Source organism: Lolium perenne, chromosome 6, assembly GCF_019359855.2.
Source record: "Lolium perenne isolate Kyuss_39 chromosome 6, Kyuss_2.0, whole genome shotgun sequence".
Lineage (NCBI taxonomy): Eukaryota > Viridiplantae > Streptophyta > Magnoliopsida > Poales > Poaceae > Lolium > Lolium perenne.
In genome coordinates, this window is record NC_067249.2 from 220712813 (window position 1) to 220784901 (window position 72089).

The 72089-nt window shown below is 43.8% G+C and overlaps 2 protein-coding genes and 2 long non-coding RNA genes across 5 annotated transcripts; 2 read left to right on the forward strand and 2 right to left on the reverse strand.

Annotated features, from left to right (window-relative positions):
- Positions 1-12264: 12264 nt before the first annotated feature.
- Positions 12265-14460, reverse strand: LOC127306155 (uncharacterized). The gene is made up of 6 exons (XM_051336770.2): positions 14002-14460; positions 13688-13906; positions 13489-13556; positions 13148-13384; positions 12900-13032; positions 12265-12770 (listed from the first exon to the last, which is right to left on the reverse strand). The coding sequence occupies exons 1-6, from the start codon at positions 14140-14142 to the stop codon at positions 12462-12464; spliced, it is 1107 nt and encodes a 368-aa protein (XP_051192730.1). The 5' UTR covers positions 14143-14460; the 3' UTR covers positions 12265-12461.
- Positions 14461-16237: 1777 nt separating this feature from the next.
- On the reverse strand, positions 16238-18234 carry LOC127306154 (uncharacterized). The gene is made up of 6 exons (XM_051336769.2): positions 18058-18234; positions 17744-17962; positions 17545-17612; positions 17204-17440; positions 16956-17088; positions 16238-16826 (listed from the first exon to the last, which is right to left on the reverse strand). The coding sequence occupies exons 1-6, from the start codon at positions 18196-18198 to the stop codon at positions 16308-16310; spliced, it is 1317 nt and encodes a 438-aa protein (XP_051192729.1). The 5' UTR covers positions 18199-18234; the 3' UTR covers positions 16238-16307.
- Positions 18235-39839: 21605 nt separating this feature from the next.
- LOC139832143 (uncharacterized) lies at positions 39840-42099 on the forward strand. The gene is made up of 4 exons (XR_011746795.1): positions 39840-39978; positions 40192-40258; positions 40717-40970; positions 41985-42099. It is a non-coding gene; the product is annotated as an uncharacterized lncRNA (long non-coding RNA).
- Positions 42100-42114: 15 nt separating this feature from the next.
- Positions 42115-43214, forward strand: LOC127309326 (uncharacterized). Of its 2 annotated transcripts, XR_007857108.2 has the most exons (4): positions 42115-42143; positions 42236-42481; positions 42641-42833; positions 42915-43214. It is a non-coding gene; the product is annotated as an uncharacterized lncRNA (long non-coding RNA). The 2 variants fall into 2 exon arrangements; XR_011746796.1 differs by lacking the exon at positions 42115-42143 and having other exon boundaries at positions 42153-42481.
- Positions 43215-72089: the final 28875 nt, after the last annotated feature.

Genomic DNA, 72089 nt, shown 5'->3' on the forward strand with positions numbered 1-72089 from the left:
TCGCCGCCGCCGGGTCGGGGACCGCCCGTCGGGCCGCCTCACGCGCGGGGAAGAGAAGATCCGCCGCCGCCGGCACCGCAGGCTTTGCCTGGCGGCTCTCGCCGGCGGCGGCGGCGGCGGGGGAGGGGGAGGGGAGTGGGCGCGGGCTGGTGGAGGGTGGGGCGCCCCGGTTGCCTGGGGGGGCGACGGGAGCGAGAGTCCTCTCGTGTGGTGGACCCGTCAAGCTTGTTTTTTCGCACAGAATGGTATTCAAGGAGACCGAATGTTCCATGGCTTTTCCAGGTGGAAATGCGGCAAATACCACCGATGTGTCGCGTAGCGGAGCTCCAGATTCCGTGCTACAGCTGCTTTCGCCTGTTGAAGCAATCATCCAGGGAAGCAGTACAAGCAAAGTTTGGAGAATCTTTCAGGCAAAAAATTACTAGTGCTGAAGTACGTACATGGAGGTGACTATTTCCAAGCCATCCAATTTGAATCTCGTTGCTGAAAATATACATACATTAAGGAATCTTATATCCTTATTGCTGGATGTGACAGGATAAAAACTGGTGTTGCATTCGCCTTAAACGGTTGAAATAGAAAGGAGAAGGTTGCCAGAAGCAATGGATAAACTATAATAGGCTGCAATTGTTCACTGGTGATGACTAATTAACAGGTAAGAACACTGCTGATTGGTGGGACTAATCACCGTTGGCGTTTGCAACACGACACCCAACTTGTCGTTATCTACCCCCATCCATCCAGTTGCTGCTAATTTATCTCGCGACTTTGAATCTGATCCGTCAGAAAAGACTAAAGAGAGTCGATAACACACATACTTATTAAAACCGAACTCTGTTCCTCGTGAACTGATGATTGGATTGGACGTGGATCACATGCTACTCCACTATACTCTGTTCCTTTCTCGATTCCCAAATGATTTGCCCTGAATACCAGTGCTGCCGCATGATGCGTTCTGTTGCCTATCTCCCAAAATCTGCAGGTCCCGAGTTCGTTGCTTGGTGGCAAACATGATATGCCATTAGCTTGTTTTTCTGATATTGTCTAATACAAGCAGGACTGCAGCCATTGGACCTACTGGCACCTGAAAGATCCTCTACTGCTGTGAGCCTGTAAGTGTGAGCAGATCTAGAGTGGCAGACGCACTTAGCAATAGTTGCTCGGAACTCTTCTGCCAAGTTGGGAATTTTCAAATTTGTCCCCACATAAAAGAGAGAAAATGGAATAAAATACAAGAGTAGAGCGCATTGCCTAGCCTAGATGATGGTTTGGAAACCATTGCCTGTAAACTTGGCTTCTCCTATGATACAGACGGCCGGGGCCGATCGAGCGATGGATGGATGGGTGGACAGACGGCGACAGGTTTGGTGATCCACCGCCGCGTCAGATGTGTTGTGCGTTGCGTTGCGGCAAGCATGTTTCGTGGTGGATGGAGAAGGCAGAAAAGGGACGTTAATGGAGTGCCGCTTTAGGTTACTCGTGGCTTGGCTAGATTCGACGGTCCCTCGGACGAACTTTGGGGCGTCTGGTTTTCGAGGCTTCAGAGTTCAGATAAGTGTCGAGATGCGACAGAGAGGAACACTGAACTTTATCGCTGTCAGGTCAGGTGTCAGCACGGGAGCAAAGTGGAACATCTTGCACGGAAAGAGTTGAAGATGACACCACAACGTGAGGATGGGTGGTTATAAAGGTGATTGTATCCCCAGCCCATCAGAGTTTAAACCCCAGATTTGATATCTGTGTGTCCCATAAAACCGGAATATTCATTCAGCGGGAGACAGCATCCTCGTCGATAGCGAGACGTCTGTGGTGACTTCGTCAATTTTAAGATCTAATCCGCCGGCTCAGTCTTCCGGAGGTGCTCGTATGGGTAGGGTGTTTGTATGCGCGTGTATGTGAGCGCCTACGCTCGTTCTGTGTTTCTAAAAAAAAAGATGACACGATGTACTACCAGTATATGAAATGCACATGCTGGCAACAAAAGCCTCATTTCAGGAGAAAAAGGAAAGAAAGAATGTGCTCTTCAGCAGAGCGAAAAGAGAAGCGAATAAGGAAGGAACAGAGAGGAATGGAGGAGCGGGCCGTGCTGAGGTTTGGATGGATGGGCCGAAAGGGTGTGGCGGTGTGGCGAGAATGGTCTACAAGTGCAACAGCCATTTTAGCCTGCTATTTTAAACTGTGACCGAATGTTTCTGCTTGACTGTAGCGTCTGAGCCCATACACCCCTCAAAAAGACTGAGCCCATACACACTGATTAAACATGCCTTTTTTGAGGGTAATCAAGGCGAATGAGGATCTCCGCTTAAGAAAATATAATTAAGGACATCTCCAACGAAGACCCGCATACGGACATATGTGAGAAGATGCTTCCTATATGAACACAAAATGATATAAATGTTTAACTCCTCAAGTTGTAATTGGAAGAAGACGTTTTCCATGACATTGGTCCCATCATTCCTCAAAAGTCAGAAAAGGTGAGTGGAGAAAAAATAGCATCCAAGGATATATGTGCAGGACGTAGAGTTTTCATGATGAAAGATGAACAAGATTGTTTATTCAACTAAAGCCCACCTATATTTGTCATGATCATGCTAGCCATACAACACTTAAGAGCAGAAGAAATACTGGAGAAGCATCTGAAGATGTAAAGGCTCACGCAAGATTTGGCACGATAGCAGTTTAGTAGTGTACTATTTGACACATCATATGCCCGAACCTATCCAAATTGAGATGTCGGATTCCTCACCACCGATGAAGTATGCTGAGCAGGGGTATTTACGGGCAGGGCAGTGCGCAATTGCCGGAGTGCGGGTAGACGCAACGACGCTCCTTGTTTCCGAAGATCCCGTGGGGCGGCAACACCCCAATCCCTCCGCATGGAGCTCGAGAAGGCCCAGGGCGGCGCCGGCGTGCTGGGGCTGCGCGAAGTAGGAGGTTCCAGACCAGAACGGCTCTACTCGTGCTCGGGCATTCGGGCCATGGTACCATGTCACCGTCGATTGGGCTCCTCCAGCCGCAGGCGAGGTGGGGAAGGGAGAGGGGCATCACAATGACCATCCACTACAGGAGTAACAACAAAACACTCCACAGTGCACGAGGTGGCCACTGCCGAGGGTCCGGTTGAGACAAGTTCCGACCCACCAACTCCGTCGGCGTGGAGGCGAAATGGGTGGTTGTCGTTGCAGGAGTGATGGCTCCCAAGTGCAGGAGATCAATTGTAGTGTTTTTACAATAAGAAAGTTCGTCGAACACACGAGGAGCTGAAGGTATTGGTTAGTAAGTTTGATAAGTAAAACAGTAAAAGGGTGCAATAGTTTTTGTGTTTTGAGTTCGTAGTTTGCAATAAAATAAAGTTCTGAAAGTAATTGGCAACAAGTAAATGCTCTCAATGAGACAAAGCCCAATCCTCTGTGCAGCAAGAGGAAAAGCTCAAGTGTGTGTGTGAACTTATATGTGACAAGCGTTTCCGAGGGCAACATGGATTTACTTAGTACACAACATGGTAAATATCTTGTCAAGTTTCATTCCTTTAGGGCGGAGCCTAGATTAGGTGTAGCCATAGATATGAGCAAATTCACCCCTTATGATGGGTCCTAGAGCCATTTTTGTGAGCAAGTATATCAATCATTAAGACATAAATGTCCTACCATAGCAGTTAGTTCATTGGTCCCCGACATAAATCCCTCTAATGCAGCTCAAAGTAACGGAAAACACTTTGTGTCATTCTGTTCCTTTCCAACCCTCATCATTACATCAAAGTGTGGCCCTATGAGCTCATATAGGTGAAGTAATATGCAGTCGATGTACACATAAAACCATCATAAAACCACATAAAAGATAAAAACTTGACTAAATGCTCATTGCATATTGTATGGAAACCATAGGCAATTCATCCTATGCCCTCGGGAACATGGGGATCTACGCACAAGTGGAAAACATGATATGGATCAGTGGCATATGGATTACAACAAAATATTAAAATATAATATCTCTGCCAAATAAAGACAAGTTGCCAATCGCAAACATGCAAATATCACTTAAACAATATCCGGGGTTCAACCAATCACAAACTATGAGGGGAACGAGGTGGATATTGGAGATGGAGATGGTTATGATGATGGTTTTGATGGAAATGTTGATGGAGAGGCTTCCCCTACGCCAAGGAGGAGTGGTGATGATAATGGTGTCAATTTCCCTCTTACCGGAGGCTCCGGCACTGCAGGATCTGCCCTCTCCCGGAGTAGGAGAGGACTTTCGCCTCCGCCGCTGCCTCAGTAAATCTCGGGAAAAATATAGCTTAGGTTTTCTGGAGAGATGGTGGCATCTGTAAGGAGGACCGAGACAAAGCTCGAGGCCAAAACGGGCCTACGTGACGCGCCCACTTGAGGGGGGTGCGCCACCTGACCTCTTTCAGGCCTCGTGGCTCCCCTCCCGTGCTCCTTTGGCCCACGGTCCTTCTCTTTATGAAAAACTGATCATGTATTTTTTTCCTTTGATTTTAGAAGTCTAGAAGGTCCCCTAAACAACAACATACGAAAAATGAGATTTTCTGCCTGCCACAAATTAAATACCAATCAAAGGGACTTTGTAGGAAAGTCTCATAAATAACCTAAAAAGGCATAAATAACGATAGATCGTGGCAAATATTATTCAAAACAAATCACATAAGTCACTATATTGATGATGTAAAATGCACATATCAACTCCCCCAAACTTAAACCTTTGCTCGTCCTCGAGCAAATAAGCGAATATATCATATCATGTAGCAATGAGCTTATGGTTGATAATAAAATACGAGAATGGCATCATCAAATTATGCATATTCACTTGTCTTAAAATATCTATGAACTAACAACCATAAAAAATTGGGCTACATAAATAGGAGTTCTAGCAAATACCCCTTGCTTTTGAACAAAACTAACCATTGCATATTGGACAATTGAACAAGTCTCAAATTTCTCCTTTTCTCTTTGCTACTGCTATGCATGGATTTTTACCTTGCTATCTTCGATCCTAATATTGCCTTTGCAATCAAGATAAACTCTCATAGAACAACTAGTTAAAAGTAGAGAGTTATTAAACAACAAGATATTCATGAAGTTCGACTTTGTCAAAAACTTTCACCACTTTTTAAATGGCCTCGGTTAACGGTCTTGCCTCTTAGTAACCAGTATAAACCTTATTCATGGATATTTAAATAATGTCATATGCTATACTCAACCTTTGCATTTCAATTTCCATGGCTAACCGAATCCTCAGGGTGCCTGCCTTTCATACACTTCTCTGTAGAGCATATGTATTGAAATATCCATGACCCTCATTTTAATCGTTGATTACTAAATATAACAAGAGTATCTCATGTCCCATTGTCATCATCTCTTCCTAACTGTTTGTTCTACAAAACCATGTATCTACTCCAAATTCAAGGTATTCTTTTTTTTTCTTCTTTATTTGTAAACATCCCTTGCATGGATCTTTCCTTTGTTGTAAGATTTTGTTTGTTTGAGAAGTTCTATACTTGTCCAACACACTAAAGTTAATCTTATTTAAGACAAGATGTAACTGAAACTTCTAGATATGAGGCTCACATCTGCATGCGTGTTACCCATAAATATCCAAACAAGAGAATCATGGGTGACTGATACGTCTCAAACGTATCTATAATTTTTGATGATCCATGCTTGTTTTACATCAATTCATATATGCTTCGTTGCACTTTTATACATTTTCCGGCACTAACCTATTAACAAGATGCCACAGTGCCAGTTCAATGTTTTCTGCTGTTTTGTATTTCAGAAAAGTTGTATAGAAAATATTCTCGAAATTGGATGAAACAAAAGATGAAGTCAATATTTTTCCGTAACGAAGACAGAGTCCAGAGGGGAGTCAAAGAGGGGCCACAGGGGGCCAAGCCACCCCTTGGCACGACCAAGCCTAGGCCCGTGCCAAGGCATGGCGTGGCCCACCCAGGTGGCTGATGTCTACGCACGCTTCTATTCCTGTAGACAGTGTTGGGCCTCCAAGAGCAGAGGTTTGTAGAATAGCAACAAGTTTCCCTTAAGTGAATCACCCAAGGTTTATCGAACTCAGGGAGGTAGAGGTCAGAGATATCCCTCTCAAGCAACCCTGCAATTAAGATACAAGAAGTCTCTTGTGTCCCCAACACACCTAATACACTTGTCAGATGTATAGGTGCACTAGTTCGGCGAAGAGATAGTGAAATACAAGTAATATGGATGATTATAAGTAGCAATTGCAATCTGAAATAAAAATGGCAGCAAGCGAACATGTAGCAGAACTTGTTGGAAATGGTGTTTCAATGCTTAGAAACAAGGCCTAGGGATCATACTTTCACAAGTGGACATTCTCAATAATGACCACATAATTGAATAAATAAATGCTACTCTCAAACACTCTCTTGTTGAATGACAAACACCATTCATTGTGTAGGGCTATAAAAGCACACCTCAAACCAGAGTAAACAAGCTCCACAACGTCATAAAGGAATCACACACGATGCGCACACTGTCACCATCACACCGTGGAGAGTGACTCCGGAGTTCATATTAAAGTAACCTCTAGAGTGCATAATAGACAAGAGTAACATCTACATATTCAACTAGATCACAAAGCTCATGATCATATAAAGATCACACCATGGGAGAGAGAGATGACCACATAGCTACCGGTAGAGCCCTCAGCCTCGGGGGAGAACTACTCCCTCCTCATCATGGGAGACAGCAACGGCGATGAAGATGGCGGTGGAGTCGATGGAGATGACTCCGGGGGCAATTCCCCGTCCCGGCGGCGTGCCGGAACAGAGACTTCTGTCCCCCGAACTTGGCTTCGCGATGGCGGCGGCTACGTAACTTTTCATGGAGGAAGACCGATGCTTTTAGGGTTTTCGCATCTGGGAGAATATATAGGCGGAAGGGCGGCCTCGGTGGAGTCCCGAGGGGACCACCCCATATGGCGGCGCGGCCAGAGGTGGGGCCACGCCCCCCTATGGTGTGGCCGCCTCGTGGATCCTCTTCGTCTCTCCTTCGGATTTCTGGAACACTCCGTGGAAAATAGGGCCGTGGGCTTTTGTTTCGTCCAATTCCGAGAATATTTCCTGTGTAGAATTTCTGAAACCAAAAACAGCAGAAAAACAGGAACTGGCGCTTCGGCATCTTGTTAATAGGTTAGTCCCGAAAAATGCATAAAAATGATATAAAGTGTGAGTAAAACATGTAGGTATTATCATAAAACTAGCATGGAACATAAGAAATTATAGATACGTTGGAGACGTATCAGTGGCCACCGATATCACCCCTCCGCCTATTTATTCACGATATCAGGAAAAACCTGAATACGCAAGCCTCCATCCACGAAAAGTTCCGTCGCCGCCATCGCAGACCCTAGCTCGGGAGGATTCTGAAGCTCTTCCCAGCACCCTGCTGGAGGGGGAAATCATCGCTGGAGGCATCTACATCGCCATGCCCGCCTCCGAAGTGATGCGTGAGTAGTTCATCCCTGGACTATGGATCCATAGCAGTAGATAGATGGTTGTCTTCTCCAATTTGTGCCTCATTTTTAGATCATGTGAGCTTCCCTACATGATCAAGATCATCTTTATGTAATGCTACATGTTGTGTTTGCTGGGATCCGATGAATATTGTATACTATGTTGAGGTCGATTATATATTCATGTCATTTGTTATTTGTGATCTTGCATGCTCTCCGTTGCTAGTAGATACTCTGCCCAAGTAGATACTTGTGACTCCAAGAGGGGGCATTTATGCTCGATAGTAGGTTCATGCCTCTAGTTTCCTGGAAGAGTGACAATAACTTCTAAGATTGTAGATGTGTTGTTACTACTAGGGAGAAAACAACAATGTTTTATCCAAGGGTAATTCTATTGTTTACTTTACACACATTGCTTAATGCGATAATCTGTTGCTTGCAACTTAATACTGCAGGGGTTCGTACGATAACCGGAAGGTGGATTATTAGTCATATACGCAGTTGGATTACGGTCTATGTATTATGTTGCAATGCCCAAACGAATCTCATAGTAATCATCTTGTCATGTATGGTCGGTATTCTGCCAATTGCCCAGCTGTAATTTGTTCACCCAGCATGTTATTTATCTTTATGGAGAGACACCTCTAGTGAACTGTGGACCCCGGTCCTTTCCTTTACACTGATAAATTCAACCACTGCAATCCTGCTCTATTTACTTACTGCAAAGCTCTATTCTCTTTAATTATTGTAAACATCTCTTTTCACTCGATACGTCTAATCCTTTGTGTTCAACAAACCGGTGAGATTGACAACCTCACTGTAAGTTGGGGCAAAGTACTTTGGTTGTGTTGTGTGCAGGTTCCACGTTGTTGCTGACGCCGGTAGTGCGCCCTGCCACTAGTCAGCTAGCAACACCTTCAGAAGTCACGCATTTCTCCTACTGATCGATTAAATCTTGGTTTATTACAGAGGGAAAACTTACTGCTGTGCTCATCACACCTTCCCCTTGGGGTTTTCCAACCGCTTCCACAACAACCGCCACCAAGATTGTCTGGCGCCGTCCCCGGAGCACTATTCGTGACACCATACTTTATGCTTTATTAAAAAACCACTCGACCAAGGATAAATGATAATGCTCCAAGACCTTTTCAAGCCATGATAAAATTGATACCTACTAGATAAAAGCAAAACTAACCTAAAGATCACGATTAAAAGCAATATGATGAAATAAAAAGCATAAAAGACTGGATAAAACTACCCAAGCTTAGAGTGTTGTCCCTGGGTCTTCTTTCTTGGCATCGTTCTCCTCATAATAGGTGTCCCACTCCTTGAGCTTCCAAGGATAGGGCTCCCATTGTAGAAGAATATTGGTGGATCGTTGAACTTGGTGGAAGCAGCTTCGGCGATCTTCTTGAAGAGCTCTTCATACTCACAGTTCTGGTTTCTACATCCCACATGAGGGCTTGGAACCTGTCCAGCTGTGTGATGGTGTGCACATAATTCTCCTCCATATCCTCGATCCTTGACTCATAGGCTTAAACCTTCTTCTCCATCTCAAGATTCATAAAGTGATGAGCATCAAGGCTGCGTTCAATCACAGTGCCATACCTGAAGATGGTGTCCTCCAGAACTTGCAGCTTTTCCTCCATGGCGCCCTCGGTTTTGGGAGTGTTCACCTCCTCCATGAGCAACACTCCCTCCTAGAAGGTTAAGGTCTTCATAGGAGCCACCACATAGTTGAGATAGCAGTTCACCACACCCCTCTTCTCAGAGTCTTCTCCTCCTAGATCAGATCGGGAACTTACATGGCTAAAAAGCTGAAAGGATAGGGCAGGGAAACGAGGTTCGCTCAAAAATACTCGATGCGGGATTAGGTTGTCATAGAGGGGTATATATATTGACCGTTTTTAGGGCAAGACGAAGCGTTGGAGTCAAAATGGAGGCGAAACAGACTTCAGAGGGGCAAAAGAGCTAGGGGGCCACCCTGTTGAGGGGGGCGCGCCACCTGGGCTCTTTCCCCCTTCGTGACTCTGTTTCATCCAAATCTTTCGCTAACACTTTTATTTTCGAAAAATATTGCCTTCCCTAAAAGATGAAGATATTTCGAGATTGTTACGCACCTGAAACTTAGCTTTTATTGATTTCTGATATCTGGCAGGGGACATTTCTTTGTGATTATGGCCTCGGTGCTTTGGAGATTTAAGTCTTCCACCTTTCCAACGAATTTTTGGCCCGTAATATAATGTTTAAGACGTTGTCCATTAACAACATGAGATTTACTTTTGTAGTCTACATGAATACGGATGGCTCCAGAGCTATACACCTCCTAACACAACTAATGGACATTGCCACTTTTATGCTAACTTTCCTACAGAGAACTTGAAACGAGAGTTGAACAATAATACTTGATCTCCTACTTTCAAATCATTTCTCCTTATTTTTCTATCATGCCAAATCTTCACGTTTTGTTCTAATAACCTAGCAGTTTCATAAGCTTCGTTCCTCCATTCATCTAACAAGTTTAGGTCTCTCTCTAGCAGTTTTAAAATAAAAGTTGAGTTGTTTAACAACCCATCTAGCTTTATGTTCTATTCTACAGGAAGGTGACATGCTTTACCATAAACCATTTTATAAGGAGACATAACCATAGGATTTTTAAAAGCAATTCTATAAGCCCACAAAGCATCATTAATTTTGGTTGCACGATCAGACCTAGCTTTATTGACTCGCTTTTCTAAAATGAGTTTGATTTCCCTATTACTTAGTTCAACCTGATCACTAGTTTGAGGGTCATATGGGGATGCTGCCCTATGATTAACACCATACTTTTCTAAAGTTTTCCTAAAGACTCCATGCATAAAGCGAGAATCACCATAAGTAATTAAAAATCTAGGTAGTCCAAAGCTGAGAAAGATGATATCGTTAAGCATCTTCATTGTTGTAGCATGATCTGCACTTTTTGTTGGAATTGCTTCCACCCACTTTGTAACATAGTCCGCTCCAACCAAAATGTGAGTGTGTTTTGTTGTTGATGACGAGAACGGTCCCATAAAATCAAATCCCCATACATCAAATGGTTCAAGAGGCAGTGAATAATTCATAGCCATTTCATTTCTCTTACCAATGTTTCCAACGGGTTAACATTTGTCACAAGGTTTAACATAGTTAGCACAATATTTAAATAAAATAGCCAATAAAAGCCAGACTGTAATACCTTTACAGCTGTGCGGTCTCCTGCATGATGTCCTCCATAAAAACGGTCATGACGGTCTTTTATGATATCCTGCTGCTCAAATTCAGGCACGCAATGTCTAATTATACCATCTACATTTTTCTTATAAAGGAATTGATCATCCCAAAAGTAATTTCTAAAATCATAAAAGAATTTCTTTCTTTGTTGAGAAGTGAAGTGTAGTGTCATAACTTTCCCAACAATGAAGTTACCATACTCAGCAAACCATGGAGATGGTACTCTAGCACTAGAAGGGGCAAACCAGCCTTGGTCATCATATCCATCTCGTACTCAACCTTATACATAACTTCCCAATTACGGAATGGCGGTTGATAGAACCTAAAAACTTTCTCATTTTGTCTCAATAGTGGGTCAGAGCACTATGATACAATAAGTCAATACAATACTCCTCATCGTCGTCAATTTTAATCTGAGAAATAGCAGTAACATAACCACTTCTACAATATTTTCTACCCATTTATCATATATATTGTTATAGGAAGCGTTCACATCAAAAGATTCATCAAGTATAGGTTCACGAGATTGAAGATCAACATCGAGTAGAGTGTTTTTTAGCCACAACAATATGGAATCAAGGATAACCTTGGAACCCATAGCACAATTTTCTATGGTGTTCTATGTTTTCTAATTTTTATGGGTTTCTTTTTTATATGTTAGATGCTGAAAATAAAACTAAGTGCAAATAGGAGAGAAGCTTAGTGTTGCGCTGGCCAACAATGACGCAAGAAATGCGCTTGATTACCCGCACCCACCCAAGTGCAAGGGATCATTTTATCACAATGATATGTACTGAGTTTTCGATCTTACAAGAAGTTGAAGGCAAAATATATATTCGCCAAGACCCTATAACCCATTTGTATGGGTGTCCGTGCAAAGCAATAATCTATAGAATGCAAGTGTCTTTTCTCTACTTGCTACTACTTAATTGTTGAGCCTTAGACTACGAGCTTGTGTTTGAAAACCTGGTAAAGAGTGAGGAAGTGGCAAACCCAAGGGAGTGATTGTTCTAGGTAAATGGTTGCTCCATTCATTTTGGTTATCTATAAGTGAAGCATAATATATATATCAGCTATATGATTAGTACCAGCAATGATGTACATGGTACATACAATCAGCGTTGCCACACGCCTCATGAGATAGACAAACAAGACATTATGAACTATATAATTGACTTGATGAATTAAGACTAGGATGTGCCTATGTCTCAGTTGACTGAGATTTTCTTAAGTCTCAGTCACCTCAGAAAAGTGCAACTGCAGTTCAAAAAAAATGTGCAACTCGGATCAGTTGTGCAATTGCACTTTTTTGACAGAAAAGTGCAACTCAAGTGCATTTTTGTGGGTGACTGAGACTTAAGGAATTCTCAGTTGACTGAGACATAGCAAAACCGTTAAGACTAACTCTAACCATCACATTAGCATTAGCGTTTGACATAAAAGATAAATCTATGTTCACATGTGCATAAGAAATTACACTCATATAGATTGATCTAAAGAACACATGACTGAACAAAAAGAAGAATTATTACAACATAATGCCCAACCACCGCCAAGTTTAAAAGTCATCATGCTTGGTCATCCGAATCTTTTAAGCTGCGTGAAACCTGAAACCATAACCTACGTCCACAAAGCCGTAAATATGCCGTCAGCTACGAGATGCCCTTTCATTTATTGCCATTCCGATGGCATGGATGATGACACTACTATAGATCTGTAACATGAGCTTCCTTCTTCCCCTGTGATACATTTGCCAAAGATAGCTTGCCTACAAAGTTCGTTGAGAGGCTTCCAAAGTAGAGGTCCCCGTTGTACTCCGTTACCGATGTGATGAAATTGATCACTTTGCCGTCAGAGTCGTCGAGCACACGGATGATGTCGCCATTCTCTGATACCTGCACCACCATGGCCCCCTTGGCCGTTGCCATGATCCTGTCGACGAGCGCCAGGAACGAAGCAACAACTCTCTTGGTCCAGGTCCAGCGGGTGACCAAGTCTAGCAACGGCGACCTCAGCTGCATTTTTGGAAGGCAAAGAATCACGAGATGGTGCTTAATTTTGGAGTCGTCAGACCTTACATCTACTGATATCGAAGCTGCAGGTGACGAGACAGAGCCTATATATGGCAATAGGTGTAACCATACCTGGTGAATGGCGATCCAGAAGGATCCGTCTGAAGCTAGACGGATGTTATCCGGACACCCCGGGAGGTCCTGGACGAACGTGTCCGCCTGGCCAGCTTTGCCCCCTTTCAGCCACAGCCTGGAGCATCTGAACCTGCATACGTACGACACACAGAGTTGCATCAGCAACGAGCTGGTGCTGCAAGCTAGGTTGCGAGCTGCTTCATAAGAAGTGAAGTGCGATGGAGCTGTTCGCTTCAGGTACGTACCCGCCCGACTCACACACGACGACGAAGGCCTCGTCCCGCGACAGGGCGACTCCATTGGCGAAGGCTAGGTTGTCGAGCTCGACGGACGCGCCGCCGGTGCGGGGGTCGTACTTGAGGAGACGGCCGGTGGGGCGGGACTCGATGTAGGCGAGGAACCACTGGTCGAAGCCGAACCTGGTGCAGGCGTCGCTGAAGTAGACCGTGCCATCGGCTGCCTCGATGGCGGCGTCGGCAAACCTGAGGATTTGGGGCGCGGCCGGAAGGGGCAGGCCAAAACAATAAGTACAGGTACGTAGGGAACACTGCAAGTTTCCTTCCCCGTAATCAAAGACGAAGCAAACCTAATCGTGGAGCCCTGGACCGTCGATGCAAGAATCGTCACGCGTTTTTCTTCAACCTTCAGCAATCCCTGCCAAATTCACACCGATCGATTCAAGCTGCTGAAAACTAAATTATCGTCACTCCCAAACGATGAAATGGCCATTCGATGCTGCTTTAGGCCCGTGGAGAAAAAGAAAACAAAACGGACGCACGTAGTACCTTGTGGGCGTCGCAGACGATCATGCTGCCGTCGGCGGACGGCGCGATCCCGAGCAGGCCCGTGCCGCCGACGAACCGCCACTGCTCCCAGGACCCGTTGGGGTGCATCCTCTGCAACCATCCATCCCTGGTCGCCGTGTACAACGTCCCACCCGCCGCCGCGTCCACGTACACGTCCTCTGGCGCGATTAGCCCCGGCTCGCCAAGCTTCTCCAGCCCCTGCATCCGTACAGGCAATATGGCACCATGGATCAGGCAACATGGCACGACAAGAACGTAGGCGGCGCCCGAGAGTTGTAGGGGAGATACTGAACCTGGAGGAGGTTATTGGGAGGGTAGCGAGCGGCGGGAAGGGGCGGCGATGGGACTGGCTGGATGGGACAGTTAAGCACGACGTGGACCGCCAGCGACACAACCACGGCCAGCGCCGCCGAGCCGATCAGACCCGGTGCCATGGCCGAGAACCCAACGTTGGCGACTAGAACTAGAAGCTGCTAGTGAAGTTATGAACTTTTTGATAAGTGACGAGTAGAACTGGCCGGCTAGAGGTACAGCTCGAATCTGGACTAGCACTCAGCTCAGTGCAGTGGTTTGCATCTTTGCGGCGTGCCAGTTTCAGCTGGTTTAGTGGTAGGCGACGAAATGGGAGTGTGGTCCAAATAGCGCCGCGTTTCTGTGGAAGCTGTGCGGCATGTTAGGAACTCACGACCACAAGAACCGATCGGTTGCCCGGCCCGATCGATGTACGTGTCTCGGCTGCTACCATGGGCATCCACAACCTAGCTTCTATAGTTAGTCAAACATACGCGTTCCTGTCTGCCGTGGAGTCCGTGGCCCTAACTCTATCGCGGTGACCTTCAGAAAGCAACTGGAAACTGAATAGAATTGCATATTTGTTCATAATCGCCGCGGGATACTCAGATGTGCGACCGATGTACCAGAAGAAAAAATTGAGCTTCCAGGGGCTTGTCTTTTATCCGCGGATGATCATGTCGCCCTCTCAGTACCTGGCGAGACTTAAGTCTAACAAGCACAAACTGAATAGAATCCCGATTCTGAGGTGATTGTCGACCTTTAAAAAATAAGGATGGAAGACGACTTTGGTTGATTATACAGTGGAATTTTGGGTTTGCTTAAATTAAGAACAACAAAAGGACAACAAACCTAATAATAAACGGGAGAAAGAACTGAAGTTTATTTGCTTTGTACATGAATTGCAAGATGAATCCTTATGCCGACCAAGAGGATGACTTTGTTTGGAATTCACACATGTCATGAAACCTTATCTATTTTTGTTGTTGATTTGTCTGTCAAATAGAACAAATCAACAGTACACGTGTACAATGTCAGGTGAAGAAATCTATCATCTTAGTGTGATATTCCTCCATTCCCTATGAAAAACTTCTGCCCATTCTTTTCTATGAGGTGATGTTAGAGGTACAAAAAAAATCATGCTTGCTGCTATTTTACTCAAGAATAAAATTATATCTTCATGAACCAGAGAGCACATATTGTTATAATCATTCTAGTATATCAAAATTTCCAAGTAAAAATTATTTTGATAATTAAAAGAATGGATCTAATAAAGTAAGGCAGAATGAATTTTTGCTGCAGCAAAACTGAATTTTTGGCACGACTTAAACACCTCATACAATTAAGCCAATTTACGTGCATATACAAGATGAAAAGTTACATCTACTGATTTTATCAAGATTTTAGGAGTTACCAAAAAAGATACAAAAATCATGCACTAAAAAGTGCAGCGCAGAAATCAGCAACTCCAAATCAGAGATTAAAATAAAAGAAAATTAACCTGATACAATAAGCATAAAAAATAAAAATATCTCGGGTTGCCTCCCGTAAAGCGCTTTCTTTATAGCCATATAGTCCATTCATTAACTCCATGTGATGGACAAATTCAAAGCATGTTTTTAATTCTTTGCCACGTTGTTGCTACATGTTTATTATCATTTTTTCTAAAAGACAAGATACTATTTCGATTTTGTAGAATCTTAACAAGTGGGTAATACTTTTTAATGAAAGCCTCTTTAAGATAGTCCCAATAATTAATGCTAGCACTAGGTAAAGACAATAACCATTCTTTGGCTTTTCCTCTAAGAGAAAATGGAAATAATTTTAGCATAACAATATTGTTTTCCATATGTTTAAACTTTTTCATATCACAAATTTCACAGAAATCATGTAAATGCATAGATGCATATTCACTAGCACTACCGCCAAATTGTTCCCTAGTTATAAGATTTAATAATCCAGGACTTAGGTCAAAGGTTTCAACAGTTATCTCAGGTGTAGTGATAGGCTTAGCAATTTAGGAGTTTTTATGTAATCATAAAATTTAGTATTTCTTTCTCCCATGATTTTTAGAAGATAGTTACTAATACTTTCGATGTGTTTTTCAATTTTTAAGAAAAAATAATTTACAGACAAAAACTAAAATAAGCAAACAAAGACTAAAAACAAGACAAGTAAAATATTATGCAAAATATAAAAGAGATAAGAGAGCTCACAACGGTGTTACCACCCCAAGCTTTGGTGAGATGCTGTTTAGAAGATTGCAACGGTGCCAGAAAATCTCTTACTTGGTTGTGGAAGTTGGCAATCACTGTAATACACTCCTTTCAGTTCCCCGGCAACGGCGCAAGAAAATGCTCCGATGGCGCTTAACAGGGCTTGATGGAGAGTCTTGATTACTTCCTAGCAACGGCGCCAGAAAATGCTCTTGATGACGACTATTAGCAACTCCAAAATATCTTGATACGTTGGGACTCCAAGTGCAGAGTGTTGTATCAGAAGAGTATTTTTCCCACAAGGGTAACTCTGTAACATGAGCTTCCTTCTTCCCCTGTGATACATTTGCCAAAGATAGCTTGCCTACAAAGTTCGTTGAGAGGCTTCCAAAGTAGAGGTCCCCGTTGTACTCCGTTACCGATGTGATGAAATTGATCACTTTGCCGTTAGAGTCGTCGAGCACACGGATGATGTCGCCATTCTCTGATACCTGCACCACCATGGCCCCCTTGGCCGTTGCCATGATCCTGTCGACGAGCGCCGGGAACGAAGCAACAACTCTCTTGGTCCAGGTCCAGCGGGTGACCAAGTCTAGCAACGGCGACCTCAGCTGCATTTTTGGAAGGCAAAGAATCACGAGATGGTGCTTAATTTTGGAGTCGTCAGACCTTACATCTACTGATATCGAAGCTGCAGGTGACGAGACAGAGCCTATATATGGCAATAGGTGTAACCATACCTGGTGAATGGCGATCCAGAAGGATCCGTCTGAAGCTAGACGGATGTTATCCGGACACCCCGAGAGGTCCTGGACGAACGTGTCCGCCTGGCCAGCTTTGCCCCCTTTCAGCCACAGCCTGGAGCATCTGAACCTGCATACGTACGACACACAGAGTTGCATCAGCAACGAGCTGGTGCTGCAAGCTAGGTTGCGAGCTGCTTCATAAGAAGTGAAGTGCGATGGAGCTGTTCGCTTCAGGTACGTACCCGCCCGACTCACACACGACGACGAAGGCCTCGTCCCGCGACAGGGCGACTCCATTGGCGAAGGCTAGGTTGTCGAGCTCGACGGACGCGCCGCCGGTGCGGGGGTCGTACTTGAGGAGACGGCCGGTGGGGCGGGACTCGATGTAGGCGAGGAACCACTGGTCGAAGCCGAACCTGGTGCAGGCGTCGCTGAAGTAGACCGTGCCATCGGCTGCCTCGATGGCGGCGTCGGCAAACCTGAGGATTTGGGGCGCGGCCGGAAGGGGCAGGCCAAAACAATAAGTACAGGTACGTAGGGAACACTGCAAGTTTCCTTCCCCGTAATCAAAGACGAAGCAAACCTAATCGTGGAGCCCTGGACCGTCGATGCCAGAATCGTCACGCGTTTTTCTTCAACCTTCAGCAATCCCTGCCAAATTCACACCGATCGATTCAAGCTGCTGAAAACTAAATTATCGTCACTCCCAAACGATGAAATGGCCATTCGATGCTGCTTTAGGCCCGTGGAGAAAAAGAAAACAAAACGGACGCACGTAGTACCTTGTGGGCGTCGCAGACGATCATGCTGCCGTCGGCGGACGGCGCGATCCCGAGCAGGCCCGTGCCGCCGACGAACCGCCACTGCTCCCAGGACCCGTTGGGGTGCATCCTCTGCAACCATCCATCCCTGGTCGCCGTGTACAACGTCCCGCCCGCCGCCGCGTCCACGTACACGTCCTCTGGCGCGATCAGCCCCGGCTCGCCAAGCTTCTCCAGCCCCTGCATCCGTACAGGCAATATGGCACCATGGATCAGGCAACATGGCACGGCAAGAGCGTACGCGGCGCCCGAGAGTTGTAGCGGAGATACTGAACCTGGAGGAGGTTATTGGGAGGATAGGGAGCGGCGGGCAGGGGCGGCGATGGGACTGGCTGGATGGGACAGTTAAGCACGACGTGGACCGCCAGCGACACAACCACGGCCAGCGCCGCCGTGCCGATCAGACCCGGTGCCATGGCCGAAAACCCAACGTTAGTGGTAGGCGACGAAATGGGAGTGGTCCAAATAGCGCCGCGTTTCTGTGGAAAGCTGTGCGGCATGTTAGGAACTCACGACCACAAGAACCGATCGGTTGCCCGGCCCGATCGATGTACGTGTCTCATCTGCTACCATGGGCATCCACAACCTAGCTAGTATACACTAGTGGAAAACAGGGCTTTCGTGGGAGCCTTTTGTCGCGGGCGTGCCTGCACCCGCGACAAATGGCCTGGCCACGTCGCCCCGAAACCATTTGGAGCGAGCCGGGCCTTTTATCGCGCCCTTTTGTCGCGGGCCGTATCACAACCCGCGACAAAAGGGGTCTGTGCTCTGGCGCCTCCTGCCAGCACCCCTTTTGTCGCGGGTCGTAATACGGCGCGCGACAAAAGGTCCATTCCTATATATACACGCAGCCAGCCCCCCCCCCCCCCCCCACCTCCCCCTACATTTTTTTCCTTGGTGGTGAAAGGTGGAGGTGTATGCTAGCTCATTTTTTCTTGATGTGCACAAGAGGTGTTTGATGGAATGCTTGTGAGGGATGCCACTTGATTTTATTTGATAAGATTTCTCCTCTTTTTGATCCTAAAAGGTTAGCAACTATTTTCTCGTATATACATAGTCCGTACAATACTAATTTTAGCAAGGTGATTGCATCTGATACACTTATGATGCAGATGAGTCATCCATGGATGTACGGTAACCGATGTGCTCCCGCTTTCAGAGAGGGCGTGAATTCTTTCCTGCTTGTGGCCGAGGCCAACAAGTCGAAGCAATGTTTTATGTGTTGTCCATGTCTGAAATGTAAGAATGAGAAGGATTACTCTTGCTCAAGAGACATTAAGAGCCACCTGCTTCGGTTTGGATTCATGTCCAGCTATAATGTTTGGACCAAGCACGGAGAAGAAGGGGTTATGATGGAAGACGGCGATGAAGAAGAAGATAACGATGACCAGTACCGATCTATGTTCTCTGAATGCGATGATACCGCAATGGACGACAATGAAGAAGAAGGAGGTGAAGAACATGCATCAGATGATCCTGTTGATGATGATCTTCGTCGGGCCATTTCTGATGTAAGAAGAGACTGTGCCACGGATAAGGAGAGGTTGCAGTTCGACAAGATGTTAGAGGACCACCACAAATTGTTGTACCCAGGTTGTGAAGATGGACATAGAAAGCTGGGTAGCATATTGGAATTGCTGAAATGGAAAGCAGAGGTCGGTGTGACTGACTCGGGATTTGAGAAATTGATGATAATATTAAAGAAGCTGTTTCCAAGAAATAACGAATTGCCCGTCAGTACATATGAAGCAAAGAAGCTTGTCTGCCCTCTAGGATTAGATGTGCAGAAGATACATGCATGCATTAATGACTGTATCCTCTACCGCGGTGAGAAGTACGAGAATTTGAATAAATGTCCGATATGCGGTGCATTGCGGTATAAGATCAGAAAAGATGACCCTGGTGATGTTGAGGGCGAGCCACCCAGGAAGAGGGTTCCTGCGAAGGTGATGTGGTATGCTCCCATAATACCACGGTTAAAACGTTTGTTCAGAAACAAAGAGCATGCCAAGTTGTTGCGATGGCACATGGAAGAACGTAAGAAAGACGCAATGTTGAGGCACCCCGCTGATGGTCGGCAGTGGAGAAACATCGGGAGAGAGTTCCCGGATTTTGCAGGTGAGGCAAGGAACTTATACTTTGGTCTAAGTACAGATGGCATGAATCCCTTTGGGGAGCAGAGCTGCGATCCACAAAGACTGGCCCGTGACTCTATGTATCTACAACCTTCCTCCTTGGTTGTGCATGAAGCGGAAGTTCATTATGATGCCAGTGCTTATCCAAGGTCCAAAGCAACCGGGCAACGACATTGATGTGTACCTAAGGCCATTAGTCGATGAACTTTTGGAGTTGTGGGCCAAACCAGGTGTACGTGTGTGGGATGAGCACACCGAGCAAGAATTTGACCTACGAGCGTTGCTATTCGTAACCATCAATGATTGGCCTGCTCTCAGTAACATTTCAGGACAGACGAACAAAGGATACAATGCATGCACACACTGTTTAGATGAGACTGAAAGTAAATATTCGGAAAAAGCAGAAAAGTTGTGTACCCGTTCAATCGTCGTTTCCTTCCGCGCAAGCATCCCTTAAGGAAAAAAGGCAAGCATTTCGATGGCGAGGCAGACCGCCGTCCGAAGCCTATCCCCCGCAGTGGTGCTGATATATTTGACATGGTCAAGGATTTAAATGTTATCTTTGGAAAGGGTCCAGGCAGTCGACCTGTTCCGAAAGACGCTGACGGACACGCGCCCATGTGGAAGAAAAAATCAATTTTTTGGGAGCTAGAATATTGGAAAGTCCTGGAAGTCCGCTCTGCAATTGACGTGATGCACCTGACCAAGAATCTTTGTGTGAATATTCTAGGTTTTCTGGGCGTGTATGGAAAGACAAAAGATACACCAGAAGCACGGGAGGACCAGGAACGTCATAAAGGACGAAACGGCAATCATCCAGGGCAGTTTGTAGGGCCTGCCAGCTACGCTCTTACCAAACAAGAGAAGGAGATCTTTTTTGAAGCCCTATTCAGTATCAAGGTTCCGTCTGGTTTCTCGTCGAATATAAAGGGGATAGTAAATATGAAGGAGAAAAAATTCCAGAACCTGAAGTCCCATGACTGTCACATGCTTATGACACAATTGCTTCCGGTTGCATTGAGGGGACTTCTACCAGAAAATGTTCGACTAGCCATTGTGAAGATATGTGCATTCCTCAACGCAATTTCTCAGAAGGTAATGGATCCAGAAACTTTGTCAGGATTACAGGAAGATGTGGTCGAATGTCTTGTCAGCTTCGAGTTGTTGTTCCCACCATCCTTCTTCAATATTATGACGCACCTCCTCGTTCACCTAGTTGAAGAGATTAGAATTCTCGGTCCTGTATTTCTACACAATATGTTCCCCTTCGAGAGGTTCATGGGAGTCTTAAAGAAATATGTTCATAACCGAGCTAGGCCAGAAGGAAGTATCTCAAAGGGCTACGGAACTGAGGAGGTCATTGAGTTTTGTGTTGACTTTCTTCCTGACCTTAAGCCGATTGGTGTTCCTGAATCTCGGTATGAGGGGAGGCTGACTGGAAAAGGCACACTAGGAAGGAAAGAAACGGTGTGCAGGGACAAGATTTCTTTCAATCAAGCACACTACACAGTTCTATACAATTCCATCTTGGTGGCTCCGTACATCGAGAAACATAAGAATGCTTTACGAGAAATAAACCCGGGCCAGCCCGAGTCCTTGATTACACGTCAACACATGAATACCTTCGGCAGTTGGTTGCAAAGACATCTCATTAATGACCCATCTGTTGTGGAGCAGCTGTTCTTGTTGGCCAGGTTACCATCTTCAAACATATGTACATTCCAAGGGTACGAGATAAATGGGAATACATTTTACACAATCGACCAAGATAAAAAGAGCACCAACCAAAACAGCGGTGTCCGCTTCGATGCAAAAGACGAGAATGGGCAGACCACCACATATTATGGATACATAGAGGAGATATGGGAACTTGACTATGGTCCCACTTTTAAGGTCCCTTTGTTTCGGTGCAAATGGGTGAAGCTCAGCGGTATACATATTGACGATAAGTACGGTATGATAACAGTGGATCCCAACAATCTTGCGTACCAGGACGAGCCATTTGTCCTAGCCAGCGAGGTGGCTCAAGTTTTCTACGTGAAGGACATGTCTAGCAAATCAAGAAAAAGAAATCAACAAAAGAATACATCAACCGAGGAGCCAAAGCGCCACATAGTTCTTTCGGGGAAAAGAAACATCGTGGGAGTGGATGACAAGATAGACATGTCAGAAGATTATAATAAGTTTAAAGAAATTCCGCCCTTCACGGTGAAAATTGACCCAAGCATCTTACTAAATGATGAAGATTCTCCATGGCTACGGCGTAGAAGATCACAACACTAGATGGCGATGTAATAATGTATTCTTCATATATAGTTCCCAAGACACAATCTCTACATTTATGTAATAATGAGAAACCTTTCCCCTTCGAGAGGTTCATGGGAGTCTTTCACGGGCTTGCAGGGAAATTTTTCCGAGGAGCAGCTTCCGAAGATGCCGTAGGGCGTGTGCACCAATTGCAACGACATCTTCGAGAAGCTGCACCACGGGAGATTTCCCAACCCTTTCCTTCATCCATGGGAATGAAACTGTGCTTGGCTTGTTGATCTGCTTGGCAAGGCGTATCGATGCTCCTTTTATAGGCACGGCACCGCTTCTACTTTGTCTTGTTCCTTCGACAAGGCGTCGTGCGCTACATGCTTTATCTCATCGAGCAGTGCGTCCACCCACGCGTCCTTATCCTGCCGACAGCTTTAGTCCCGGTTGCAGCCACCAACCGTGACAAAAGGTTACCGACACATCCTTATCCTGCCGACAGCTTTAGTCCCGGTTGCAGCCACCAACCGTGACAAAAGGTTACCCGCACATCATCCCCCCAGATAAGGCCCTCCTAGATAAGCCTCCCCCAGTCTTTTGTCCCGGTTTGAGCCTCCACCCGGGATGAAAGTTTCGCGCGCCACTTCGTTCCCGCCTATTTTCTTCCCGCATTCCCGCCATTTTTCCACTATATATATGTAGGCTTGGACTCATATCTGCAAACCTCATCACTCTCTCCCATGGCTTCCATCGTATGTCTAACACCCCGGGAGGCGGAGGCGCTTTGCGCCTCGAACTACCCCTGCCCGCCCGGCTACCGCGTCCCGACCGGCTGGTTGCTGAGCGTCGGAGGCGTACCGGTCCCTCCTATCCCTGTAGGTGTGCCACGCGAGATGGCCATCACGAACCACTACTATTTCGAGCTCACGCCTGAGCAGCGGAGGAATCCCCAGTGGCATCCCGACTACAGCCCGACTTGGGACAGCTTCTTCATCAATCGGCGTGAGAGGGCGGTTGCCAGGTACGAGGAGGACGGCCCGCCTCCTTCGAACTTCAACGAGGCCGGCCGTCGGATGTGGTGGCGCGGCCGGACTCTCCAGAGCGTCATGGCCTATCGTGGCCCCCGCCTGCGCTACCCTCAATCCCAGCCCACGCGTGGTCATCCGCCGAGGTTCGACAACCGCGACCCCGATGCTAGCGACGATGACGTCGGCGACTATGATGACTACAGTGCCGACTATTATAGGGCTAGGCACGACTATGATTGAATGGCTCCAACATTCGAATCTGGCCATGTATCTTATTTTTCAGTTGAGCTCTGTACTTTAATTTCAGTTCAATCGTAATAAATTTTGTGTCAACCACTTTATTGAACAAAAACAACCGACAACGACTTTATAAACTAAATTTAAACTAATAGAACCGACAACGACTTTATTGAAATTACAATAAAATAGATAAATTACTAGTCTAGTCTCTACTCGTCGTCGGAGGTTGTCTCCGTCCAAATGTCATCCCACCGAGGGTCATTTTCGGTCCAAGTTGTATTCGCGTTCTCGAGCTCGAAGGCGGCGACGGCCCGACGGTGGCGCCTGTTGGACCTGCGTTGTGCCCTAAGGTTAGCAAAGAATGCGTCGGTGTTGTCGACATCGTTGGGGAACTGCGCCCTCCACTGGCGCATCAACTGCTCGTCGCGCTCGGCGATGGCGATCCTGCGCTGCACCTGGCGCTGCCGGCGACGGTCCTCGTCGTCGACGAGGCACGGCGGTGGCGCGAGGAACTCCGCCTCCTCTAGCGATTCAACATCCGGGAAGTTCATGTCGTGCCCTGGCCGCCGAAAGCGCCACGCCGCCGCGTCGTAAGCGCGCGCCGCCAGCTCCGGCGTGTTGTACGTGCCGAGGGTGAGGCGGAAGCCACCGGCGCGTATCTCGGCGGTGAACCTACCGCTCGGACGCACTCGAACGCCACGGAAACCGGACGCCCCTCGACGACGTGGAGGCATATCCCGGAGATGAATGAGCGGAGGCGGTGGCGACGTGTGGTTGCGCCAGCACTCGTGGCTCTATATAGCGCACGCGGGGCATGGCACATGTAAGCGGTGGCTACACGTCGCACGCCGGCGTCGGCGGGGCGAGGCACGTGGAAGCGGTGGCGACACGTCACACGACGGCGTCGACGGGACGCGACACGTGGCACGGGGACGCGACACGTGTGGCACGGCGGCACGTGGAATAGGTATATGGATGTCATATTCATGTTCATTAGCTTTTTCTGATCAATATTCATATATAAAACATTTGTACTTGAGTTACCATTCAAAAGTTATTGAAATAATAGTTTTATTAATTTAAAATAGAAAAAAGAAAAGGGGTGAAGAGGGTGAGATGAGCTGATCCGTGGCACAGCCCATCCAACGGCTCTAGGCCGTTGGATTCAAACGGCCAGAGCCGTAGTATGGGCTGTGCCACGGATCAGCTCCTACCCCCTTTTGTCGCGGGTCGAGCCACGGCCCGCGATAGTGACCCCCTTTTATCGCGGGTGGTGGCACGACCCGCGATAAAAGGGGGCCTTTTATCACGGTCCGTGGCTCGACCCGCGACAAAAGGGGTAGGTATAAATACCTAACCCCGCGGGCGGAGCCCCCACCCGCGACACCCCGGAGGCCATTCCTTAGCGAAATTGCGCCGCCAGCTGCCATTTCACCGCCGCCGCCGGCCATCTTCCTCGCCTCCGCCGCCGCCTCTTCGCCGCCCCGCCCTCTGCGCGCCTCTCCGCCCTCTGCGCCGCCTCTGCGCGCGCCGCCTCCGCCATCGATCTGCGCCGCCTACGCGCGCGGCCTCGATCTACGCGCGGCAACTCCGGCCGCCGCCGCCTGGGGCACCCCGGCCGCCGCCCTCGCGCCACGGGTAGCCGCCACCCTCCGCCGCCCGCGCGCTGCGTCATGATGCCGGCCGGCCATGCCCCGGCCTTTTTTTTCTTTAAGTTTTTTATTAAATTTTTTATTAAGTTAGTTAGTTTAGTTTAGTTAGCATTAGTATTTAGTTTTAATTAGTATTAGTTAGTTAGTATTAGTATTTAGATTAAATTTAGTTAGTATTAGTTAGTTATTATTAGTTAGTATTAGTTAGTTATTATTAGTTAGTATTAGTTAGTTAGTATTAGTATTAGTATTTAGATTAAATTTAGTATTAGTTAGTTAGTTTAAATTTTTGTACATAGTTCATTCAAATTTTGTAGTTACTTAGTTTAAATTTTGTATTAATTCAAATCTTGTAGTTAGTTAGATTAAATTTTGTATTAATTTAAATTTTATATTAGTTAGTTTGTAAACAATCGACGCAAACACTCTCGCGAATAACACTCGCCGACACCGCTCTCCCTCTCGCGAACACTCGCCGACACCCCTCTCCATCTCGCGAACACTAGCCGACACCCCTCTCCCTCTCGCGAACAACCGACGCGAACACTCGCCGACACCCCTCTCCCTCTCGCGAACAACCGACGCGAACACTCGCCGACACCCCTCTCCCTCTCGCGAACAACACTCGCCGACACCCCTCTCCATCTCGCGAACACTCGCCGACACCCCTCTCCATCTCGCGAACAGCAGCCACAAGGGACAAATCTATGTGGATACTACGTTTGCGAGTCCATTCGCATGTTAACCACTGAGAAGCAGAACAAAAATAAATTCAACGTAAGCAATAACACTCAGAACTTTATTTATTATCGTCAATATTTCGTTATCAAGATTGATATAGTCATACTCATCTCATTTTCGTATATAGGTGGACTACATGCGGGACAGACTCCAACCAAAGGAACACCTACTAGGAATTGCGGAGGAACTGGCGGGACTTTTGGTTAAAGAAGTACTAAACAACAAAGGCTTGTTTAGTCCAAATAGATGCTCTACCTCCAAATAGACGGTCGTTAGTACCGCTTGTCGATTGTGAGCTAAATGTATATATATATGTAAGGGGAATCTACATGTAAGGGGAATCGACTTTTGCTTCCAATATTTGTTTGATCGATCTATATATATATATAATGAATGAACGTGTACCACTTCTAGTAGCGTACAAATATATGCAACTTTTATTTTCGAATGAAAAATGAAATAACAGGCGGTCGGTGGCGGGGGGGGGGGGGGTGCTGCACCCCTCAAACCCTAAAGCAGCAGCGTTATGCGCCCGCCACGTAGAGGGCCTTTTGACGCGGGTGGTAATACCACTCGCGACAAAAGGGCCTGTCCCCTGCGCGCCCCGCGGCTGCCACGTGGTGGACCTTATGTCGCGGGTCGTAAGCCACCCGCGACAGAAGGGGGACCTTTTGTCGCGCCTCCCTTGTCGCGGCTGGCCGCCCGCGACAAAAGGGTCATACGACCCGCGACATTAGGCCTGTTTTCCACTAGTGATAGTTAGTCAAACATACGCGTTCCTGTCTGCCGTGGAGTCCGTGGCCCTAACTCTATCGCGGTGACCTTCAGAAAGCAACTGGAAACTGAATAGAATTGCATATTTGTTCATAATCGCCGCGGGATACTCAGATGTGCGATCGATGGACCAGAAGAAAAAAATTGAGCTTCCAGGGGCTGGTCTTTTTTCCATGTTATAAAAACGACAAGCAAATAACAAAGAACGATAAAAGAAAATACAGTGCATACACGAGATTTAACATGAAAACCCCTTCCAACAGAGAAGACGAAAATCACGGGCGCTAGCTAGCAAAACTTCACTATATCGGAGAGTGTTTACAAACGCCGTGGGTTATCTTATAATCTGATAAACTCTAGCCGGTGGCTTACAAGATGTATATATTTTTTCGATAAAGGGAATATATTAATATCAAAAGATACCAATTACACCCAGCCTCTGCAACAACGCCCCACCCTAATGGCAGTACGGATGCACACAGCCAAAAAAGAGAAAAGAAAATTAAGAAAAAAAGTCCCGCTACAGCCTTCTAGACCTAGCAACAGCAATACAACCACCACCGTGACAACACCTGAAGTACAGACTCTCCAAAAGCGACGCCTCCAAGAAGGAAACAGTGCACCAGCGCCGTCGTCGCCCGACCAAAGGTCTTAGGATTTCTCCCTGAAGATAGTCCCCACTCTCAAAACAATGCCTCCAACAAGAACATTGCCAGGCACAACCAGTTAAGGCCAGACCTTGGGTTTTCACCCTGAGAGGTAAGACTCTGAACTTCCCCTGTGCTGCTGCCCCCACATGCATACCACTGCTGCAAGCCCGGAAAGCCAAGCAGATCCCTCAGCATCACGTTGACTCGAACCTCCTTTAGTCAGTCCACCAATCCGGCCTTCATGATATTCCTTCTTCTGACTTCACCATGGACCAAAAAGTCACCGGATGTCAACACAGAATATAGCTTCGCGGCGCTCCCTCCAGAACCAAACGGTCGGAATAAAAACATGGGTGCGCGCGACCGAATACCACCCGATCCAGCAAACTGCAGGCAAAATATGCACTGTTCCATTCGCCAGCGGAGCTTTCCGGAACTCATCTCTCCAGCCAGATCAAAGCAAACTGACCTCCGGTAGATCTTCATCTTCGCTTGCGAGAAACGCGAGGACCGCCAACAAAAACAAAGCAAGACCAGCAGCCCCCACGCCGCCAGTCCCTCCTGCCGGATCACCACGGAAGAAGACGGCGGCGCGGATCATGCGTACCACCGCAGAACCGTCACCGGGGGCGGAGGCCGCCACCGCTCCACCGAATCCTCCATGGCTACCGACGGAGAGCATCAGGCCCCGGCCAAGTAGCCGTGCCGCCCAGCTTCCTCCACCGGCGCTTCATCACCTCCCATGGAACACCACCGTGGAAACCCTCTCCTCCCCCTCGTTGTTCGACGGAAGGGACGCCGCCACCGCCGCCATGGCCGAGGCCGGGGCCGGGGCCGAAGCCGGGGCCAAGGCCAAGGCCAAGGCCGGGGCCGGGGCCGAGGCCGGCAGCAGCGGCGGCTAAGGTGCGGCGATCCGGGGGCGGAGCGGGGTAGGTAGATCCTCCGCCGCCGCCCGGGAGGGGGGTGGGAGAGGAGGAGGCGGCTAGGTTAGGAGGCCTGAGTGGATTACCACAAGATGTATATATAGGCGGTGTCATCGATCCGTACCGCGGGGAGTTGCCACCCCCGCACCCCCTTCGCAGCCGTCCCTACAGGGCACCCCTTCAACCGAAGCCTACCGGCGACAAGCCTCACTTCGCTCGTCAGAAGTTAACCTCCCTTTAATTTCTCCTATAAATGTTGAAAGACTACCCACCCAACCAGACCATCTGAAAGGAGCAAACGAATCTGGTTCGTCCAATTAGCATGCAACAGTAAATCTCCCATCCCGCTTTTCACCACAGCCGTCCGATCAGTCAGATTTTTTCTCACTCGTTCAGTTTTGGAAAGACTCCATGACGGGTGGGACCTTCTATGTGCGGGGCCCGACAGTTAGAGGTAGGCAGGTCCGCTCGTTCGGTCGCTTCATTCTCATGTCCACGGACGAAAGGTGAAAACCTAGATCGAACGAGCTCCCAATCCCGTGCGCTCGCCTCCCCTCCTCTCCTCCTCAATCCCGTGCGCTCCCCAAGCCGCCGCCATGATAGACCACGAGCCGCCACCGTCGCCGTGCCTTGCCCCCTCGCGCCTCCTCCTCTGCGACTCCGAGCCGCCGCCATCGCGCATCTCCGCCTCAACCCACCCAACACTGCGCTGGGACGGAGGTGGAGGAGCACGGATTCGGAAGAGGCGTGCGCTCGTCCGCGCCCTCGATTTCTTCCAGCGGCGGCTGCCCGCGTGCCCTCGATTTCGTCCAACGGCGGCTGGCCGTGCGCTGGCGGCGAAAGGCGGCAACCGAGCGGTGGTGGCGGCTGGCGGCGCTCGCCCTCGATTTCGTCCGAGCATCCAGCGGCGGCGGAAGGGAGCAGAAGAAGCGCGCCGGCGGCGGAAGGCAGCAATCGAGCGGTGGTGGCGGCGGCTGGACCGTGCGCGCCCTCGATTTCTTCCTCGGCACTCCTGGAGTGGAGATGCTCTCAGTCGCTTCCATAGTAGGTCGCCTTGCCTCGCCTCGCCTAGCTGCACACCCTCGGTCGACTCCCGGCGTCGCGCGCTTGTCCGCCACGCCCTAAGCCCGCTCCAGCCTCCAGGTATCCATTCCCTTCTTCTAGGCTTCAATCTCACAGGGCATGGTGTGATTTTCATGTTGAGGAGACTGGACTGCCAGGACGAAGAGGCAGGCTGCGGTGGTGCTCCATGCGGTTTCGTGTCAGGCCATTCAGGCCTAGACGAATATGGAGATGAAAACAATTGCTCCAATTGATGTCTGAAACAGATTTTTAAAATACCTTACTCCAAGGCACAAATTGCTATCGATGTAGTCTGTATTTGAGACACTCATTTACACACAAGTTCAGTGTCTGATTGCTCTAAAATAATCATGCTCTCCGTTTACTATATACTAATACAATGATCTACATTATATTTGCAGCCTTGATGTTGATGAAATTGAAAAGATAATTTATATTGATGTGAGTGTTTTCAGAGGAGGAGGAAAAAACAGTTTCCCTATTGCTGCTCTGTTGATGTTTTTCAGAAGGTTGGTCTTGTTCTTGGACCTGATTTTGTATGCTGCTTGGTGCTTCCAGGTGAGATGTGCTTCTACATGTATAATAGTTGGTGAATTTTTTTTTTGTGATATTATGTGCTGACAGTCACACTGTATTTTGTTTGCTTAATTTAAGATTTACTGGAATATCCTTGTACATCTGAAGCTTTCCTTAATATAGATATATACGTAGCACATAATAACCACGTCGAGCAGGATGGGTGGCGCATCAGTGGAGTCATCGCCCCAGCATGTCGACTCTCGCCAGCCTCCACAAGCGGCGAAGACGGTTCAGCTTGGCCATGGCGATGGCAGTTTTCCGGTAGTGAGCTCCTCTTTATTTTTCTATTAGCCCTAATTTCATTCACGTTTCATAGGCAGAGTTTGGGCTGCCACTAGATTTTGCAACCATTGATGGCAGTAGCCAATGTTTCTTTCTAATGTCCATTAGTGCAATTTCTTTTCATTTTTCTTTATTAGTTTTTTCAGATATATCTTGAGGTGCTTCTGATTTTCTAAACAATATTATGGGCTCTGCATATGTGTTGAAACTTATGCTTATGGCTGCGTTTATAGGATCTGTGTTGTAGTTGTTGCTGCTGCTGGGCGAGCTGTTACATAGTCACACTGAGGCTGACGCGCAACAATGCTTGCATTTCTGGGGCATCATCTCATGCAGACGTCGGCACCTGACATCCGTCCGATATGAGCGATTACCTGACGGATTCATCCCTGGAGTGATACATCAAAAGATTACTCGGATGGTGCCCAGATAACACGAAGGAGGTAAGGAGTGTCATTGATATATTATGGATGGTTTATACACCTTAATTCATACATATCTTACATGTGGTACCTGGCAATAAATTATTTTTTCCTTTATGGCTAGGAGATGAACTTCCTAGAAGTAGCAACAACAAAGAATAATGATGTTATGCTAGATGAACTTCCTAGTGCGGTTTTTGGCTGATAGTTCCTTTTTTACCTGGCCCTTTTCACTTTGCAGGTTCTAGGATTTAGTAGGCTCGCTTCTTGTCTCATCCTGTACTAGGCTCTGGTTATGTGCTCTTCTTCTGTGTTGAGGTTTGTCGCTTCCTTCTCCTTACTAGGAATGCATCTTCCATTCAGTGCCTGTTTTCTCTATGGTGATTGAATGATTGTTCTTGCTTTGTATCTGATACATTCCACTGCTATATTTTTTTAAATATGTTATATCCATTCCACCACAATGCCTCTAACTCAGATTTATTGTCTCAAAGATGATAAGAGAGATGCGGTGTGAGCAGTATTGTTTTGCTTTAAGAAAACTTTTATATATTTGTGTATATGCAGTTAACGCATATGAGTATGTGATCTGCTAAATAACACCGGGACAGTCCTAGGCATGAGTGAAATCAAGGTATTATTGTTATAATTCACTTTACTATACTACATGACCTACTTATTTTTGTATTGTATTGTCCTGAAGTATTTGGAGTTCCATTCATAATACCCTATTGGTGTGGGCATACAAGCTTTTGGCTTGTTTTGATCCGTGTTTGGCCTGTGCAGGACTTGTTTGAGGATATACCAGTGGCTGTAAGCTAATGCGTTCTTGTGCCTATTTTGGATTTGTTTGGCCGTTTTCAGTTGTAATCTCGATGTGTTCCTTGAGCACTGGAAATGAGTTAATTCTAAAGTAAAGGTTAATTCAGACCTTAGTTGTAACTTTCAGCAGAAAAGACTATGCTTATGTTTGTGTATAATATTGTTAATAATAATATGGACATCTGTATGCACATGTTACCTTCGGCATGTATAGCGGTTGCCTATCCTTTATATGAAGATAATGTATGCTTTATTTTTCTTGCATGCACTACTTCATTCTATTACGATTGGTAAGATGATTGTCATTGACTTTTTTCTAATGTCAAACCGATACAACAAATATCCTCTCAATTCTATATGGAATATTGGAATATATGGAGTTCTAGATTCAATTTCATCTGGCCCTACTGATGCATGTGCAAGGTACAATTAAAAAATAGTACATGTTACTTTCATTTCTTATGTATATTTATTACTAATAGTAGAAGTTTCCTTTGCTCTTTCCCTAGAAAAGCACATTTTTGAATTTTTCCTAACGGGTACTTACGTTTGACCCTTCCTCTTATTTATGTTCGTGTTGGCATGTGCATGGAGGAAATAATAGAGCATAATCCAGTTGTTTATATCTAAATGGCATTCGTAGTCAAAAGGGTTTAGGTTGAGGTATGCATTAGATATACGCATGGTCCCTATTGTGCCGTAAATTTTAAGAAAAGGTTGTTTGGGAGCATGCATTTATTTATTTGCTATTTTTAGCTACATTAAGTATCAGTTCTTCCATCCGCATTGAATCTTTCTTCGCCTTTTATTTATCTTTATCATCACAATGCAAAATCAAGCACCCCATTATTTTTTGTTCATATATCATTGAAACAAAAATGGTTTCCAATCAATAGCTTTTGGAGAATGTTAAGTTGTGTGTAAATCAGGTTAAAATTTCTGTCAATATGATCTCACAAATTGTCAGCTTAGTCCCCAGTGAAAGTCTTATATCGCCATGATTTTGCCCCAAAACAATGGTGTTTAGCTTTCCAGCCTAAGTTAGAATCCGTTTTTGTGCTATGCCTGCTGTTCCTGGAGAAGCCAGTCTTTCTCCGTTGCTGACATGATAAATGGTTCGCAGTCTCGGGACAGTCCATTTGCATAGTGATCATTTGTGTTCTTGTTTTCAAGGCAACCTCTACCCCATCCCAGTCTTTGTTTATCTTTGTATTTTTTTTGTATAAATAGAATGTAGTTAAGAAGCATTTTGGAACATTTTCATGTTATGGGGCATGAGAATGATAATACTACCTCAAGTAGGGATAAAGCGGGACAAATAGGCTGAGATGGAGTTACTGAAACTATAAATTTCCTCCCATTTTGATCATTCATCACTCGGTAGAATCAAAATGAACTAGCGAATCCTTCCATTTGCTGTTAACGTTAGATTAGTATAGCATTATTGGTTCCTGTTTAGTTCCTGGTAAACGACATACGAGTGAGATAGTTTGGTCACCTCTGATAGATTGAGTTGTTATTCTTGCATTAGGCAAGCCGGTAGCCGGTGCGTTCCACGTCTAGGAGCAGGTCCCCTAATGTAGCATTTTCTTAATATGGTCGTGTGTTCTGAATGTAAGAAACAAAATATGAAAGTATGGATCTCTCCTTTTTTTATCCGGGGATTCTGCCCTCTGGATTTAGGGATGTAGATTTGATATACAGATATCGAAGAAGGCACTTATTCATATTTTGGTTAGATTAGTGTAAAAAAAAGTGTTTGCTTTACCCTTTTAAGATTATGATATATGGAGAGTGGAGTTTCAGAACCCGGCGACATGTGAACCCGCAGCAACTCGGTCCCTCATTGGTCCAGAAATATCAGTAGGGTCCACTACTGGAGGTGGGATTTTGCGTATCGCTGGTTAAAAGTAGAGCAGAATACAAACGCGTGGGCTCCACTTTGTAGAGGGAATGATTAAAAAAGGGAGTGCTTCTGCCAGATTCTACAGCCCAGTTTCGACGTCCGTGCATGCAGGGCAGCGGGCCGCACCGTCCTGGATGGTCCGTCGCCGCTCGGCTCCATGGTCGAGCTCGCCGTCGACGCCTATGGCTCCGTCGCGGGACGAGGTGATGAAGGGGCCCCTCACTGGCTGCCTCGAGGTGGGCGTCGTCCGCCTCATGTCGCAGGAATCGAGGAGATGGGGAGATCCGCGGCGGCCGGCGTCCATCCCCAATTCTATTGGAAGGAGGCGGCCGGCGTCCATGCCACCCGCCTCCACCCCCGCCTGTCATGCCGCCCGCGGACCTCAATAGAGACCGTACGCAACGCCTATCCTCAACGTCCCGAGAGATGTCCCGGGCGACGCCACACCAACTAGCTCCTCGCCGGAGAGCTCAGCGTTCCGGTTCTCGTGCGACACCAAGTGCAGCAGCCTCAGCATGCGCCGCACCTGCTGGTTCGAGGACCTCGTCACCCTCAGTCCCGTCATGGTGGAGCGCGTCGCCAGGGCGCTTCTGGCCAGCGCGGGTGCCCACCTTGAGCCACTCAAATCCCTCGCGAGTGCGTCGCTCGCCGTCCTCAACGCCGTCGGCTCACGCACGGCTGCCGATGACATCTCTCGGGACGTGATGCTTGCCAAAGTAGTAGACAAGTTCCTGGCGAGAGACCGTACGCTCCGGAAAGGACTAGATAGCAGCACGGCCAGCGCGTCCTTCCTCATGCTCGCCTGGTCGGCGCGCGCTAGCTGCGCCAGCTTCTCCACCGCGGACGCGTTCCGGCCCAGCCCGCGGCGGTACGTGTGTACGGACGCTAGGTTGAGGACCGCGGCGGCGTTCTCCTTGACGCGCCATGTCGCGCCGCCGGGGGCCATGGCGTGGGCAACCGCCTCCACGGCGCCATCCGCGTGCATGAGAAGCGTCGTGACCGCGTTGAGCTGGGGGCTCCGGCGCCACCCTGGACGCAGCGCGTGCAGCTCGTGCGGTAGCACGACGCGGTCGTACTCCTCCGTCGCGTATCTGTCCTGCACCTTGAGGGCCACCGACGGGCTGGGCATGCGCCGCTTATTGTCGGGCGGCACGGGCGAGACTGCTTGGTCGTCGCCATTTCAGTGCTTTGTTTAGCTCTCGATTGAAATCTCTGCTACTGCTTCTTCGAGTTGCTCCAAACAGATGAGGTCGGAACTCGGAAGCAGCAGATTGACGAGGCAGTGTGGAGTGGGAGAAGACAGGACACTGACCGGAGCATTGAATTGCCGGGGGCCACAAGCCACAAGCGACGTATTATTGGTTCGTATTGTGTCTGTTAAATTAGAAAAGATTCCCTGCTTCTGTGGGGCTCATCTCCACGTGGACCAATGAAAACTCACCTATGCCCGGAGCATATGCCGGCCGGTTCAACCATGCATTTTCCATGATATATGACATTATTTTAATTTTGTGTAACAATATAGATGCGGGCTGCAGAGCAGATAGTGCCTGTAAAATTGCATAGCTGTTATGTGACTATCCATAGAATTTCCAGTATAGCTTAAGTGTAGATGTCTTGATTTTATATAGTGAATTATTTCAGTTTCAGGATTTGCTTAATAATGTTATTACTCATGAACTTTTTAAGAGAAACACTTTCTATTTATATTGTTTCTACCATGTATATTCAGGTCCATCGGTAGCCTTACATTCAGCAATAGTTCTTGTGGTTGCTTTATCTAAATAATCATGTATGTTCAGAGTTAAGACAAATATTATTAATTGAGTTAATTATCTATCCATCTGTTTGTTTCCTTCTTCATATCGAATATATGCGGTCATATGCCTACCTTGGCAGTTAGCTGAGCCCACATTTACCTAGACATATAATTTAGCTGGAATGTCTACCTGAACATTCTGTTTGGGATTTGTTCTTTGCTCTATTTCAGTCCAATGATAGAGCTAGCTGAGATTGCAAGTTATGAGTAAGTAAACTACGAAGTATACTAAGTAATTAACTTCAAACTTGCTCTGTTTTTCATCCATGCTTCCATGTCATGAAAGTAATTTTCATATTTGACAATATAGTGCTAAAATGTAGTCAAAATTGTTTCTTTATGTGTTATTTACTTCGATTATAATTCTTTCTCTTGTAGACTTTTCTCTTTTTACCAGAGGCCAGTGAGAGCATCAAGAGGAGCATCGCCGATGGACAGCACCAATCGAAGCCCCACGGAGAGAGGTGACATGGGACCTCCTTCCCTGATCTGCTTCAGCTTGCAGGTGCGGCCTCCCCTGGCTCTCTCCCATCACTGGTTGCTTTGATTATTAGAACAAAGCGGATGAGACGTATTTGTGAAAAATTCTTCTCACAGATGAACATGTTTGTTGATGCCTTTTTTTTTTGACCAGGGAAACCGTAGAGGAGACCTCTACGGTAATTTTTCTATTAAAAAAGAGGCACAATTTACAAGAGAGGGGGCATGGGGAATTTACATGATGGGAGGTGGCAAGGGCGGGGAGAGATACACTGTTTGTTGATGCCTAGACCTGATGCATATGGTTTTCCTTTTGGACTTGGGTATATGGTTAGTTAAAAAATACCACCGTATCTTCTAAGGAGAAATAATTTTGGTTTACCATTGCAGAGTTCATTGCTCCTTTTATTGCTGACCATGGTATTTGCTTACAAGTTTCTCAACATTATAGGGTGATCAGCTGCTTTGAAGTTCTCATATCATGTCATTCAACATATTTAGATCACCAAATGATGCATAAATCAAGCTATGTACATTTGAAACTGCTTCATTTAGAGAGCTAATTCATGGTAAAAAAACAAATCAGCAATGAAAAAATATATTCCATTCTTTCTATGAACAGAGTACGATGATTATCATCACTATGTTGTAGGCAAAAGCCAGAGCATTTTGTTTCTATTTTCATGCGTTTTGATTTCCTATTTTCGGACGGACGGAGTAAGTTTCCATTTTACACAAAAGCACCATTTCAGGACTTTGGAAGCTTTGGATTTCTAATGCCATGTTCTTTGTTCTTTCGGGGTTTCAGATTCCATATGCCTAATATGCCTAAATAACAAGGCTACTTCTTTCTTCATTTAACTATCTGTATGATGTTCTCTCATATTCTATGTTTCCTAAGAAATACCAATGTAGATTTTATTCCTTTTGCAAAAGTGTTATCTCATTTTTTGCGTTCTAATATCAACTGCTGAGGGAAGTGGTACAATATACATTTCCTCTAGATGCAATGAAACTTACAAATGTGTTCTTATTTTTTTATGAATACCGGTCTAAAAAGTGTCAACTCTACATGCCAAAGGGCCTTGAAGGATACATCGTCGGTTAAGTTCCATGGTGGGGCCAGCTTGACCCAATGTCCTCGACCCGTGCTCTTCACGTGGTGGATGGCAAGGGAGACTTCTCTATTGCTTCAATTCTCCATCATGTCGCCGGCCGTTGCTTCGCCTACTACTCCCACATCAAGGCCACAGCGACATCTGCTTGCAGTGAAGAAAAAATGCAGTCTGGGGGATGGTCTGCTTGCCGTTGTTGTTGATGCCAGTAAGGTTCATGAATTTGGGTATGGTGTTGCAGGTTACTCCACACATGAGGGCATGGGCTGACCCTGCCTCTCATTTTTCTACTCAATCTGATGGTACCACGCGAGAGGCTGCTGGATTGTTGATGATCAGCATGGATGGGATATGATGTTGCTTGCTGCTGGGCATTTTTTCCTTCTCTGATTGATCAACCTCCGGCAAATGCTTCCATCCATATGAAGATGTTGATCACTTGTCTGCACTTTAGATGCCAGTACATACTCAGGCCCCGTTCGGTGTGCGGGAATTTCGTAGGAATTTTGGGGGCTCGGTTTCCTCTGGAAACTTTTTCTTCGAAAGTGTTCCCTTCTGCTTCATTCCGCCGGAAAGTTCGCCCACCATATTTTTCACGGAAAATATAACATTCAACCAAACCAAAGGAAACACCAGGGAGAAAAGCTCTTTCCGTACGCTCCGTCTCGCTCCCACAGGTCAGCTTGGTTTCCTAGATATTTTCCTATGGATCGATTAGACCACTCTTTTCTATTCCTTTGTTTCCTATTCTCACAGCTTTTAACCATGTTGTGATATTTCTTCTCTTTTCTAGCCAATCAATCAACACAAAGGTTGATGCATCGGGGAATTACTTAGGTGTCTAAGCTAACTTATTTTTGAAGAAAATCAAACTAAGTAATGCAATGATTTCACTCTGATACTGTGAGAGTAGCATGTTTCATTTGAATAAGATTCTTGCAATATTATTAATTTATGCTTATTGGTAAAATAATTTCCCGACTTCACTTTTACTGAGAACATAAGATTGCACTGACACTTGCTCATTAGTAAGATCATTATAAAATTGTTGATGTTTAAGAGGATTTGCTGCTGTTTTTGCAGCTTTGTCATGGATCTGAGAAAAAAGAAGAGTCTCGGGAAGGTGATTTGGGGGAAGGAGGCGACCAGTAGTGGTCAAAACTGTTGTGTTGGAGGAGGGTGAATTTTCTATCTATAATTTTGTATTTAGTTTAGTTCGGCGACACCCCTTGATGATGGTTTGATCTTTCACTTTGTTGCTTTTCGACCGTCCAATCTCACTGTTTGACAAAAACTTTTTTCACACCGCTGGTTAGTTTGGTAGAATGGGTGCATTGAATCCATATGTTGTCCTGTGGGTTAGAAGATGCTTATGAGAGACTTTACTGTGTTTCTCTATGCCTATTTATTTTGGCACTATTAGGATAGCTGCTTACTGCGGACATGTAGAATGAAACTTCCAATTGCCTATCATTTAGGGATTTTGAGGTATTATTTTGTGCTATTGATGATAATCCACTGTATTACAATTAATCTGTGTTGTAGAAGCTTTAGCTGATCTGGTTTTGTATCTTTCGAAATAGATTTGAAGAGGTTGCACATATTCTGTTTCAGGTACTTATAGCAAATACAGAGTGGGCCAATATTCGAAAAGAGCACAAGACTTGAGGATTTGAGCATGCTTGTAGGCCAGCAGCATCACCTTCAGACTTCGTCACTTGTTGACAGTCTAAAATTGACCCTGAACTGATGTCACTAGGCTAAGCAAGACGTCAAAGACCAAATACGCATGCCACTATTGATTTGCATATCGCAGCAGACACAAAACACTTGCAGGCTAAAATAATAGGCCATGTCTAGGACTTGGCCTTTTGGTCATATGATGTTGCAAAGCTGAGCAACATCATTTCTTTTAGTTAGTTTCTCAAGATCCACCTTTTTCTTTCCCGACCCTTTGGGATCAGAATTTTGGCCACTGCAAACCTTCTGCATTCCTTTGATTAGTTAGTGCTGGGCAAGATTTAAAAAGTTCTCTCACAGATTTTATTTTGGTTTGCATGTGCTTTGCCCCTCGGTTCTTGTGACCATGATGTGGGTAAGCTCAAGGCTCATCTGGTGTTTCCCAGTTGAGTAGCTGGCCTGCCTCGTGCATTCAGGTCACATATTTTGATTTTGATATATGCTAAATTGGTATCTTCCTGCTATATTGAGTTTAACAACTTATCTAGGTTAGATATGCTTTTAAACTGGGATATTTGGTGCATCATACTTAAGTAGTTTACTGAATGGTACTAATTGTTCAGATCACTATAGTATCTCATCCTTGTCCCCTCAGTTCTTCTGTTAGCTGCTCTTGATTTGAAACCATCTGATTTTGTAGTCAGTCGAGTTGTAGTGTTGAGTAATCGAACTTGTCAGGTCGTTAAATTTCAGAGAATTTCTATCCTTAAAGGCTGCAAGCCTACCCGGCCAACCAGAACACTCAAGGGGGCAAAATCATCTGGTTCGTTTGTTTGGCTTTGCACAGTAAATCTAAAGTCCCACTTTTCAGCACAGCCGTTAGATGCAGTCAAAAAATTTCTCACATGTGCGTCTTCTGATAGAGTCCTTGACCTGTAGGACCAGCAACCTGCGGGGCCGACGGCGTGATGGTTGGGTGGAACAATAAAATATTAAGTTGTGTAGGCATAGCCATTGATTGAATTAGTTGTTCTAGAAAATTGTGGATAGGAAATTCTTTACGGAAATCTGAAGGTTGCTTTTGCCTGTGGGGATAATCGAATTGGCATGCTTACCTCTGTGAACGCGTGAGTACCAATCGTGAATACCCACTTCCTTTGATTATAGGAAACCAATGTTTCGTTATTTTATTGCAGTGATTGAATTATGTCTTCCATTTCTAATGCTTGTGGTAATTGATGAATTGCTTGCATTAAGCGAGGTCAAGGATGTGCAATTTTCCAGCTGAAGATTTTATTGTTCAAATGGGAGTACAGGAAATTACAAGCACTAGCAACTTTTAATTGATTTTTTGTGCTACTAAACATGGTCAACAGACTATACTGCGAAAACAGTCTTTTACCGTGAGCGCCCTGAATACACACTGATTGCATCTCCTCCAGGTGTCATCTTATCATGGGCCTTGCCCCGCACCGCCATGTGCTAGCCAGCAAGAGAGGAATATGGCATCAGAATGCCCTGGATTGCTGCACTAGGCACCAACGGCGAGTCGAAGAACAGCAAGGAGCGGCTGCTGTAGCTTTGGACCGCACGGCGCTGGCGACAACAGGTTTGCCCCCTTTAAACCTCGGTCTTCGCAGCCATTGGATTCTCTTTTCATGACTATAGTACGTTGTATGGATAGAAGAAGGTGCAAAATAGGGGCAACTGTTCTGAAATAGTCGCATTTTCCAATTCATTTGGGAAGTCTAACTTTTTAGTTTGTTTAATTGATCATACATCTATTAATGCTTGTTGGTTGCTCTGTTTTTTCTGTGGATAGAAGAGGGCCAGCACATATTTGAGAGAAGCAGGCGAGGCGCCATTGAGAACAGTACTTCAGATCATAGGTAATGGTGGAAACATTTATCCATTATATCATTGTGTCAAGTCGAGCACACTTGCCTTGACGGCATGAGGCCAGTACCATCAAGTTCGTTTCCTTCTTTGCTTTTCTGCTTGCTAGATTAGTGATTGATCATTTATTCTGCAATTGTTTTAGCGAACAGATCATCTCTTTCATCATTAGTTTTATCAGGACCTCGTGATCCAATTCTAGGACTCCACAGACTATGCGTTTTGTTTCCTTGTTTGAGATTTATTGGAACACCTGTGTATAACTGAAGCTTCCATTATTAAGATATAATGCCTCTGTATTACCACATAATACTTTGATATGGAAATATTTGCCTAGCATCAGGTTTTACCACATAATGGTTGCAGCTGCTCCTATATTATACCACTGGATTCATAAAATGGAATGTAGGGAGTATTCTATTTGCTTAAAAGTTGACCTTCTTACTTGCAGGCTTGTAGTACCTTCAGTTGACCTTTGTGACTTAATTGGATGATTTAGAACTGTACTCTAAACCATAAGTCTTTGACTTTAAGATGCTCACTGTAAAGAGAATCTCTCTCTGTGAAGTAGTTGCCTATTTGACTGGCCTACCAGTTCTGCGATATTCGTTGGACATTAGGAAGGAGCATGTTAATTTGGTTGATGCACAATTACAGAAGTTGGTATACAGTGGCCGGCTTAGCTGATCAAGAGGAATTGGACAGGTAAATCTTGAGTCTATCCCCATTTCTTTTGTGTACTTAAATTTATTCTGCATTTGGTTCCGTTGCTCCATCCAGTAGTGGGCTGAAATTTTCTATAGAACGTTTATTATTTCCAAAAGAGTATGAAATATTGAATATTTTGGTGATCGAGCCGGGCTAGCGGTGCTATGGCATTGAGTCACCTGCAAGTAGATAGGGTAGGTGTGTGCCCGTGGTGGTGTGATAGCCAAACGGCATGGACCATCTGCTTCTTGCAGTAACAAGTTTCAATGAATTTATGGTTCTTCTTGGGTAACCATCTCACTGAAATGAAGGAGCATGAGAGGCGTGCGTGGTGTTGCATGTGTTCCGCTTGTTTGCAAGGGAAAAAATCCTAGGTTGCCAATCCTTAGTCCGGCTCACGCTGCAGCTAATCGGTAGAACCGCAGAATGGTCCTTGATACAGACTAATCTGCACCTTGGTTGGTGTGTCAATCATGGATTTGGTTATACTTGGTTGGTGTGTCAATCCTAGGTTGGTCTGTCAATATTGAGTGGAAATTGTTGACAACCTTTAGTTGGATATATATTCTTGCACTATAGAAAGATGAAGCTGTGAATTCCATAGACATAAAATGTGAGATGATATCAATTAGTTCATATATATGTTTATGTGAACTAATGGAAGAGTTTTGTTGGACTCGGGAAGAAATCAGGTGACCACAGGTCCATAGAGTGTATTGTGGATGTCACGTTTATGATTATACTATTCCAAAAGCGCTTCTTTCTTACTGATATTTATTTGACTAGGTTTTCTTCTAATCTGAAATCATTTTTGGTTGCAGTGGAGGCTAAGTGTTCTGAATATTTACCTATGTCCTCTATATATTTATTTTTAATCAATATAAAAATGTTTTGTGATGTAGAAAAAGCATCCAATGTTGATCCATTCAATGGTTATTTATGTCATACGTTATGGCTTCTGGAGCAGAAAAAATGTGAATTGCTAATACCGTCAATCTTCTGATATTTCAGATTTGCTAAGCTGCATTGACAAGGCATTTGACTGCATTTATATACTCTACTTTCAATTTTATTTCATGGGTGTCGGGCGTTGGCAGCTTGCTAGCTGCTGGGTGACACGGCCGCGGGCAGCAGTTTAGTGTTCCTCTCATATTCAGTTAGGATGAGAAGGTAATTAAATTCAGATGCATTGTACCCTCCACGGATTTTATTTCGTTTGCTTTGTGCTTGCTTGGTCCTGAAAGCCAGCTTTATATTTCTAGACTAGATACTATTCGGAAGTGGATGTAGTACATTCAGCCAGGTCCAGCCAGGTCTGAAGGCACGCTTAGTGTTTTTCCTGTTGAGTAATTGGTATGTACATGGAGAGATCTGATTCTGTCAGCTTCAAAATTTGCTAATTCATCATCTTCTTTGTACATACTCTTTGCAGAGATACAATCTATAAGGGATATCAACACATGGTTGCAGTGGTCCATGTTGTGTACAGTAATTACTTGATGAGTAATGTAATTGTTGTGTAGTAGTTCAATCTGGCTATTAGATATTGCCAGCATTTTCTTGCCATTTGGTTATTCAAAGAATTGATATTAGGGTAGTAGGACATAATAAGACTTTTCGATAATATACAGGTTAAATATGTATTTAATAAAGGTTCATTGATGCAGAGGATGGGGCTTTCCCGTTTAAAAAGAAGTTAAATATGTGATTATGCATAAAAGGAAGTCCCCGGTCTATTTTTGTTGTGGTATCTCGGCTTAATGATTCTTTCAAGGGAAGACAAGATGGAAAAGAAGCATCACGAACTAACCCTGGAGAATTGATTGTACCCCACTAGCGTCGCCAGTCTCCTAAGCAAAGGTTGGACCCTGCTTTTGATGATTGATCACCGCCCCACTCTTCTTACTGCTCTTCTTGTTCATCTTTTGTCGTCTGATCTAGGTTGGTGTAAGAACCTTCACCTCCTTCTGTTTCATGGGAGCCGCTGGCGCCATGTCGGACGCGATGACATCTGGATTGGCAGAAAACACACATTGGCTGCGAGCGCGGCCGTATTTTGGAGCTAAACCTAGAAAGTTTCTTGATTTATGACGAAAGTGGAGTTCGTGTGGAAAAGGTGGAGGCAAATCGGTCGAGGTGGGTTTACACAGGGCTGGCAGTTTGGTCCATACACACGGATACAAGAAATATGTATTGGCTATATTTGCGTATACTGTACATACGAGGTTTTCATTAGCTAAATTTGGTTATATATGCGTATAATGTACATACAAGGTTTCCATTAGCTAGACCACGGATACAAGAAATATGAACTGACTATATTTGGTTATATTTGCGTATAATGCATGGACAATATCATTGAACATCAGCTAAATGCCTAAATTTCCATACGAGGCTGAAACCTACATTATTTAACCTTACCCATTTGCTCTCTGTTTCTTAGTGATGATCCTCGTGTATTGTTATATTGAACTAAATAACACTACTTCATATGTACTTATTGAGTCTGTTGATAGCACCCAGAAAAAAAAATACATGATGATGTATTGTACAAATTTATTTCTAATCTCTGTTGTAAAAAAAAATGGTTGGATAAAAAAATTATTGTTGCGTTATACATATATTATCGTTATATTATCTTTATATATTATTACTTGAAAGGTTAAAAACGATCCTTATATAGATTTAAGGGCTCGAAGCCTCGGAGAGACCTACTAAATTCTTAGACAACTAAATAAATATCAACCGATTAAAACTTATGGTTACTATATCTGCCTCGCTTTTGCCTGTGCGCCGGGGCGCACCGGGTCATCTAGTATATGAATTTGGATCACAATATAACAATCCGTGGATGATCATGTCGCCCTCTCACCTCTCAGTACCTGGCGAGACTTAAGTCTAACAAGCACAAACTGAATAGAATCCCTATTCTGAGGTGATTATCAACCTTTAAAATAAAGAGTTGGTTTCTTTTTCTTTTAAGTTGTACTAGCAAAAATGTATGTGGATTGCACCGGGAGAAAGAAGTACCATAACGATGATGCGTTATCAGACTCATGGGCCTTCCTCCTCGAGTACACCTTGCATCATGTTTGTTCTCCAGCAATCTAAAAATTCACATAAAAAACTATAATCTAGAATACAACAATTATAAAGCGGTTCAACATCGTATATACAACTAACAACAGAGTATTAGGTGAATCTATAAATCAAGCGTGAACTACTCATTTGGCAGAAGAGCCCAAGTGCCATACCACTGGTATCCTGAAGTAAAGAAATTCCAGTGCTAAACTAATGTACTACCAACTCGTCAATCTCGTTGGCAGTGGAGGAGTTAAAGGTCAATTATAGATGCAATATTACACCATGAGATCCAAACTTATGAAGGTTGTGCAGCTCCTAATTTCTGGCTTTCATTCTGTAAAATACCACCGGTACATCATAGTTATGTAGTATGTGAACATCGCTTCTCCTAAATGCATGTACTGTTTAAAAATACAGAAAAAATAAGGATGAACTGAGACGACTTTGGTTGATTACACAGTGGAATTTTGGGTTTGCTTAAATTAAGAACAACAAAAGGACAACAAACCTAATAATAAACGGGAGAAAGAAATGAAGGTTATTTGCTTTGTACATGAATTACGAGATGAAGCCTTATGCCGAGCAAGAGGATGACTTTGTTTGGAACTCACACATGTCACGAAACCTTATCTATTTTTGTCTTATGCCGAGCAAGAGGATGACTTTGTTTGGAACTCACAAATATCACGAAACCTTATCTATTTTTTTGAGCAGAGTAATTCGAATTATGGCAAATTCGAATTAGGAGACTGAATTATGAGAGCACTTATCAAAGCATTTTTAAGACATTAATAGACTCTACACACTCATCATTAAAAGAGAATGGAACATATTTTTGCAAAAGGTTAGTTAATTAGAGGCTTTGATATTTTGGAAAAGTCTTTGATAAATTTTCTATAAAAACCTGCATTGTCCAAAAAACTTCTTATACCTTTAATATCCCTCGGATATGGTAGCTTCTCTATGGCTTCTATCTTAGTGTGGTCCACTTCAATACCTCTTCTCTGAAACTCGGTGTCCAAGAATAACACATTTTATCACCATGAAATGGAAAAAGTCGGTGTCCAAGAACAACACCTTTTATCACCATGCAATGACACTTTTCCCAGTTTAGGACTAAGTGTTGATCCTCACAATGCTGCAAAACTTTGTTAAGATTGAAGAAGCAATTATTGAAAGAGGTACCATATACAGAAAAATCATGCATGAATACTTCCATACTTTTCTCAATATAATCAGCAAATATAGCATTCATGCATCTTTGAAAAGCAGCAGGAGCATTGCACAAACGAATGTCATTCACCTATAAGCAAAAGTATCGAAGGGACATGTGAAGATCGTCTGATCTTGATCATTGATGGTGTTGCCGTGAGAGTTGGCAATGATGCTTGACACCGTTGGGGAACCCCAAGAGGTAGGTGTGATGAGCACAACAGTAAATTTTCCCTCTGTAAGAAACCAAGGTTTAATCGACCAGTAGGAGAAAGACGTGACTTCTGAAGGTGTTGCTAGCTGAATATTGGCAGGACACACTACCGGCGTCAGCAACAACATGGAACCTGCACACAACACAACCAAAATACTTTGTCCCAACTCACAGTGAGGTTGTCAATCTCACCGGTTTTGCTGAACACAAAGGATTAAACGTATCAAGTGGAAGGAGATGGTTGCAGTGAAATTAAAGAGAACAATGCTTGCAGAAAGTAAACAGAACAGGATTGCAGTGGATGAATTTATCAGTGTAAAAGAAAGGACCAGGGTCCACAGTTCACTAGAGGTGTCTCTCTATAAAGATAAATAATATGCTTGGTGAATAAATTACAGCTGGGCAATTGACAGAATAAAGACCGTACATGACAAGATGATTACTATGAGATTCGTTTGGGCATTACAACATAATACATAGACGGTAATCCAACCGCGTCTATGGCTAATAATCCACCCTCCGGTTATCGTCCGAACCCCTTCCAGTATTAAGTTGCGAGCAACAGATTATCGCATTAAGCAACGTGTGTAAAGTACACAATAGAATTACTCTTGGATAAAACATTTTTGTTTTCTCCCTAGTAGCAACAACACTTCTACAATCTTAGAAGTTATTGTCACTCTTCCAGAAAACTAGAGGCATGAACCTACTATCGAGCATAAATACTCCCTCTTGGAGTCACAAGCATTTACTTGGTTGGGGTATCTACTAGCAATGGAGAGCATGTAAGATCACAAATAACATAGAATATATAATCGATCTCAACATAGTATTCAATATTCATCGGATCCTAGCAAACACAACATGTAGCATTACATAAAGATGATCTTGATCATGATAGGTGATGACCCACAAGTATAGGGGGTGTATCGTAGTACTTTTGATTAATAAGAGTGTCGAACCCAACGAGGAGCAGAAGGTGTTGACAAGCAGTTTCGATGAAGGATTCACTGTAAATGCTCACAGACAAGTATTCAGGGGGTTTTGATATAGCAGATAAATAAAGTACAAGTAAATAGAATGCGAGAGTAATAGTTGCAGCAAGTGGCCCAATCCTTTTTAGCACAAAGGACAAGCCGGTTTGTTTACTTATAATGATCAAACGTTCTTGAGGACACACGAGAATTTAGTCTAGTGCTTTCGCTTCATATAGTTGATTAATGTTCATTGTTTTGATAAGTGTTGTGTGGGTGAACCTATGCTAATGCATCGCCCTTCCTAGGACTAATACATACTTGTTATTATACCCCTTGCAAGCATCCACAAATACAAGAAAGTAATTAAGATAAACCTAACCATAGCCTTAAACTCTGACATCCTGCTATCCCTCCTGCATCGATATACCAACGGGGGTTCAGGTTGCTGTCACTCCGGCAACCCCACAATTAGCAAACGAATACAAGATGCATTCCCCTAGGCCCATAAAGGTGAAGTATCATGTAGTCGATGTTCACATGATACCACTAGAAGAATGACACCACAACTTAAATATCATAACATTGAATTTTACTCAACATAGTTCACTACTAACATTTAGACTTCACCCATGTCCTCAAGAACTAAACGAACTACTCACGAGACATCATATGGAACATGATCAGAGGTGATATCATGATGAATAACAATCTGAACATAAACCTTGGTTCAATGGTTTCACTCAATAGCATCAATAACAAGGAGTAATCAATACCGGGAGAGTTTCCCCTATCAAACAATCAAGATTCAAACCTAGATGTTACAGCGGTGACGAGGTGCAGCGGTGGAGATGATGGTGACGGCAGTGGAGATGATGGTGATGATGATCCCAATGAAGTCCAGCTCGATGACGGTGACGATGGCGTCGATTTCCCCCTTCGGGAGGGAATTTCTCCGGCGGATTTCAGCCTGCCGGAGAGCTCTTTTCTCTCTGGTGTTTTCCGCCCCGCAGAGGCGGCTGTGTCTTCTCGCGATTATTCCCAGCACCTTAGGTTTTCGGGTAGATGAAGTACGCGAAAGAGAGGCGGCCGAAGGGGGCTGTGGGCCCCCTCCCCACAAGGTGGCGCGGCCAGGGCAGGGCCCGTGCCGGCCTATGGGGGGGGGGGGGCCATGGCGGCCCTCCTCGGCTCCTCCTTTTGGCTGGCTCATTCTTCTGGAAAAATAAGATCTTCGGTGTAATTTCCGTCAATTGTTGATCTCCAGAAATATGTCATTCTGACGGTGCTTTTTCCAGCAGAATCCTGACTCCGGTGAATGATTCTCCAATAATCATGAAACATGCAAAATAGGTGAAATAACATAAGTATCATCTCTAAATATGAAATATATTAATGAATAACAGTAAATTATGATATAAAATAGTGATGCAAAATGGACGTATCAACTCCCCCCAAGCTTAGACTTCGCTTGTCCCCAAGCGAAACTGAACTCAGTAAACAAGACCACATGTTTATAGAGTGAAGAGTCGCTAAATAAAATACGGACAAGAAGCGTCATATTAATTCACACAAGACATTCTAGTGAACAACTTCCTCATATAATTCAACTTGAAACAAGTAGAAGGAAATCACAAATAAAGGTGCATAGGAAATCATAATTAGTGATGGCAAACTTCGTTCTTGGTCAAAGAACAATTATCAGATTGTACTTATCTGTCGAGCAGCGCTCTTATATTAAAGCTTGTACAACAAAACTTGCATACTCAATCATAATAATCTCCTCATAATCATTGATAACTTTCAAAGCTATATTCATTCAGATAAAACTTGTACTAAACAAGAAAGAATAAAAGGCATGATTAAATAGATCACAATATAGATGGTTGGATCACAACAACTCAATTGCTTGCTTAAGATGGAGGGAAATAGGTTTACTGACTCAACATGAAAGTAAAAGATAGGCCCTTCGCAGAGGGAAGCAGGGATTAAATCATGTGCTAGAGCTTTTTAAGTTTTGGAATCATATAGAGAGCATAAAAGTAAAGTTTTGAGAGGTGTTTGTTGTTGTCAACGAATGGTAGTGGGTACTCTAACCCCCTTGCCAAACAGACTTCCAAAGAGCAGCTCCCATGAAGGACGTTATCTCTACCAGCAAGGTAGATCATACCTCTTCTCTTTTGTTTACACATGTACTTTAGTTTTATTTAGGGATTTCTATTTCTGTGCCCTCGGGTCCTTAGTTGTGCTCAGTTTTCCCCAGCTCCTTAGTTTTTCCTCAGTTTTCCCCAAGACCTTGTCTGAAACCCGCAGAAGGAGCAGAAGCAGCTCGGACGGCAGGATTCCGTTAAGTTGACCGTTCCGTGCTGACGAGTGGGGTCGTGTCGTTTGTGGGGCCGTGTCGTGTGGGGCTGGTAGGAAGGAACCGCGTGGGACAGGACGAGACCATGTTTGTGTGGTCGTAGCGTGTGGGGCCGTAGCGTGTGGAGCCGTGTGGGTCCGGGACGTGGGCACGAGGTTTCTGTCTCTTTCGCCCAGATTAGCAGTTTTCAATGTACCTTTTTCCTCTCTCTCGCTCGATCTCATTCATATTTGATAGCCCAAATTGGTAGCAAATCTAGAGCAGGTTCTCCTTCTGTTTTTTAACGATATTCATTTCTTTATGCCTTCGTTTTTACCCAATCAGGTAGGAAATCTAGGGCACAAATCCAGAAAAAATATAGGATAAGCTGCATACAACAGCCAACATAGCATAGATATGTTCACGACAGATCCAACAGTAGTACCGATAGAACCCTACAACATAAGCTACATTTTACATGAATTTAAGCTGCTCTACAGATAGAGCAGTCACATACAGAGAGTGCAGTAGGCATGTTCAACGCCTCCAGGTTGCGCCCGTGACTCGCCTGGAGGTTGCGCAGGTGAATCCCAAGTGCTTTGTGTTTGGCCATGAACGCATGCACGTTCACCGTCGTTCCAACTCTAGCGCCGCATCTGCCAATGGATTCAGCATGGTTCACCAGGCAGTTGAAGTCGGTGGTGCGGAGCTTCCTGTTGCAGAATGGGCACTTGTAAATGCCTCGAGCAAAGGGGCCATCGTAATTGCCGGACTGCAGCCTCCTGAGGACGTGAAGAGTCTTGGTGTGGAAGGACTCGTCGTCGCTGTCGACGTCGCTGCTCTGCACCTGTCACGTAGCACCAAAGATCGTGCAAAAAACACGGAGTCAATTGCAACGATGATGGAACAGAGAGTGAACAAAGATCATGCATGATAATGGACTCGAAAAAAAGAGGTAGCCTCAGTTACATTGGACACACTTATATCCAGGATTTGAGTCAGTAAACCAAAGATCATGCACAACAAATTTGTACACACCAATTGTTTACTGACCAAACCCTGAATCAATTTGTGCCCAAATATTCATCATCATCGGCACAAATCTTAAACAAAAGCAAATCACAAATGGATTGAACTAGGGAACAGACGTACCCTAATAACACTAGATCTAACACAAATGGATTGAACTAGGAACAGACGAACCCTAATAACGCTAGATCTAACACAAAAGGATTGAAATGGGATAAGAACAAGGGAGCAAAGGGTTACCTCCGGCTCAACGTCGATGATGCTGGTGTCTGATGACGCGTAAAGCACACGCCCGTTGGGAACCCCAAGTGGAAGGTGTGATGCGTACAGCAGCAAGTTTCCCTCAGTAAGAAACCAAGGTTTATCGAACCAGTAGGAGCCAAGAAGCACGTTGAAGGTTGATGGCGGCGGGATGTAGTGCGGCGCAACACCAGGGATTCCGGTGCCAACGTGGAACCTGCACAACACAACCAAAGTACTTTGCCCCAACGAAACAGTGAGGTTGTCAATCTCACCGGCTTGCTGTAACAAAGGATTAACCGTATTGTGTGGAAGATGATTGTTTGCAGAAAACAAGAGAACAAGATTGCAAGAGATTGTATTTCAGTAAAGAGAATTGGACCGGGGTCCACAGTTCACTAGAGGTGTCTCTCCCATAAGACAAACAGCATGTTGGGTGAACAAATTACAGTTGGGCAATTGACAAATAAAGAGAGCATGACCATGCACATACATATCATGATGAGTATAGTGAGATTTAATTGGGCATTACGACAAAGTACATAGACCGCCATCCAACTGCATCTATGCCTAAAAAGTCCACCTTCAGGTTATCATCCGAACCCCCTCCAGTATTAAGTTGCAAAGCAACAGACAATTGCATTAAGTATGGTGCGTAATGTAATCAACAACTACATCCTTAGACATAGCATCAATGTTTTATCCCTAGTGGCAACAGCACAACAAAACCTTAGAACTTTCTCACATCGTCCTGTGTCAATGCAGGCATGAACCCACTATCGAGCATAAATACTCCCTCTTGGAGTTACAAGCATCTACTTGGCCAGAGCATCTACTAGTAACGGAGAGCATGCAAGATCATAAACAACACATAGATATAACTTTGATAATCAACATAACAAGTATTCTCTATTCATCGGATCCCAACAAACGCAACATATAGAATTACAGATAGATGATCTTGATCATGTTAGGCAGCTCACAAGATCCGACAATGATAGCACAATGGGGAGAAGACAACCATCTAGCTACTGCTATGGACCCATAGTCCAGGGGTAGACTACTCACACATCACACCGGAGGCGACCATGGCGGCGTAGAGTCCTCCGGGAGATGATTCCCCTCTCCGGCAGGGTGCCGGAGGCGATCTCCTGGATCCCCCGAGATGGGATCGGCGTTGGCGGCGCCTCTGGAAGGTTTTCCGTATCGTGGCTCTCGATACTGGGGGTTTCGTCACGGAGGCTTTAAGTAGGCGGAAGGGTAGGTCAAGAGGCGGCGCGAGGGGCCCAGACCATAGGGCCGCGCGGCCAGGGCAGGGGCTGCGCCGCCCTATGCTCTGGCTGCCTCGTGGCCCCTCGTCGTTTCGTCTTCGGACTTCTGGAAGCTTCGTGGAAAAATAGGCCCCTGGGCGTTGATTTCGTCCAATTCCGAGAATATTTCCTTACTAGGATTTTTGAAACCAAAAACAGCAGAAACAAAGAAGCGGCACTTCGGCATCTTGTTAATAGGTTAGTTCCAGAAAATGCACGAATATGACATAAAGTGTGCATAAAACATGTAGATAACATCAATAATGTGGCATGGAACATAAGAAATTATCGATACGTCGGAGACGTATCAGCATCCCCAAGCTTAGTTCTGCTCGTCCCGAGCAGGTAAAACGATAACACAGATAATTTCTGGAGTGACATGCCATCATAATCTTGATCATACTATTTGTAAAGCATATGTAGTGAATGCAGCGATCAAAACAATGTATATGACATGAGTAAACAAGTGAATCATATAGCAAAGACTTTTCATGAATAGCACTTCAAGACAAGCATCAATAAGTCTTGCATAAGAGTTAACTCATAAAGCAATAATTCAAAGTAAAGGCATTGAAGCAACACAAAAGAAGATTAAGTTTTAGCGGTTGCTTTCAACTTGTAACATGTATATCTCATGGATATTGTCAACATAGAGAAATATAATAAGTGCAATAAGCAAATATGTAGGAATCAATGCACAGTTCACACAAGTGTTTGCTTCTTGAGGTGGAGAGAAATAGGTGAACTGACTCAACATTGAAAGTAAAAGAATGGTCCTCCATAGAGGAAAAGCATCGATTGCTATATTTGTGCTAGAGCTTTGATTTTGAAAACATGAAACAATTTTGTCAACGGTAGTAATAAAGCATATGCATCATGTAAATTATATCTTATAAGTTGCAAGCCTCATGCATAGTGTACTAATAGTGCCCGCACCTTGTCCTAATTAGCTTGGACTACCGGATCATCACAATGCACTGTTTTAACCAAGTGTCACAAAGGGGTACTTCTATGCCGCCTGTACAAAGGTCTAAGGAGAAAGCTCGCATTGGATTTCTCGCTATTGATTATTCTCAACTTAGACATCCATACCGGGACAACATAGACAACAGATAATGGACTCCTCTTTTATGCATAAGCATGTAACAACAATTAATAATTTTCTCATTTGAGATTGAGGATATATGTCCAAAACTGAAACTTCCACCATGGATCATGGCTTTAGTTAGCGGCCCAATGTTCTTCTCTAACAATATGCATGCTTAACCATATGGTGGTAGATCTCTCTTACTTCAGACAAGACGGACATGCATAGCAACTCACATGAAATTCAACAATGAATAGTTGATGGTGTCCCCAGTGAACATGGTTATCGCACAACAAGCAACTTAATAAGAGATAAAGTGCATAATTACATATTCAATACCACAATAGTTTTTAAGCTATTTGTCCCATGAGCTATATATTGCAAAGGTGAATGATGGAATTTTAAAGGTAGCACTCAAGCAATTTACTTTGGAATGGCGGAAAATACCATGTAGTAGGTAGGTATGGTGGACACAAATGGCATAGTGGTTGGCTCAAGTATTTTGGATGCATGAGAAGTATTCCCTCTCGATACAAGGTTTAGGCTAGCAAGGCTTATTTGAAACAAACACAAGGATGAACCGGTGCAGCAAAACTCACATAAAAGACATATTGAAAACATTATAAGACTCTACACCGTCTTCCTTGTTGTTCAAACTCAATACTAGAAATTATCTAGACCTTAGAGAAATCAAATATGCAAACCAAATTTTAGCATGCTCTATGTATTTCTTCATTAATGGATGCAAAGCATATGATGCAAGAGCTTAAACATGAGCACAACAATTGCCAAGTATCACATTACCCAAGACATTAATAGCAATTACTACATGTATCATTTTCCAATTCCAACCATATAACAATTTAACGAAGGAGAAACTTCGCCATGAATACTATGAGTAGAAACCAAGGACATACTTGTCCATATGCTACAGCGGAGCGTGTCTCTCTCCCATAAAGTGAATGCTAGGATCCATTTTATTCAAACAAAACAAAAAACAAAAACAAACCGACGCTCCAAGCAAAGCACATAAGATGTGATGGAATAAAAATATAGTTTCAGGGGAGGAACCTGATAATGTTGTCGATGAAGAAGGGGATGCCTTGGGCATCCCCAAGCTTAGACGCTTGAGTCTTCTTAATATATGCAGGGGTGAACCAACGGGGCATCCCCAAGCTTAGAGCTTTCACTCTCCTTGATCATGTTGCATCATACTCCTCTCTTGATCTTTGAAAACTTCCTCCACACCAAACTTGAAACAACTCATTAGAGGGTTAGTGCACAATAAAAATTAACATATTCAGAGGTGACACAATCATTCTTAACACTTCTGGACATTGCATAAAGCTACTGGACATTAGTGGATCAAAGAAATTCATCCAACATAGCAAAAGAGGCAATGCGAAATAAAAGGCAGAATCTGTCAAAACAGAACAGTTCGTATTGACGAATTTTAAAATGGCACCAGACTTGCTCAAATGAAAATGCTCAAATTGAATGAAAGTTGCGTACATATCTGAGGATCATGCACGTAAATTGGCTTAATTTTCTGAGCTACCTACAGGGAGGTGGACCCAGATTCGTGACAGCAAAGAAATCTGGAACTGCGCAGTAATCCAAATCTAGTACTTACTTTACTATCAAAGACTTTACTTGGCACAACAAAACACAAAACTAAGATAAGGAGAGGTTGCTACAGTAGTAAACAACTTCCAAGACACAAAATAAAAACAAAGTACTGTAGGTAAAAACATGGGTTGTCTCCCATAAGCGCTTTTCTTTAACGCCTTTCAGCTAGGCGCAGAAAGTGTGCATCAAGTATTATCGAGAGACGAAGTGTCAACATCATAATTTGTTCTCATAATAGAATCAAAAGGTAACTTCATTCTCTTTCTAGGGAAGTGTTCCATACCTTTCTTGAGAGGAAATTGATATTTAATATTACCTTCCTTTATATCAATGATAGCACCAACGGTTCGAAGAAAAGGTCTTCCCAATATAATGGGACAAGATGCATTGCATTCAATATCCAAGATAACAAAATCAACGGGGACAAGGTTATTATTAACGGTAATGTGAACATTATCAACTTTCCCCAAAGGTTTCTTTGTAGAATGATCAGCAAGATTAACATCCAAATAACAATTTTTCAACGGTGGCAAGTCAAGCATATCATAAATTTTCTTAGGCATAACGGAAATACTTGCACCAAGATCACATAAAGCATTACAATCAAAATCTTTAACCTTCATTTTAATGATGGGCTCCCAACCGTCCTCTAGCTTTTTAGGAATAGAGGCTTCGCGCTCTAGTTTCTCTTCTCTAGCTTTTATGAGAGCATTTGTAATATGATGCGTGAAAGCCAAATTTATAGCACTAGCATTAGGACTTTTAGCAAGTTTTTGCAAGAACTTTATAACTTCAGAGATGTGGCAATCATCAAAATTCAAACCATTATAATCTAAAGCAATGGGATCATCATCCCCAATGTTGGAAAAAATTTCAGCAGTATTATCACATCACGTTTCAGCAGTTTTAGCAGTTTCAGGCAGTTTCTCGCGCTTTGCATTAGAAGTGGAAACATTGCTAACACCAATTCTTTTATTATTATTAGTAGAAGGTGCAGCAACATGTGTAGCATTAGCATTACAAGTGGTGGTAATAGTCCAAACTTTAGCTATATTCTTCTCTTTAGCTAGTTTTTCATTTTCTTCTCTATCCCACCTAGCACGCAGTTCAGCCATTAATCTTATATTCTCATTAATTCTAACTTGGATGGCATTTGCTGTAGTAACAATTTTATTATGATGATTTTCATTAGGCATAACTTTCGATTTCAAAAGATCAACATCAGCAGCAAGACTATCGACTTTAGAAGCAAGTATATCAATTTTCCCAAGCTTTTCTTCAACAGATTTGTTAAAAGCAGTTTGTGTACTAATAAATTCTTTAAGCATGGCTTCAAGTCCAGGGGGTGTGTTCCTATTATTATTGTAAGAATTCCCATAAGAATTACCATAGCCGTTGCCATTATTATAAGGATATGGCCTATAGTTGTTACTAGAATTGTTCCGGTAAGCATTGTTGTTGAAATTACTATTTTTAATGAAGTTTACATCAACATGTTCTTCTTGTGCAACCAATGAAGCTAATGGAACATTATTAGGATCAATATTAGTCCTATCATTCACAAGCATAGACATAATAGCATCAATCTTATCACTCAAGGAAGAGGTTTCTTCGACAGAATTTACCTTCTTACCTTGTGGAGCTCTTTCCGTGTGCCATTCAGAGTAGTTGATCATCATATTATCAAGAAGCTTTGTTGCTTCACCAAGAGTGATGGACATAAAGGTACCTCCAGCAGCTGAATCCAATAAATTCCGCAAAGAAAAATTTAGTCCTGCATAGAAGGTTTGGATGATCATCCAAGTAGTCAGTCCATGGGTTGGGCAATTTTTAACCAGAGATTTCATTCTTTCCCAAGCTTGAGCAACATGTTCAGTATCTAATTGTTTAAAATTCATTATGCTACTTCTCAAAGATATAATTTTAGCAGGGGGATAATATCTACCAATAAAAGCATCCTTGCATTTAGTCCATGAATCAATACTATTCTTAGGCAGAGATAGCAACCAATCTTTAGCTCTTCCTCTTAATGAGAAAGGGAACAATTTTAGTTTAATAATATCACCATCTACATCTTTATATTTTTGCATTTCACATAGTTCAACAAAATTATTAAGATGGGCAGCAGCATCATCAGAACTAACACCAGAAAATTGCTCTCGCATAACAAGATTCAGTAAAGCAGGTTTAATTTCAAAGAATTCTGCTGTAGTAGCAGGTGGAGCAATAGGTGTGCATAAGAAATCATTATTATTTGTGGTTGTGAAGTCACACAACTTAGTATTTTCAGGGTTGGCCATTTTAGCAACAGTAAATAAAGCAAACTAGATAAAGTAAATGCAAGTAAACTAATTTTTTTTGTGTTTTTGATATAGCAAACAAGATAGCAAATAAAGTAAACTAGCAACTAATTTTTTTGTATTTTGATTTAGTGCAGCAAACAAAGTAGTAAATAAAACTAAGCAAGACAAAAACAAAGTAAAGAGATTGAGAAGTGGAGACTCCCCCTGCAGCGTGTCTTGATCTCCTCGGCAACGGCGCCAGAAATTTAGCTTGATGACGCGTAAAGCACACGCCCGTTGGGAACCCCAAGTGGAAGGTGTGATGCGTACAGCAGCAAGTTTCCCTCAGTAAGAAACCAAGGTTTATCGAACCAGTAGGAGCCAAGAAGCACGTTGAAGGTTGATGGTGGCGGGATGTAGTGCGGCGCAACACCAGGGATTCCGGCGCCAACGTGGAACCTGCACAACACAACCAAAGTACTTTGCCCCAACGAAACAGTGAGGTTGTCAATCTCACCGGCTTGCTGTAACAAAGGATTAACCGTATTGTGTGGAAGATGATTGTTTGCAGAAAACAAGAGAAACAGTATTGCAGTAGATTGTATTTCAGTAAAGAGAATTGGACCGGGGTCCACAGTTCACTAGAGGTGTCTCTCCCATAAGACAAACAGCATGTTGGGTGAACAAATTACAGTTGGGCAATTGACAAATAAAGAGAGCATGACCATGCACATACATATCATGATGAGTATAGTGAGATTTAATTGGGCATTACGACAAAGTACATAGACCGCCATCCAACTGCATCTATGCCTAAAAAGTCCACCTTCAAAGTTATCATCCGAACCCCTCCGGTATTAAGTTGCAAAGCAACGAGACAATTGCATTAAGTATGGTGCGTAATGTAATCAACAACTACATCCTTAGACATAGCATCAATGTTTTATCCCTAGTGGCAACAGCACAACACAACCTTAGAACTTTCTCACATCGTCCTGTGTCAATGCAGCATGAACCCACTATCGAGCATAAATACTCCCTCTTGGAGTTACAAGCATCTACTTGGCCAGAGCATCTACTAGTAACGGAGAGCATGCAAGATCATAAACAACACATAGATATAACTTTGATAATCAACATAACAAGTATTCTCTATTCATCGGATCCCAACAAACGCAACATATAGAATTACAGATAGATGATCTTGATCATGTTAGGCAGCTCACAAGATCCGACAATGATAGCACAATGGGGAGAAGACAACCATCTAGCTACTGCTATGGACCCATAGTCCAGGGGTAGACTACTCACACATCACACCGGAGGCAACCATGGCGGCGTAGAGTCCTCCGGGAGATGATTCCCCTCTCCGGCAGGGTGCCGGAGGTGATCTCCTGGATCCCCCGAGATGGGATCGGCGTTGGCGGCGTCTCTGGAAGGTTTTCCGTATCGTGGCTCTCGGTACTGGGGGTTTCGTCACGGAGGCTTTAAGTAGGCGGAAGGGTAGGTCAAGAGGCGACGCGAGGGGCCCAGACCATAGGGCCGCGCGGCCAGGGCAGGGGCCGCGCCGCCCTATGCTCTGGCTGCCTCGTGGCCCCTCTTCGTTTCGTCTTCGGACTTCTGGAAGCTTCGTGGAAAAATAGGCCCCTGGGCGTTGATTTCGTCCAATTCCGAGAATATTTCCTTACTAGGATTTCTGAAACCAAAAATAGCAGAAACAAAGAATCGGCACTTCGGCATCTTGTTAATAGGTTAGTTCCAGAAAATGCACGAATATGACATAAAGTGTGCATAAAACATGTAGATAACATCAATAATGTGGCATGGAACATAAGAAATTATCGATACGTCGGAGACGTATCAGTGTCGTAGGGGTTCTCCAGCGCGACGTACGGCGCTGGTTCGTACGGGTCCCAAGCGACGGGGGCCTGGACGATGGCGGCGGCCGATGCGCCGGCGGCTGATGCGCCGGCTGCTACGTTGGAAGCAGCGACAGGGGCCTGGACGGGGGCAGCGGCCGATGCGCCGGCGGCTGATGCGCCGACAATGGGCATCTCATTCTTCTCCATCGCCGGTGGTTTTCTTCGGGGTTTTTTCTTCGGTTGTGGAGAAGATGATGGGACAGGAGAGACGGTTGCAGTGAGAAAGTGCGTCGAGGGAGAGAAAAAGGGCTCTATAAAGACGAAGGTGGCGTGTACCGCAACACGCGTCCGCTATGCACGGCTGCAGCGTGCACCGCGACACGAGTCTAACCCTGGGACGTTTGGTGTACTCAGTTATAACCTCTAGCCTTATACAGAAATTTTATCTGTACTCAGTTTTCCCCTCGAGTACTTAGACTGGCAAGTGCAATATACTCAGTTTTACCCTCAAGTAGCTAGTCAACAGAGAGTCAACAAATGAGATTAACATATCTAATTGAGTCATTTCATGCGCAAAAAAATCAAAAAAATAAAAACATAGTGGCACCTACTCATGGAGTCTTCCTACGCAACCTGCCACCAAGAAAACCTTAACAAACATATATAAATCAAGTTTTATCACAAATTGCCACTTCTCAGAATCACTAGTGTAGCTATGAAGATGCATGGTTTTCCACTCAAACCCCTTTGCAAAACATCTTCCCCAAAAACATAGTTTGTCTAAATGATGCCATAATTGTCACACTCATGTATATTTGAATTGCAAATAATTTGATGTAGCCCAATATGAATTATATTGTACAAAACACGCATTTTTCATTTTGTAATTCTTTTTGTTTGAATCCCTTAGTCTATTTACTATTTATGTGCCCTTGGATTGTTAGTACTACTCAGTTTTGCCCTCAAGTTCTGTCACAAATGCTCTCAGAAGCCCAAACTTATCCTGATTGGTTGAGCCATTGTCACACGGATCGACTCCACGAACCGTTGATCAACTGATCTAACGGGCAGTATACCCCTCCTCGTCTCTTCGTGGCCACCCCTCTCTCTCTCTTCGTGGCCACCCCTCTCTCTCTCTCTTTGTCGGTGGATGCATTATTGTCACCCCTCTAACAATTATCAACTATCTTTCGCTTTCCTTTTTCTTTTAGGGGATATAGTTTTGGCATATAGTTTTAGTAATTTGAAACGGCCCAAAAGTGGTATAATTTTGGTATAAACATGAGGCATACATATTTGCGGATTTCGGTGAATGCATTATTGTCACCCCTCTAACAATTATCAACCATCTTTCGCTTTCCTTTTTCTTTTAGGGGATATAGTTTTGGCATACAGTTTCGGTAATTTGAAACGGCCCAAAAGTGGTATAATTTCGGTATAAACATGAGGCATACATATTTGCGGATTTCGGTGAATGCATTATTGTCACCCCTCTAACAATTATCAACTATCTTTTGCTTTCCTTTTTCTTTTAGGGGATATAGTTTTGGCATATAGTTTCGGTAATTTGAAATGGCCCAAAAGTGGTATAATTTCGGTATAAACATGAGGCATACATATTTGCGGATTTCGGTGAATGCATTATTGTCACCCCTCTAACAATTATCAACTATCTTTCGCTTTCCTTTTTCTTTTAGGGGATATAGTTTTGGCATATAGTTTTAGTAATTTGAAACGGCCCAAAAGTGGTATAATTTTTGTATAAACATGAGGCATACATATTTGCGGATTTCGGTGAATAGATTATTGGGAGCCCTAATTATCAACTTTCTTTAGCATTCCAATATAGTTGGTAATTTCGGTGAATGCACACACTAACTATGAAAATAACTACAAGTACATGTAACTGAATAATGAATTTGTAACAAGGTATCCCTTGTAACAACTTCTAGCGCCTGGTGAGCAATGATAAGAATCCGATCGCAATTATACAACAGAAAAAACAACCAGCCATCAGATTAGCTTGCTTCTTCAACTCGATCAGCTGCCTTAACTGCTTGTTCATTTTCTTCAGTTCTCCCTTCACTTCCTCCAGTCCTACATTGGGAGCATTAGGCATAATCGGAACGGCTCCTCTCTCCGCCGCATTCTCTACAGCAAGTCTCCCCCCTCCCAAATTGCGCTCACCAATAGCGCCAATTGATTCCTGCAATTGAAGCCTCCGAGCATACACATCGATCCACTCGAAATGCCTACATTTCTTCAGGATCTGAAAACAACAACGGGAACCCTAAATCCCAAATTCGAGGGAATAGCAAGAAAATCGAGAGAAAACAAAGAAATTGGAGCGAGATCTAACCTTATCCCCCTCTCTATATGGCAATCTCTCGCATGCAAGGAACTCACGTCCACGGTTGCCGTTCTCGTCCGTCTTACAGATCGACCGCTTCAGAGGCTCCTGGCGTGGGCAGTCAGGGCATCTTGTCAAAGGCACGGGTCCATACTGCGGCCATGAAGAACGGGAGCTCGAAGAGAAACTGGACATCACCCGCCTGCCGGAGAAGGGCTGCCGCTAGCGGAGAAGAAGAACAATGGGGCGCGGGGAAAGAAAGGGGAAGCAATGGCACGGGCACGGGCTGGCTCGGGCTCCCATTTTGCAACGGTCACCTGGGTAAGCTGTGGGTCCGGCGCACTAACGTGGACAAGTTGTGGGTCCCACGATGATCTGGATAAGTGAAGACGTGTCCACTGCGGGGCACCAACAACGGCCCCACTTGCCAGCACCAACCAACGTCAACTAAACGGGATTCCTTCCGTCCGAGCTCCTTCTGCGGGTTTCAGACAAGGTCTTGGGGAAAACTGAGGAAAAGCTAAGGGGCTGGGGAAAACTGAGCACAACTAATGAGCCAGGGGCACGAAAATAGAAATCCCTTTTATTTATGGATGACACTCCTCCCAACCTTTGCTTTCACAAGCCATGGCCAACCGAATCCTCGGGTGCCTTCCAACATTTCACATACCATGGAGGGGTGTCTATTTGCAAAATTAAGTTGCTTACTGATGAATCAGGGCAAAACATGTGAAGATAATTATTAATGAAAGTTAATTAATTGGGGTTGGGAACCCCGTTGCCAGCTCTTTTTGCAAAATTATTGGATAAGTGGATGAAGCCACTAGTCCATTAGTGAAAGTTGCCCAACAAGATTGAAAGATGAAACACCACATACTTCCTCATGAGCTATAAAACATTGACACAAGTAAGAGATAATAACTTTTGAATTGTTTAAAGGTAGCACATGAAGTATTTACTTGGAGTGGCGCAAAATACCACATAATAGGTAGTTATGGTGGACACTGATGGCATAGGTTTTGTTTAAAGGTTTGGATGCATGAGAGGCATTTCCTCTCAGTACAGGTCTTTGGCTAGCAAGGTTGATTAGCAAGCATAAGAGTTGAGGGAAACAACCAAATATACATGTGATAGAAACAATCATGCATCTTTCTTGTAAGCACAAATAATTTAAACGTCAGAATATTAAGCTCATAGCTAACAAGAAAGAAAGATAAAGAAACAACATATCTACATGTATTTCTTCTTTTCTACTTAAACTCAAAGTGTTGTTGCTATTGACCAATGCTAAGTTTGCCAAAACCAAGTAGATTTAATCAATGCTCCCAAAGTGATACCAATACTAACAACAAGATCAATCATATAATAGAGATTGCAAACTAAAATAAGGTGTGCAATATGTAAATGATAAAACTTCTCATTAATATTCCATAACGATAACTCACACCAAGGGATACATAGATAACCAACTAAAGAGAGATACTTCCACACTGCAAACTATCTTATATGATAACTTCCCTACTCATGATATGACACTACCTTATAGTAAAAAGGTAAAAGATAGTGATGATGTGATACCGCGGCACTCCCCCAAGCTTGGAAGAAACCAAGGGGATGCCAATACCAATGATGAATTACTCCTTCGGTGGTGATGGTGGAACGACCCTGATGGGAGTGAGGAATCGCTCTAGCATTCTGCGAAGTCGGTTGTTCTCCTCCCGAAGTATCTCCACTTCCCTTCTCAGAACACGGTATTGATCACAAAACTCATCAGTAACCCGTAATGCTTCCTCCACAGCAGGGAAAGAGTTGAGGCTAGGAGCAGGTGGTAAAGGTCCCTGCAAGTTATGAGAAAAAGAACGTCTAGCGTTAACTGATCCCACCAAGATTGGCTTACTCCTCACAGTTTGTCGCTCTCTTTTCATTGTTGACATCTCCTTCAATTCCTTCTTGACTTCTTATTTCAACTCAGAATCTTGAGTATCTTCCTCCAAAGGCTCCTTGTCCTTGTTGTTGGAGACCATGGTGCTTCTAGATCAAAAACAGATCCTGGCAAAAAACAGCTCGAAACAAAACACGACGAGAAAACAATATACGGACCTCCAGGGGTCCGGGGGATTATATAGCAAGAATTTTCACGACGAAAGGAAAGTACCAGATCGAAAATGAGTGGAAGAGGGACTCCGAGGGGCCGTCACCATAGGGCTGCGCGGCCAGGCTGGGCCCGCGCCGGCCTATGGAGGCACACCCTCGTGCGTCTCCTCCTTTTCGTTTCGATCTCGTAATTTTTCATATTTTCCGAAAATAGCAAAAACATTGTTCAGAAAGTTAAACACGGACTTTTTATTACCAGAACTGTTACCTATTCAAAGTCGAACTCTGCAGAACTGTCAATTTGACCTTTGATGAAAGCTTCCGGAGTCACCACTTGGATAACATCAACATCTTCAATATAAGAATCTCCAGAAATATAGTGCTTGAGCCTTTGTCCATTCACTACTTGTGTGGCATCACCTTGTAGAGAACTAATTTTAATTCCCCCTGAACGATACATCTCCACAATGACGTATGGTCCTTCCCATTTTGAGAGCAATTTCCCTGCAAAAAATCTGAGACGAGACCGATACAATAGGACTTTATCCCCAACATTAAATTCTCTTTTGATAATTCTTCTATCATGCCATTTCTTAACTTTCTCCTTAAAAAGTTTAGCATTTTCATAAGCTTCACTTCTCCATTCATCTGGAGAACTCAATTGTAGCAATCTCTTCTTACCGGCAAGTTTAGGATCTTTATTTAGTTCTCTTACAGCCCAATAAGCTTTGTGCTCTAGTTCTAAAGGTAAATGACAAGCTTTTCCATAAACCATTTTATAAGGTGACATACCCATAGGAATTTTATAAGTAGTTCTATAAGCCCATAGTGCTTCCTTCAATTTACTAGCCCAGTTCTTTCTAGATTTATTAACAGTCTTTTGCAAGATAGATTTAATCTCTCTATTGGATAATTCTACTTGCCCACTAGTTTGAGGATGATAAGCAGAAGCAGACCTATGATTAATACCATATTTAGCAAGAGTTTTTCTAAAACCACCATGAATAAAATGAGAACCTCCATCAGTCATAATATATCTAGGAACCCCAAATCTAGGAAAAATAATATCTAAAAGCATTCTTAAAGAGCTCTCACCATCAGCACTTTTTGTGGGTATAGCTTCCACCCATTTAGTAACATAATCAACAGCGACAAGTATATGAGTGTTACCTTCTGAAGAAGGGAAAGGACTCATGAAGTCAAATCCCCAACAATCGAATGGTTCAATAACAAGAGTATAGTTCATAGGTATTTCATTGCGTCTGGAGATATTACCAACCCTTTGACATTCATCACAAGATAAAATAAACTTTCTTGCATCTTTGAAGAGAGTTGGCCAATAGAAACCTGATTGTAGAAATTTTTGCGCGGTTCTATCTCCGGCGTGATGTCCTCCATAAACACTACCATGACACTTACTCAATATCTCTTGTTGTTCATATTCTGGGATGCATCTACGCATAATACCATCCACTCCTTCTTTATATAAGTGTGGGTCATCCCAAAAATAATGCCTCATGTCATAAAAGAATTTCCTCCTTTGCTGAGCTGAAAAGGTTGGAGGCAAGTACTTGGAAACAATAAAGTTAGCATAATCAGCATACCAAGGACTATCTCGCGAGCTCACCTTTATTACAGCCAATTGTTCATTTGGAAAACTATCATTAACAGGAACAGGATCATAAGCAATATTTTCCAATCTAGACAAATTATCAGCAACAGGATTATCAGCACCTTTCCTATCTATAATATGTAAATCAAATTCTTGCAAAAGAAGTACCCATCTAATAAGCCTTGGCTTAGCATCTTTCTTTTCCATAAGGTACCTAATTGCAGCATGATCAGTATGGATTGTAACTTTTGAATCAACAATATAAGATCTAAACTTGTCACAAGCAAAGACTACAGCTAATAACTCTTTTTCAGTTGTAGCATAATTTCTTTGAGCAGCATCAAGAGTTTTACTAGCATAATGAATAACATTCAATTTTTTATCTACTCGCTGTCCAAGGACAGCACGTACAGCAAAATCACTAGCATCACACATGATTTCAAAAGGTAAGTTCCAATCAGGAGGTTCAACTACAGGAGCAGTTGTTAAGGCTTTCTTTAGAGTTTCAAAAGCTTCCTTACAATCATCATCAAAAACAAAAGGTACATCTTTTTGAAGAAGATTAGTAAGAGGCTTTGAAATTTTAGAGAAATCTTTAATAAATCTCCTATAAAACCCAGCATGACCAAGAACACTACGAATACCTTTAACATCCCTCGGATAGGGCATCTTCTCAATTGCTTCAACTTTAGCTCTATCAACTTCAATACCTCTCTCAGAAATTTTATGTCCCAATACAATTCCTTCGTTAACCATAAAGTGGCATTTCTCCCAATTAAGAATAAGGTTAGTTTCTTCACATCTCTGCAAAACTTTATCAAGGTTTCGCAAGCAATTATCAAAAGAATTCCCATAGACAGAAAAATCATCCATGAATACCTCTACAATCTTTTCACAAAAGCCATGAAAAATAGCAGGCATGCATCTTTGAAAAGTAGCAGGAGCATTACATAAACCAAAAGGCATACGCCTATAAGCATAAGTTCCATAGGGACAAGTGAAAGTTGTTTTCTCTTGATCTTTAGCTCTAACAGCAATTTGTGAAAACCCAGAATAACCATCAAGAAAGCAGAAATGAGTATTTTTGGATAACCTTCTAACATTTGATCAATAAATGGCAACGAGTAATGATCTTTCTTAGTAACTTTATTAACTTTTTGAAAATCAATGCACATTCTGTACCCTACAACTACTCTTTGAGGGATGAGCTCATCATTATCATTAGGCACAACAGTTATTCCTCCTTTCTTAGGAACACAATGCACAGGACTAACCCATCTACTATCAGCAATAGGATATATAATACCTGCTTCAAGAAGTTTCAATACCTCATTTCTTACCACATCCTTCATCTTAGGAATTAAACGACGCTGATGTTCAACAACAGGCTTTGCATCATCTTCCATATTGATGGCATGTTGGCAAATAGCGGGAGAAATCCCCTTCAAATCATCAAGAGTGTAGCCAATAGCTCCTCGGTGTTTCTTCAATATTTCCAATAACCTTTCTTCCTCAAAATCTGAAAGCTTAGAACTAATAATAACAGGATATATTTTCTTATCATCAATATGAGCATACTTAAGATTATCAGGCAACGGTTTTAAATCAAAAACAGGATCTTCCTTTGGTGGTGGTGTTGTACCTAGATCTTCAACCGGCAAGTCATGTTTAAGAATAGGTTGACGAAGGAAAATTTCATCAAGCTCATTCCTTTCTTCCCTAAAAACTTCACTCTCACTATCCTCCAAATGTTGCTGCAAAGGATTATTAGGAGCAAGAGCAATAGATGCACACTGTCCAACTCTAAAATCATCGTTTGGCAAATCGGCTTTATAAGGAGTTTTGGCAAATTTAGAGAAATTAAACTCATAAGATTCACCAGCAAATTTAGTCACAATTTTCTCTTTCTTGCAATCTATAATATCTCCACAAGTATTTAGAAAAGGTCTACCAAAAATAATAGGACAAGTCTTACTAGCAGCAGAACCAAGTACCAAAAAGTCAGCAGGATATTTAATCTTACCACATAGAACTTCCACATCTCGAACAATACCAATAGGAGAGATAGTTTCTCTATTAGCTAGCCGAATAACCACATCAATATCTTCAAGTTCACAAGAACCAATTTCATGCATGATTTCCGTGTAAAGCTCATAAGGAATAGCACTAATACTTGCACCAATGTCGCATAAACCATAATAACAATGATCACCAATTCTAACAGAGAGCATAGGAACACTGGCTTCCCTAGACTTATTAGGATGCGAAACAATATTAGAAGCATCTTCACAGAAAATAATATGACCATCTTCTACATTTTCAGTCACAAGATCTTTAACTATTGCAATAGCAGGTTCAACCTTTATTTGCTCTTTAGGTTCTATAGGTTTCTTTGCACTTTTATTAACCGCACTAGTTATAACAGAATACTCCTTCATTTTAGCAGGAAAAGGAGTTTTTTCAATATAAGCTTTAGGAAGAATATGATCAACAGTTTCAATTACAACACATTTATTTATAGATGAATCAGTTTTATCTTTGTACGGTTCATGATACTTATCAAAATTCTTCCTAGGCAATTCAAAATGAGATGCAAAAGCTTTATAAAAATTTGCAACAACTTGAGAGTCAAGACCATAAGCAGCACTCATATTACGAAATATATCAGTATCCATAAAAGTTTCAATGCATTCATAATCATAATTTATACCTGACTCTCTACCTTTGTCGTTCTCCCATCCTTCAGTATTCTCATGAATCCGATCAAGAAGGTCCCTTTTAAACTCTTCTTTGTTGCGTGTAAATGATCCAGAACAAGTAGTATCCAGCAAGGTTTTATCTTGAAAAGAAAGTCTTGCATAGAAATTATCAATGATGATATTACCAGGAAGCTCATGAATGGGGCATTTGAGCATTAAAGACTTCAATCTCCCCATGCTTGGGAAATACTCTCTCCATCATGAGGCCAGAAATTATATATGCGGTTTCGGTCTTTGTGAATTTCACTTGGAGGATAGAATTTAGAATAAAATAGAGGCACAATATCCTTCCAATCAAGAGAATCACCATTCTTCAGCAATTTATACCAATGCGCCGCTTTACCAGACAGCGATATAGAGAATAGTTTCTTCCTAACTTCATCCATTGCAATACCTGCACACTTGAATAACCCGCATAATTCATGTAAAAACAGTAAATGATCTCCAGGATGGACTGTTCCATCCTCTTCATAGCGATTATCCACAACACGTTCAATAATTTTCATAGGTATTTTGTATGGAACCTCTTTCTCACCTGGCGCCTCATCCACTACCTTTGCAGTAGTAGTAGATTTTCCAAATAGGAATTCAAGAGAAGACCTCTCCATAATGAATTATAACAGCAGGCAGAAATAAAATCAGCACGTACAGTAAAGGTTTCCCTTACCAATTCCACTTACCAATAGCGCTTCACTCCCCGGCAACGGTGACAGAAAATAGTCTTGATGACCCACAAGTATAGGGGGTGTATCGTAGTACTTTCAATAAATAAGAGTGTCGAACCCAACGAGGAGCAGAAGGTGTTGACAAGCAGTTTCGATGAAGGATTCACTGTAAATGCTCACAGACAAGTATTCAGGGGGTTTTGATATAGCAGATAAATAAAGTACAAGTAAATAGAATGCGAGAGTAATAGTTGCAGCAAGTGGCCCAATCCTTTTTAGCACAAAGGACAAGCCGGTTTGTTTACTTATAATGACCAAACGTTCTTGAGGACACACGGGAATTTAGTCTAGTGCTTTCGCTTCATATAGTTGATTAATCTTCATTGTTTTGATAAGTGTTGTGTGGGTGAACCTATGCTAATGCATCGCCCTTCCTAGGACTAATACATACTTGTGATTATACCCCTTGCAAGAATCCGCAAATACAAGAAAGTAATTAAGATAAATCTAACCACAGCCTTAAACTCTGAGATCCTGCTATCCCTCCTGCATCGATATACCAACAGGGGTTCAGGTTGCTGTCACTCCGGCAACCCCACAATTAGCAAACGAATACAAGATGCATTCCCCTAGGCCCATAAAGGTGAAGTATCATGTAGTCGACGTTCACATGACACCACTAGAAGAATGACACCACAACTTAAATATCATAACATTGAACATTACTCAACATAGTTCACTACTAACATTTAGACTTCACCCATGTCCTCAAGAACTAAACGAACTACTCACGAGACATCATATGGAACATGATCAGAGGTGATATGATGATGAATAACAATTTGAACATAAACCTTGGTTCAATGGTTTCACTCAATAGCATCAATAACAAGGAGTAATCAATACCGGGAGAGTTTCCCCTATCAAACAATCAAGATTCAACCCTAGATGTTACAGCGGTGACGAGGTGCAGCGATGGAGATGATGGTGTCGGCGGTGGAGATGATGGTGATGATGATCCCAATGAAGTCCAACTCGATGACGGTGACGAAGGCGTCGATTTCCCCCTCCGGGAGGGAATTTCCCCGGCGGATTTCAGCCTGCCGGAGAGCTCTTTTCTCTCTGGTGTTTTCCGCCCCGCAGAGGCGGCTGTGTCTCCTCGCGATTATTCCCAGCACCTTAGGTTTTCAGGTAGAAGAAGTACGTGAAAGAGAGGCGGCCGAAGGGGGCTGTGGGCCCCCTCCCCACAAGGTGGCGCGGCCAGGGCAGGGCCCGCGCCGGCCTATGGGGGGGCCCATGGCGGCCCTCCTCGGCTCCTCCTTTTGGCTGGCTCATTCTTCTAGAAAAATAAGATCTTCAGTGTAATTTCCGTCAATTGTTGATCTTGATACGTCTCCGACGTATCGATAATTTCTTATGTTCCATGCCACATTATTGATGATATCTACATGTTTTATGCATACTTTATGTCATATTTATGCATTTTCCGGCACTAACCTATTAACGAGATGCCGAAGAGCCAGTTGCTGTTTTCTGCTGTTTTTGGTTTCAGAAATCCTAGTAAGGAAATATTCTCGGAATTGGACGAAATCAACGCCCAGGGGCCTATTTTTCCACGAAGCTTCCAGAAGACTGGAGGACTTACGAAGTGGGGCCACAAGGCGCCGCCACAACAGGGCGGCGCGGCCCAGGCCTTGGCCGCGCGGCCCTCGTGTGTGGGGCCCTCGTGTGGCCCCCTGACCTGCCCTTCCGCCTACATATAGTCTTCGTCGCGAAACCCCCAGTACCGAGAGCCACGATACGGAAAACCCATCGAGACGCCGCCGCCGCCAATCCCATCTCGGGGGATTCAGGAGATCGCCTCCGGCACCCTGCCGGAGAGGGGAATCATCTCCCGGAGGACTCTTCACCGCCATGATCGCCTCCGGAGTGATGAGTGAGTAGTTCACCCCTGGACTATGGGTCCATAGCAGTAGCTAGATGGTCATCTGATGTCTACGGGTGCTTCTATTCTTGTAGACAGTGTTGGGCCTCCAAGAGCAGAGGTTTGTAGAACAGCAGCAAGTTTCCCTTAAGTGGATCACCCAAGGTTTATCGAACTCAGGGAGGAAGAGGTCAAAGATATCCCTCTCAAGCAACCCTGCAATCACGATACAAGAAGTCTCTTGTGTCCCCAACACACCTAATACACTTGTCAGATGTATAGGTGCACTAGTTCGGCGAAGAGATAGTGAAATACAAGTGGTATGAATGAATATGAGCAGTAGTAACGGCGCCAGAAAAGTGCTTGCTGGCGTGCAGTTGATGGTAGTAATATTGCAGGAAGTAAAGATGCAAGAAACAAGAAACAAGCGATGATTGCAGTATTTGGAAACAAGGCCTAGGGATCATACTTTCACTAGTGGACACTCTCAACATTGATCACATAAATAAATAAGTTCTCTTCCTTTGTGCTACATATACTCTTGTTTGATAATGAACACCATTCGTTGCGTAGGGCTACTAGAGCACCTCAATGCCGGAGTTAACAAGCTCCACAACATTCGATATTCATGTTTAAGTAACCTTTGAGCATAATAGATCTTTGCAATCTAAAACCGAGTACTAACATAGCATACACACTGTCACCTTTACACTATGAAGGGGGAATAAATCACATCAATACTATCATAGTAATAATTAACTCCATAACCTACAAGAGATTATGATCATAACCTACGCCAAGTACTACACGATGCACACACTGTCACCATTACACCATGAAGGAGGAATAGACTACTTTAATAACATCACAAGAGTAGCACATAGACTAATAGTGATACAATGCTCATCATATGGATCTCAATTATGCAAGGCAATTCATGAGATCATTGTATTGGGGTACAGAGAGAGAGATTAACCACATAGCTACCGGTACAGCCCTTAGCCTCGATGGAGAACTACTCCCTCCTCATGGGAGACAGCAGCGTTGATGAAGATGGCGGTGGTGTCGATGGAGGAGCCTTCCCGGGGCACTTCCCCGTCCCGGCGGCGTGCCGGAACAGAGACTGCTGTCCCCCAGATCTTGGCTTCGCGATGGCGGTGGCTCTGGAAGGTTTCTCGTACCGTGGCTTTTTCCATCTCGTGTTTTAGGTCAGGGACCTTTATATAGGCGAAGAGGCGGCGTCAGAAGGTCAACGAGGCGACGACACAACAGGGGGGCGTGGGCCCCCCCTTGGCTGCGCCGGCCTACTGTTTGGTGGGCCTGTGGCCCCCCTCTGGCGGCTCTCGGGTGTTCTAGAAGCTTCATGCAATCCTAAGATGCTGGGCGTTGATTTCGTCCGATTCCGAGAATATTTCCTTACTAGGATTTCTGAAACCAAAAACAGCAGAAAACAGCAACTGGCCCTTCGGCATCTCGTCAATAGGTTAGTTCCGGAAAACGCATAAATATGACATAAAGTATGCATAAAACATGTAGATATCATCAATAATGTGGCATGGAACATAAGAAATTATCGATACGTCGGAGACGTATCAGCATCCCCAAGCTTAGTTCTTGCTCGTCCCGAGCAGGTAAACGATAACAAAGATAATTTCTGGAGTGACATGCCATCATAACCTTGATCATACTATTGTAAGCATATGTAATGAATGCAGCGATCAAAACAATGGTAATGACATGAGTAAACAAATGAATCATAAAGCAAAGACTTTTCATGAATAGTACTTTCAAGACAAGCATCAATAAGTCTTGCATAAGAGTTAACTCATAAAGCAATAATTCAAAGTAAAAGTTATTGAAGCAACATAAAGGAAGATTAAGTTTCAGCGGTTGCTTTCAACTTATAACATGTATATCTCATGGATAATTGTCAACATAGAGTAATATAACAAATGCAATATGCAAGTATGTAGGAATCAATGCACAGTTCACGCAAGTGTTTGCTTCTTGAGATGGAGAGAAATAGGTGAACTGACTCAACATAAAAGTAAAAGAAAGGCCCTTCGCAGAGGGAAGCATTGATTGCTATATTTGTGCTAGAGCTTTGGTTTTGAAAACATAAAGAGAGCATAAAAGTAAAATTTTGAGAGGTGTTTGTTGTTGTTAACGAATGGTAGTGGGCACTCTAACCCCCTTGCCAGACAAACCTTCAAAGAGCGGCTCCCATGAAGGACGTTATCTCTACCAGCAAGGTAGATCATCCCTCTTCTCTTTTGTTTACACATGTATTTTAGTTTTATTTATGGATGACACTCCTCCCAACCTTTTACTTACACAAGCCATGGCTAACGGAATCCTCGGGTGCCTTCCAACATTCACATACCATGAAGGAGTGTCTATTTGCAAAATTAAGTTGCTTACTGATGAATCAGAGCAAAACATGTGAAGAGA

Bases quoted from the DNA above. Each gene is read 5' to 3' on its own strand.
- LOC127306154 (XM_051336769.2), bottom strand. From the start codon at position 18,198: ATGGCACCGGGTCTGATCGGCACGGCGGCGCTGGCCGTGGTTGTGTCG. The intron at 17,089-17,203 runs GTACGTACCTGA...GTACGTATGCAG, and splicing joins GTCGTGTGTGAGTCGGGCGG to GTTCAGATGCTCCAGGCTGT. The intron at 16,827-16,955 runs GTATGGTTACAC...CCAAAAATGCAG, and splicing joins TCTGGATCGCCATTCACCAG to CTGAGGTCGCCGTTGCTAGA.
- LOC127306155 (XM_051336770.2), bottom strand. From the start codon at position 14,142: ATGGCACCGGGTCTGATCGGCTCGGCGGCGCTGGCCGTGGTTGTGTCG. The intron at 13,907-14,001 runs GTTCAGTATCTC...GTACGGATGCAG, and splicing joins CTCCCAATAACCTCCTCCAG to GGGCTGGAGAAGCTTGGCGA. The intron at 13,557-13,687 runs GTACTACGTGCG...TGAATTTGGCAG, and splicing joins TCGTCTGCGACGCCCACAAG to GGATTGCTGAAGGTTGAAGA.